The following is a 72089-nucleotide window of genomic DNA, read 5'->3' on the forward strand; positions in this document are numbered from 1 at the left end:
GTTGTACGTATCGTCTGCAAACCTATGTCGCGTGCTGCGGTATGCTAAGACACTAAAAGCACCATAGTAGAACACAGATCAAGCTTCTAAGTTGATGTAATAGCCAGTAAGAAGTTGCACAATTCAAGTTTTAGGTAATGAATATGGAACTTTTAGCTGGCTTTGGTGCCTTTGACATGAGCTAGGACCTTGAGATTCTGACTGAAAGGAGGACTAGCAGCCGAGTTGCACGGGAGAATGTGAAAAGTGTTCATATGTAGTAAAAACCTGAGAAATCCGTCCTTTCTCGTCATTTGTTATCGAATCGACTTAAAGCCACATCGTCACATTGGCCGCTCTTCTCTCTGAAACGGTTGTACTTATCGTCTGCAAAGCTATGTCGCGTACTGCGGTATTCGGAGACACTAAAAGCACCATAGTAGAACACAGATGAAGCTCCTAAGATGATGTTATAGCCAGTAAGAAGTAGTACAATTCAAGTTTAAGTATCGGTTATTGACTTTTTAGCTGGCTTTGGTGCCTTGGACATGAGCTAGGACCTTAAGATTCTGCATGAAAGGTGGACTAGCAGCCGAGTTGCACGGGAGAATGTGAAAAGTGTTCATATGTAGTAAAAACCTTAGAAATCCGTCCGTTTTCGTCATTTGTTATCGAATCGACATAAAGCCAGATCGTCACATTGGCCGCTCTTCTCTCTGAAACGGTTGTACTTATCGTCTACAAAGCTATGTCGCGTGCTGCGGTATGCGGAGACACTAAAAGCACCATAGTAGAACACAGATGAAGCTTCTAAGTTGAAGTAATAGCCAGTAAGAAGTAGTACAATTCAAGTTTTAGGTATCGATTATTGACTTCTTAGCTGGCTTTGGAGCCTTGGACATGAGCTATTACCTTAAGATTCTGCATGAAAGTAGGACTAGCAGCCGAGTTGCACGAGAGAATATGAAAAGTGTTCATATGTAGTAAAAACCTGAGAAATCCGTCCGTTTTCGTCATTTGTTATCGAATCGACTTAAAGCCACATCGTCACATTGGCCGCTCTTCTCTCTGAAACGGTTGTACTTATCGTCTGCAAAACTGTGTCGCGTGCTGCGGTATGCGGAGAAACTAAAAGCACCGTAGTAGAACACAGATGAAGCTTGTAAGTTGATGTAATAGCCAGTAAGAAGTAGTACAATTCAAGTTTTAGGTATCGATTATTGACTTTTTAGCTGGCTTTGGTGACTTGGACATGAGCTAGGACCTTAAGATTCTGCATGAATGGAGGACTAGCAGCCGAGTTGCACGAGAGAATGTGAAAAGTGTTCATATGTAGTAAAAACCTGAGATATCCGTCCGTTTTCGTCATTTGTTATCGAATCGAATTAAAGCCAGATCGTCACATTGGCCGCTCTGCTCTCTGAAACGGTTGTACTTATCGTCTGCAAAGCTATGTCGCGTACTGCGGTATTCGGAGACACTAAAAGAACACAGATGAAGCTCCTAAGATGATGTAATAGCCAGTAAGAAGTAGTACAATTCAAGTTTTATGTATCGGTTATGACTTTTTAGCTGGCTTTGGTGCCTTGGACATGAGCTAGGACTTTAAGATTCTGCATAAAAGGAGGACTAGCAGCAGAGTTGCACGGGAGAATGTGAAAAGTGTTCATATGTAGTAAAAACCTGAGAAATCCGTCCGTTTTCGTCATTTGTTATCGAATCGACTTAAAGCCAGATCGTCACATTGGCCGCTCTTCTCTCTGAAGCGGTTGTACTTATCGTCTGCAAAGCTATGTCGCGTGCTGCGGTATGCGGAGACACTAAAAGCACCATAGTAGAACACAGACGAAGCTTCTAAGTTGATCTAATAGCCAGTAAGAAGTAGTACAATTCAAGTTTCAGGTATCGATTATTGACTTTTTAACTGGCTTTGGTGCCTTGGCCATGAGCTAGGACCTTGACATTCTGCATGAAAGGAGGACTAGCAGCCGAGTTGCACGGGAGAATGTGAAAAGTGTTCATATGTAGTAACACCTGAGAAATTCGTCCGTTTTCGTCATTTGTTATCGAATCGACTTAAAGCCAGATCGTCACATTGGCTGCTCTTCTCTCTGAAACGGTAGTACTTATCGTCTGCAAAGCTATGTCGCGTGCTGCGGTATGCGGAGACACTAAAATCACCATAGTAGAACACAGATGAAGCTTCTAAGTTGATGCAATAGCCAGTAAGAAGTAGAACAATTCAAGTTTTAGGTATCGATTATTGACTTTTTAGCTGGCTTCGGTACCTTGGACATGAGCTAGGACCTTAAGATTCTGCATGAAAGGAGGACTAGCAGCCGAGTTGCACGTGAGAATGTGAAAAGTGTTCATATGTAGTAAAAACCTGAGAAATCCGTCCTTTTTCGTCATTCGTTATCGAATCGACTTAAAGCCAGATCGTCAAATTGGCCGCTCTTCTCTCTGAAACGTTTGTGCTTATCGTCTGCAAAGCTATGTCGCGTGTTGCCGTAGGCGTAAACAGGAAAAGCACCATAGTAGAACACAGATGAAGCTTCTAAGTTGATGTAATAGCCAGTAATAAGTAGTCCAATTCAAGATTTAGGTATCGATTATTGAATTTTTAGCTGGCTTTCGTGCCTTGGACATGAGCTAGGGCTTTAAGATTCTGCATAAAAAGAGGACTAGCAGCCGAGTTGCACGTGAGACTGTGAAAAGTGTTCATATGTAGTAAAAACCTGAGAAATCCGTCCGTTTTCGTCATTTGTTATCGAATCGACTTAAAACCAGATCGTCACATTGGCCGCACTTCTCTCTGAAAAGGTTGCACTCATCGTCTGCAAAGCTATGTCGCATGCTGCGGTATGCGGAGACACTAAAAGCACCATAGTAGAACACAGACGAAGCTTCTATGTTGACGCAATAGCCGGTAAGATGTAGTCCAATTCAAGATTTACGTATCGATTATTGACTTTTTAACTGGCTTTGGTGCCTTGGACATGAGATAAGACCTTGACATTCTGCATGAAAGGAGGACTAGCAGCCGAGTTGCACGGGAGAATGTGAAAAGTGTTCATATGTAGTAAAAACCTGAGAAATCCGTCCGTTTTCGTCATTTGTTATCGAATCGACTTAAAGCCAGATGGTCACATAAGCCGCTCTTCTTTCTGAAACGGTTGTACTTATCGTCTGCAAAGCTATGTCGCGTGCTGCGGTATGCGGAGACACTAAAAGCACCATAGTAGAACACAGACGAAGCTTCTAAGTTGATCTAATAGCCAGTAAGAAGTAGTACAATTCAAGTTTCAGGTATCGATTATTGACTTTTTAACTGGCTTTGGTGCCTTGGCCATGAGCTAGGACCTTGACATTCTGCATGAAAGGAGGACTAGCAGCCGAGTTGCACGGGAGAATGTGAAAAGTGTTCATATGTAGTAACACCTGAGAAATTCGTCCGTTTTCGTCATTTGTTATCGAATCGACTTAAAGCCAGATCGTCACATTGGCCGCTCTTCTCTCTGAAACGGTAGTACTTATCGTCTGCAAAGCTATGTCGCGTGCTGCGGTATGCGGAGACACTAAAATCACCATAGTAGAACACAGATGAATCTTCTAAGTTGGTGCAATAGCCAGTAAGAAGTAGAACAATTCAAGTTTTAGGTATCGATTATTGACTTTTTAGCTGGCTTCGGTACCTTGGACATGAGCTAGGACCTTAAGATTCTGCATGAAAGGAGGACTAGCAGCCGAGTTGCACGTGAGAATGTGAAAAGTGTTCATATGTAGTAAAAACCTGAGAAATCCGTCCTTTTTCGTCATTCGTTATCGAATCGACTTAAAGCCAGATCGTCAAATTGGCCGCTCTTCTCTCTGAAACGTTTGTGCTTATCGTCTGCAAAGCTATGTCGCGTGTTGCCGTAGGCGTAAACAGGAAAAGCACCATAGTAGAACACAGATGAAGCTTCTATGTTGACGTAATAGCCGGTAAGATGTAGTCCAATTCAAGATTTACGTATCGATTATTGACTTTTTAACTGGCTTTGGTGCCTTGGACATGAGATAAGACCTTGACATTCTGCATGAAAGGAGGACTAGCAGCCGAGTTGCACGGGAGAATGTGAAAAGTGTTCATATGTAGTAAAAACCTGAGAAATCCGTCCGTTTTCGTCATTTGTTATCGAATCGACTTAAAGCCAGATGGTCACATAAGCCGCTCTTCTTTCTGAAACGGTTGTACATATCGTCTGCAAAGCTATGTCGCGTGCAGCGGCATGTGGAGACACTAAAATCACCATAGTAGAACACAGATGAAGCATCTAAGTTGATGTAATAGCCAGTAAGAAGTAGTACAATTCAAGTTTTAGGAATCGATTATTGACTTTTTAGCTGGCTTTGGTGCCTTGGACATGAGCTAGGACCTTAAGATTCTGCATGAAAGGAGGACTAGCAGCCGAGTTGCACGGGAGAATGTGAAAAGTGTTCATATGTAGTAAAATCATGAGAAATCCGTCGGTTTTCGTCGATTGTTATCGAATCGACTTAAAGCCAGATCGTCACATTGGCCGCTCTTCTCTCTGAAACGGTTGTACGTATCGTCTGCAAACCTATGTCGCGTGCTGCGGTATGCTAAGACACTAAAAGCACCATAGTAGAACACAGATCAAGCTTCTAAGTTGATGTAATAGCCAGTAAGAAGTTGCACAATTCAAGTTTTAGGTAATGAATATGGAACTTTTAGCTGGCTTTGGTGCCTTTGACATGAGCTAGGACCTTGAGATTCTGACTGAAAGGAGGACTAGCAGCCGAGTTGCACGGGAGAATGTGAAAAGTGTTCATATGTAGTAAAAACCTGAGAAATCCGTCCTTTCTCGTCATTTGTTATCGAATCGACTTAAAGCCACATCGTCACATTGGCCGCTCTTCTCTCTGAAACGGTTGTACTTATCGTCTGCAAAGCTATGTCGCGTACTGCGGTATTCGGAGACACTAAAAGCACCATAGTAGAACACAGATGAAGCTCCTAAGATGATGTTATAGCCAGTAAGAAGTAGTACAATTCAAGTTTAAGTATCGGTTATTGACTTTTTAGCTGGCTTTGGTGCCTTGGACATGAGCTAGGACCTTAAGATTCTGCATGAAAGGTGGACTAGCAGCCGAGTTGCACGGGAGAATGTGAAAAGTGTTCATATGTAGTAAAAACCTTAGAAATCCGTCCGTTTTCGTCATTTGTTATCGAATCGACATAAAGCCAGATCGTCACATTGGCCGCTCTTCTCTCTGAAACGGTTGTACTTATCGTCTACAAAGCTATGTCGCGTGCTGCGGTATGCGGAGACACTAAAAGCACCATAGTAGAACACAGATGAAGCTTCTAAGTTGAAGTAATAGCCAGTAAGAAGTAGTACAATTCAAGTTTTAGGTATCGATTATTGACTTCTTAGCTGGCTTTGGAGCCTTGGACATGAGCTATTACCTTAAGATTCTGCATGAAAGTAGGACTAGCAGCCGAGTTGCACGAGAGAATATGAAAAGTGTTCATATGTAGTAAAAACCTGAGAAATCCGTCCGTTTTCGTCATTTGTTATCGAATCGACTTAAAGCCACATCGTCACATTGGCCGCTCTTCTCTCTGAAACGGTTGTACTTATCGTCTGCAAAGCTATGTCGCGTGCTGCGGTATGCGGAGACACTAAAAGCACCATAGTAGAACACATATGAAGCTTCAAAGTTGATGTAATAGCCAGTAACAAGTAGTACAGTTTAAGTTTTAGGTATCGATTATTGACTTTTTAGTTGGCTTTGGTGCATTGGACATGAGCTAGGACCTTAACGTTCTGCATGAAAGGAGGACTAGCAGCCGAGTTGCATGGGAGAATGTGAAAAGTGTTCATATGTAGTAAAATCCTTGTAAATCCGTCCGTTTTCGTCATTTGTTATCGAATCGACTTATAGCCAGATCGTCACATTGGCAACTCTTCTCCGTGAAACGGTTGTACTTATCGTCTGCAAAGCTATGTCGCGTGCTGCGGTATGCGGAGACACGAAAATCATCATAGTAGAACACAGATGAAGCTTCTAAGTTGGTGTAATAGCCAGTAAGAAGTAGTACAATTCAAGTTTTAGGTATCGATTATTGACTTCTTAGCTGGCTTTGGTGCCTTGGACATGAGCTATTACCTTAAGATTCTGCATGAAAGTAGGACCAGCAGCCGAGTTGCACGGGAGACTGTGAAAAGTGTTCATATGTAGTAAAAACCTGAGAAATCCGTCCGTTTTCGTCATTTGTTATCGAATCGACTTAAAGCCACATCGTCACATTGGCCGCTCTTCTCTCTGAAACGGTTGTACTTATCGTCTGCAAAGCTATGTCGCGTGCTGCGGTATGCGGAGACACTAAAAGCACCATAGTAGAACACATATGAAGCTTCAAAGTTGATGTAATAGCCAGTAACAAGTAGTACAGTTTAAGTTTTAGGTATCGATTATTGACTTTTTAGTTGTCTTTGGTGCATTGGACATGAGCTAGGACCTTAACGTTCTGCATGAAAGGAGGACTAGCAGCCGAGTTGCATGGGAGAATGTGAAAAGTGTTCATATGTAGTAAAATCCTTGTAAATCCGTCCGTTTTCGTCATTTGTTATCGAATCGACTTATAGCCAGATCGTCACATTGGCAACTCTTCTCCGTGAAACGGTTGTACTTATCGTCTGCAAAGCTATGTCGCGTGCTGCGGTATGCGGAGACACGAAAATCATCATAGTAGAACACAGATGAAGCTTCTAAGTTGGTGTAATAGCCAGTAAGAAGTAGTACAATTCAAGTTTTAGGTATCGATTATTGACTTCTTAGCTGGCTTTGGTGCCTTGGACATGAGCTATTACCTTAAGATTCTGCATGAAAGTAGGACCAGCAGCCGAGTTGCACGGGAGACTGTGAAAAGTGTTCATATGTAGTAAAAACCTGAGAAATCCGTCCATTTTCGTCATTTGTTATCGAATCGACTTAAAGCCAGATCGTCACATTGGCCGCTCTTCTCTCTGAAATGGTTGTACTTATCTTCTGCAAAGCTATGTCGCGTGCTGCGGTATGTGGACACACTAATAGCACCATAGTAGAACAGAGATGAATCTTCTAAGTTGAAGTAATAGCCAGTAAGAAGAAGTAGAATTCAAGTCTTAGGTATCGATTATTGACTTTTTAGCTGGCTTTGGTGCCTTGGACATGAGCAAGGACCTTAAGATTCTGCATGAAAGGAGGACTAGCAGCCGAGTTGCACGGGAGAATGTGAAAAGTGTTCATATGTAGTAAAAACCTGAGAAATCCGTCCGTTTTCGTCATTTGTTATCGAATCGACTTAAAGCCAGATCGTCACATTGGCCGCTCTTCTCTCTTATCGTCTGCAAAGCTATGTCGCGTGCTGCGGTATGCGGAGAAACTAAAAGCACCGTAGTAGAACACAGATGAAGCTTCTAAGTTGATGTAATAGCCAGTAAGAAGTAGTACAGTTCAAGTTTTAGGTATCGATTATTGATTTTTAGCTGGCTTTGGTGACTTGGACATGAGCTAGGACCTTAAGATTCTGCATGAAAGGAGGACTAGAAACCGAGTTGCACGGGAGAATGTGAAAAGTGTTCATATGTCATAAAAACCTGAGAAATCCGTCCGTTTTCGTCATTTGTTATCGAATCGACTTAAAGCCAGATCGTCACATTGGCCGCTCTTCTCTCTGAAACAGTTGTACTTATTGTCTACAAAGCTATGTCACGTGCTGCGGTATGCGGAGACACTAAAAGCACCATAGTAGAACACAGATGAAGCTCCTAAGATGATGTAATAGCCAGTAAGAAGTAGTACAATTCAAGTTGTAGGTATCGGTTATTGACTTTTTAGCTGGCTTTGGTGCCTTGGACATGAGCTAGGACCTTAAGATTCTGCATGAAAGGAGGACTAGCAGCCGACTTGCCCGGGAGAATGTGAAAAGAGTTCATATGTAGTAAAAACCTGAGAAATCCGTCCGTTTTCGTCATTTGTTATCGAATCGACTTATAGCCAGATCGTCACATTGGCAACTCTTCTCCGTGAAACGGTTGTACTTATCGTCTGCAAAGCTATGTCGCGTGCTGCGGTATGCGGAGACACGAAAATCATCATAGTAGAACACAGATGAAGCTTCTAAGTTGGTGTAATAGCCAGTAAGAAGTAGTACAATTCAAGTTTTAGGTATCGATTATTGACTTCTTAGCTGGCTTTGGTGCCTTGGACATGAGCTATTACCTTAAGATTCTGCATGAAAGTAGGACCAGCAGCCGAGTTGCACGGGTGACTGTGAAAAGTGTTCATATGTAGTAAAAACCAGAGAAATCCGTCCATTTTCGTCATTTGTTATCGAATCGACTTAAAGCCAGATCGTCACATTGGCCGCTCTTCTCTCTGAAATGGTTGTACTTATCTTCTGCAAAGCTATGTCGCGTGCTGCGGTATGTGGACACACTAATAGCACCATAGTGGAACAGAGATGAATCTTCTAAGTTGAAGTAATAGCCAGTAAGAAGAAGTAGAATTCAAGTTTTAGGTATCGATTATTGACTTTTTAGCTGGCTTTGGTGCCTTGGACATGAGCAAGGACCTTAAGATTCTGCATGAAAGGAGGACTAGCAGTCGAGTTGCACGGGAGAATGTAAAAAGTGTTCATATGTAGTAAAAACCTGAGAAATCCGTCCGTTTTCGTCATTTGTTATCGAATCGACTTCAAGCCAGATCGTCACATTGGCCGCTCTTCTCTCTGAAACGTTTGTGCTTATCGTCTGCAAAGCTATGTCGCGTGTTGCCGTAGGCGTAAACAGGAAAAGCACCATAGTAGAACACAGATGAAGCTTCTAAGTTGATGTAATAGCCAGTAATAAGTAGTCCAATTCATGATTTAGGTATCGATTATTGAATTTTTAGCTGGCTTTCGTGCCTTGGACATGAGCTAGGGCTTTAAGATTCTGCATAAAAAGAGGACTAGCAGCCGAGTTGCACGTGAGAATGTGAAAAGTGTTCATATGTAGTAAAAACCTGAGAAATCCGTCCGTTTTCGTCATTTGTTATCGAATCGACTTAAAACCAGATCGTCACATTGGCCGCACTTCTCTCTGAAAAGGTTGCACTCATCGTCTGCAAAGCTATGTCGCATGCTGCGGTATGCGGAGACACTAAACGCACCATAGTAGAACACAGACGAAGCTTCTATGTTGACGCAATAGCCGGTAAGATGTAGTCCAATTCAAGATTTACGTATCGATTATTGACTTTTTAACTGGCTTTGGTGCCTTGGACATGAGATAAGACCTTGACATTCTGCATGAAAGGAGGACTAGCAGCCGAGTTGCATGGGAGAATGTGAAAAGTGTTCATATGTAGTAAAAACCTGAGAAATCCGTCCGTTTTCGTCATTTGTTATCGAATCGACTTAAAGCCAGATGGTCACATAAGCCGCTCTTCTTTCTGAAACGGTTGTACTTATCGTCTGCAAAGCTATGTCGCGTGCTGCGGTATGCGGAGACACTAAAAGCACCATAGTAGAACACAGACGAAGCTTCTAAGTTGATCTAATAGCCAGTAAGAAGTAGTACAATTCAAGTTTCAGGTATCGATTATTGACTTTTTAACTGGCTTTGGTGCCTTGGCCATGAGCTAGGACCTTGACATTCTGCATGAAAGGAGGACTAGCAGCCGAGTTGCACGGGAGAATGTGAAAAGTGTTCATATGTAGTAACACCTGAGAAATTCGTCCGTTTTCGTTATTTGTTATCGAATCGATTAAAAGCCAGATCGTCACATTGGCCGCTCTTCTCTCTGAAACGGTAGTACTTATCGTCTGCAAAGCTATGTCGCGTGCTGCGGTATGCGGAGACACTAAAATCACCATAGTAGAACACAGATGAATCTTCTAAGTTGGTGCAATAGCCAGTAAGAAGTAGAACAATTCAAGTTTTAGGTATCGATTATTGACTTTTTAGCTGGCTTCGGTACCTTGGACATGAGCTAGGACCTTAAGATTCTGCATGAAAGGAGGACTAGCAGCCGAGTTGCACGTGAGAATGTGAAAAGTGTTCATATGTAGTAAAAACCTGAGAAATCCGTCCTTTTTCGTCATTCGTTATCGAATCGACTTAAAGCCAGATCGTCAAATTGGCCGCTCTTCTCTCTGAAACGTTTGTGCTTATCGTCTGCAAAGCTATGTCGCGTGTTGCCGTAGGCGTAAACAGGAAAAGCACCATAGTAGAACACAGATGAAGCTTCTAAGTTGATGTAATAGCCAGTAATAAGTAGTCCAATTCAAGATTTAGGTATCGATTATTGAATTTTTAGCTGGCTTTCGTGCCTTGGACATGAGCTAGGGCTTTAAGATTCTGCATAAAAAGAGGACTAGCAGCCGAGTTGCACGTGAGAATGTGAAAAGTGTTCATATGTAGTAAAAACCTGAGAAATCCGTCCGTTTTCGTCATTTGTTATCGAATCGACTTAAAACCAGATCGTCACATTGGCCGCACTTCTCTCTGAAAAGGTTGCACTCATCGTCTGCAAAGCTATGTCGCATGCTGCGGTATGCGGAGACACTAAAAGCACCATAGTAGAACACAGACGAAGCTTCTATGTTGACGTAATAGCCGGTAAGATGTAGTCCAATTCAAGATTTACGTATCGATTATTGACTTTTTAACTGGCTTTGGTGCCTTGGACATGAGATAAGACGTTGACATTCTGCATGAAAGGAGGACTAGCAGCCGAGTTGCACGGGAGAATGTGAAAAGTGTTCATATGTAGTAAAAACCTGAGAAATCCGTCCGTTTTCGTCATTTGTTATCGAATCGACTTAAAGCCAGATGGTCACATAAGCCGCTCTTCTTTCTGAAACGGTTGTACATATCGTCTGCAAAGCTATGTCGCGTGCAGCGGCATGTGGAGACACTAAAATCACCATAGTAGAACACAGATGAAGCATCTAAGTTGATGTAATAGCCAGTAAGAAGTAGTACAATTCAAGTTTTAGGAATCGATTATTGACTTTTTAGCTGGCTTTGGTGCCTTGGACATGAGCTAGGACCTTAAGATTCTGCATGAAAGGAGGACTAGCAGCCGAGTTGCACGGGAAAATGTGAAAAGTGTTCATATGTAGTAAAATCATGAGAAATCCGTCGGTTTTCGTCATTTGTTATCGAATCGACATAAAGCCAGATCGTCACATTGGCCGCTCTTCTCTCTGAAACGGTTGTACTTATCGTCTACAAAGCTATGTCGCGTGCTGCGGTATGCGGAGACACTAAAAGCACCATAGTAGAACACAGATGAAGCTTCTAAGTTGAAGTAATAGCCAGTAAGAAGTAGTACAATTCAAGTTTTAGGTATCGATTATTGACTTCTTAGCTGGCTTTGGAGCCTTGGACATGAGCTATTACCTTCAGATTCTGCATGAAAGTAGGACTAGCAGCCGAGTTGCACGGGAGAATATGAAAAGTGTTCATATGTAGTAAAAACCTGAGAAATCCGTCCGTTTTCGTCATTTGTTATCGAATCGACTTAAAGCCACATCGTCACATTGGCCGCTCTTCTCTCTGAAACGGTTGTACTAATGGTCTGCAAAGCTGTGTCGCGTGCTGCGGTATGCGGAGAAACTAAAAGCACCGTAGTAGAAAACAGATGAAGCTTCTAAGTTGATGTAATAGCCAGTAAGAAGTTAGGTATCGATTATTGACTTTTTAGCTGGCTTTGGTGCCTTGGAAATGAGCTAGGACTTTAAGATTCTGCATAAAAGGAGGACTAGCAGCCCAGTTGCCCAGGAGAATGTCAAAAGTGTTCACATGTAGTAAAAACCTGAGAAATCCGTCCGTTTTCGTCATTTGTTATCGAATCGACTTAAAGCCACATCGTCACATTGGCCGCTCTTCTCTCTGAAACGGTTGTACTTATCGTCTGCAAAGCTATGTCGCGTGCTGCGGTATGCGGAGACACTAAAAGCACCATAGTAGAACACATATGAAGCTTCAAAGTTGATGTAATAGCCAGTAACAAGTAGTACAGTTTAAGTTTTAGGTATCGATTATTGACTTTTTAGTTGGCTTTGGTGCATTGGACATGAGCTAGGACCTTAACGTTCTGCATGAAAGGAGGACTAGCAGCCGAGTTGCATGGGAGAATGTGAAAAGTGTTCATATGTAGTAAAATCCTTGTAAATCCGTCCGTTTTCGTCATTTGTTATCGAATCGACTTATAGCCAGATCGTCACATTGGCAACTCTTCTCCGTGAAACGGTTGTACTTATCGTCTGCAAAGCTATGTCGCGTGCTGCGGTATGCGGAGACACGAAAATCATCATAGTAGAACACAGATGAAGCTTCTAAGTTGGTGTAATAGCCAGTAAGAAGTAGTACAATTCAAGTTTTAGGTATCGATTATTGACTTCTTAGCTGGCTTTGGTGCCTTGGACATGAGCTATTACCTTAAGATTCTGCATGAAAGTAGGACCAGCAGCCGAGTTGCACGGGAGACTGTGAAAAGTGTTCATATGTAGTAAAAACCTGAGAAATCCGTCCATTTTCGTCATTTGTTATCGAATCGACTTAAAGCCAGATCGTCACATTGGCCGCTCTTCTCTCTGAAATGGTTGTACTTATCTTCTGCAAAGCTATGTCGCGTGCTGCGGTATGTGGACACACTAATAGCACCATAGTACAACAGAGATGAATCTTCTAAGTTGAAGTAATAGCCAGTAAGAAGAAGTAGAATTCAAGTCTTAGGTATCGATTATTGACTTTTTAGCTGGCTTTGGTGCCTTGGACATGAGCAAGGACCTTAAGATTCTGCATGAAAGGAGGACTAGCAGCCGAGTTGCACAGGAGAATGTGAAAAGTGTTCATATGTAGTAAAAACCTGAGAAATCCGTCCGTTTTCGTCATTTGTTATCGAATCGACTTAAAGCCAGATCGTCACATTGGCCGCTCTTCTCTCTTATCGTCTGCAAAGCTATGTCGCGTGCTGCGGTATGCGGAGAAACTAAAAGCACCGTAGTAGAACACAGATGAAGCTTCTAAGTTGATGTAATAGCCAGTAAGAAGTAGTACAGTTCAAGTTTTAGGTATCGATTATTGATTTTTAGCTGGCTTTGGTGACTTGGACATGAGCTAGGACCTTAAGATTCTGCATGAAAGGAGGACTAGAAACCGAGTTGCACGGGAGAATGTGAAAAGTGTTCATATGTCATAAAAACCTGAGAAATCCGTCCGTTTTCGTCATTTGTTATCGAATCGACTTAAAGCCAGATCGTCACATTGGCCGCTCTTCTCTCTGAAACAGTTGTACTTATCGTCTACAAAGCTATGTCACGTGCTGCGGTATGCGGAGACACTAAAAGCACCATAGTAGAACACAGATGAAGCTCCTAAGATGATGTAATAGCCAGTAAGAAGTAGTACAATTCAAGTTGTAGGTATCGGTTATTGACTTTTTAGCTGGCTTTGGTGCCTTGGACATGAGCTAGGACCTTAAGATTCTGCATGAAAGGAGGACTAGCAGCCGACTTGCCCGGGAGAATGTGAAAAGAGTTCATATGTAGTAAAAACCTGAGAAATCCGTCCGTTTTCGTCATTTGTTATCGAATCGAGTTAAAGCCAGATCGTCACATTGGCCGCTCTTCTCTCTGAAACGGTTGTACTTATGGTCTGCAAAGCTTTGTCGCGTGCTGCGCTACGCGGAGGCACTAAAAGCACCATAGTAGAACACAGATGAAGCTTCTAAGTTGATGTAATAGCCAGTAAGAAGTAGTACAATTCAAGTTTTAGGTATCGATTATTGACTTCTTAGCTGGCTTTGGTGCTTTGGACATGAGCTATTACCTTAAGATTCTGCATGAAAGTAGGACCAGCAGCCGAGTTGCACGGGAGACTGTGAAAAGTGTTCATATGTAGTAAAAACCTGAGAAATCCGTCCATTTTCGTCATTTGTTATCGAATCGACTTAAAGCCAGATCGTCACATTGGCCGCTCTTCTCTCTGAAATGGTTGTACTTATCTTCTGCAAAGCTATGTCGCGTGCTGCGGTATGTGGACACACTAATAGCACCATAGTAGAACAGAGATGAATCTTCTAAGTTGAAGTAATAGCCAGTAAGAAGAAGTAGAATTCAAGTTTTAGGTATCGATTATTGACTTTTTAGCTGGCTTTGGTGCCTTGGACATGAGCAAGGACCTTAAGATTCTGCATGAAAGGAGGACTAGCAGTCGAGTTGCACGGGAGAATGTAAAAAGTGTTCATATGTAGTAAAAACCTGAGAAATCCGTCCGTTTTCGTCATTTGTTATCGAATCGACTTCAAGCCAGATCGTGACATTGGCCGCTCTTCTCTCTGAAACGGTTGTACTTATCGTCTGCACAGCTATGTCGCGTGCTGCTGTATGCTGAGACACTAAAAGCACCATAGTAGAACACAGATGAAGCATCTAAGTTGATGTAATAGCCAGTAAGAAGTCGTCCAATTCAAGTTTTAGGTATCGATTGACTATTTAGCTGGCTTTGGTGACTTGGACATGAGCTAGGACCTTAACATTCTGCATGAAAGGAGGACTAGCAACCGAGTTGCACGGGAGAATGTGAAAAGTGTTCATATGTAATAAAAACCTGAGAAATCCGTCCGTTTTCGTCATTTGTTATGGAATCGACTTAAAGCCAGATCGTCACATTGGCCGCTCTTCTCTCTGAAACGGTTGTACTTATCGTCTACAAAGCTATGTCGCGTGCTGCGGTATGCGGAGACACTAGAAGCACCATAGTAGAACACAGATGAAGCTTCTAAGTTGATGTAATAGCCAGTAAGAAGTAGTACAATTCAAGTTTTAGGTATCGATTATTGACTTCTTAGCTGGCTTTGGAGCCTTGGGCATGAGCTATTACCTTAAGATTCTGCATGAAAGTAGGACTAGCAGCCGAGTTGCACGGGAGAATTTGAAAAGTGTTCATATGTAGTAAAAACCTGAGAAATCCGTCCGTTTTCGTCATTTGTTATCTAATCGACTTAAAGCCAGATCGTCACATTGGCCGCTCTTCTCTCTGAAACGGTTGTACTAATGGTCTGCAAAGCTGTGTCGCGTGCTGCGGTATGCGGAGAAACTAAAAGCACCGTAGTAGAAAACAGATGAAGCTTCTAAGTTGATGTAATAGCCAGTAAGAAGTTAGGTATCGATTATTGACTTTTTAGCTGGCTATGGTGCCTTGGACATGAGCTAGGACCTTAACATTCTGCATGAAAGGAGGACTAGCAGCCGCGTTGCTCGGGAGAATGTGAAAAGTGTTCATATGTAGTAAAAACCTGAGAAATCCGTCCGGTTTCGTCATTTGTTATCGAATCGACTTAAAGCCAGATCGTCACATTGGCCGCTCTTCTCTCTGAAACGGTTGTACTTATCGTCTGCAAAGCTATGTCGCGTGCTGCGGTATGCGGAGACACTAAAAGCACCATAGTAGAACACAGATGAAGCTTCTAAGTTGATGTAATAGCCAGTAAGAAGTAGTCCAATTCAAGTTTTAGGTATCGATTATTGGCTTTTTTGCTGGCTTTGGTGCCTTGGACATGAGCTAGGACCTTAAGATTCTGCATAAAAGGAGGACTAGCAGCCCAGTTTCACGGGAGAATGTGAAAAGTGCTCATATATAATAAAAACCTGAGAAATCCGTCCGTTTTCGTTATTTGTTATCGAATCGACTTAAAGCCAGATCGTCACATTGGCCGCTCTTCTCTCTGAAACGGTTGTACTTATCGTCTGCAAAGCTATGTCGCGTGCTGCGGTATGCGGAGACACTAAAAGCACCATAGTAGAACACATATGAAGCTTCAAAGTTGATGTAATAGCCAGTAACAAGTAGTACAGTTCAAGTTTTAGGTATCGATTATTGACTTTTTAGCTGGCTTTGGTGCATTGGACATGAGCTAGGACCTTAACGTTCTGCATGAAAGGAGGACTAGCAGCCGAGTTGCATGGGAGAATGTGAAAAGTGTTCATATGTAGTAAAATCCTTGTAAATCCGTCCGTTTTCGTCATTTGTTATCGAATCGACTTATAGCCAGATCGTCACATTGGCCACTCTTCTCCGTGAAACGGTTGTACTTATCGTCTGCAAAGCTATGTCGAGTGCTGCGGTATGTGGAGACACGAAAATCATCATAGTAGAACACAGATGAATCTTCTAAGTTGGTGTAATAGCCAGTAAGAAGTAGTACAATTCAAGTTTTAGGTATCGATTATTGACTTTTTAGCTGGCTTTGGTGCTTTGGACATGAGCTAGGACCTTGAGATTCTGCGTGAAAGGAGGAGTAGCAGCAGAGTTGCACGGGAGAATGTGAAAAGAGTTCGCATGTAGTAAAAACCTGAGAAATCCGTCCGTTTTCGTCATTTGTTATCGAATCGACTTAAAGCCAGATCGTCACATTGGCCGCTCTTCTCTCTTATCGTCTGCAAAGCTATGTCGCGTGCTGCGGTATGCGGAGAAACTAAAAGCACCGTAGTAGAACACAGATGAAGCTTCTAAGTTGATGTAATAGCCAGTAAGAAGTAGTACAGTTCAAGTTTTAGGTATCGATTACTGATTTTTAGCTGGCTTTGGTGACTTGGACATGAGCTAGGACCTTAAGATTCTGCATGAAAGGAGGACTAGAAACCGAGTTGCACGGGAGAATGTGAAAAGTGTTCATATGTCATAAAAACCTGAGAAATCCGTCCGTTTTCGTCATTTGTTATCGAATCGACTTAAAGCCAGATCGTCACATTGGCCGCTCTTCTCTCTGAAACGGTTGTACTTATCGTCTACAAAGCTATGTCGCGTGCTGCGGTATGCGGAGACACTAAAAGCACCATAGTAGAACACAGATGAAGCTCCTAAGATGATGTAATAGCCAGTAAGAAGTAGTACAATTCAAGTTGTAGGTATCGGTTATTGACTTTTTAGCTGGCTTTGGTGCCTTGGACATGAGCTAGGACCTTAAGATTCTGCATGAAAGGAGGACTAGCAGCCGACTTGCACGGGAGAATGTGAAAAGTGTTCATATGTAGTAAAAACCTGAGAAATCCGTCCGTTTTCGTCATTTGTTATCGAATCGAGTTAAAGCCAGATCGTCACATTGGCCGCTCTTCTCTCTGAAACGGTTGTACTCATGGTCTGCAAAGCTATGTCGCGTGCTGCGCTACGCGGAGGCACTAAAAGCACCATAGTAGAACACAGATGAAGCTTCTAAGTTGATGTAATAGCCAGTAAGAAGTAGTACAATTCAAGTTTTAGGTATCGATTATTGCCTTCTTAGCTGGCTTTGGTGCCTTGGACATGAGCTATTACCTTAAGATTCTGCATGAAAGTAGGACCAGCAGCCGAGTTGCACGGGAGACTGTGAAAAGTGTTCATATGTAGTAAAAACCTGAGAAATCCGTCCATTTTCGTCATTTGTTATCGAATCGACTTAAAGCCAGATCGTCACATTGGCCGCTCTTCTCTCTGAAATGGTTGTACTTATCTTCTGCAAAGCTATGTCGCGTGCTGCGGTATGTGGACACACTAATAGCACCATAGTAGAACAGAGATGAATCTTCTAAGTTGAAGTAATAGCCAGTAAGAAGAAGTAGAATTCAAGTTTTAGGTATCGATTATTGACTTTTTAGCTGGCTTTGGTGACTTGGACATGAGCTAGGACCTTAACATTCTGCATGAAAGGAGGACTAGCAACCGAGTTGCACGGGAGAATGTGAAAAGTGTTCATATGTAGTAAAAACCTGAGAAATCCGTCCGTTTTCGTCATTTGTTATCGAATCGACTTAAAGCCAGATCGTCACATTGGCCGCTCTTCTCTCTGCAACGGTTGTACTAATGGTCTGCAAAGCTGTGTCGCGTGCTGCGGTATGTGGAGAAACTAAAAGCACCGTAGTAGAAAACAGATGAAGCTTCTAAGTTGATGTAATAGCCAGTAAGAAGTTAGGTATCGATTATTGACTTGTTAGCTGGCTTTGGTGCCTTGGACATGAGCTAGGACCTTAACATTCTGCATGAAAGGAGGACTAGCAGCCGCGTTGCTCGGGAGAATGTGAAAAGTGTTCATATGTAGTAAAAACCTGAGAAATCCGTCCGGTTTCGTCATTTGTTATCGCATCGACTTAAAGCCAGATCGTCACATTGGCCGCTCTTCTCTCTGAAACGGTTGTACTTATCGTCTGCAAAGCTATGTCGCGTGCTGCGGTATGCGGAGACACTAAAAGCACCATAGTAGAACACAGATGAAGCTTCTAAGTTGATGTAATAGCCAGTAAGAAGTAGTCCAATTCAAGTTTTAGGTATCGATTATTGGCTTTTTTGCTGGCTTTGGTGCCTTGGACATGAGCTAGGACCTTAAGATTCTGCATAAAAGGAGGACTAGCAGCCCAGTTTCATGGGAGAATGTGAAAAGTGCTCATATATAATAAAAACCTGAGAAATCCGTCCGTTTTCGTTATTTGTTATCGAATCGACTTAAAGCCAGATCGTCACATTGGCCGCTCTTCTCTCTGAAACGGTTGTACTTATCGTCTGCAAAGCTATGTCGCGTGCTGCGGTATGCGGAGACACTAAAAGCACCATAGTAGAACACATATGAAGCTTCAAAGTTGATGTAATAGCCAGTAACAAGTAGTACAGTTCAAGTTTTAGGTATCGATTATTGACTTTTTAGCTGGCTTTGGTGCATTGGACATGAGCTAGGACCTTAACGTTCTGCATGAAAGGAGGACTAGCAGCCGAGTTGCATGGGAGAATGTGAAAAGTGTTCATATGTAGTAAAATCCTTGTAAATCCGTCCGTTTTCGTCATTTGTTATCGAATCGACTTATAGCCAGATCGTCACATTGGCCACTCTTCTCCGTGAAACGGTTGTACTTATCGTCTGCATAGCTATGTCGCGTGCTGCGGTATGCGGAGACACGAAAATCATCATAGTAGAACACAGATGAAGCTTCTAAGTTGGTGTAATAGCCAGTAAGAAGTAGTACAATTCAAGTTTTAGGTATCGATTATTGACTTTTTAGCTGGCTTTGGTGCTTTGGACATGAGCTAGGACCTTGAGATTCTGCGTGAAAGGAAGACTAGCAGCAGAGTTGCACGGGAGAATGTGAAAAGTGTTCGCATGTAGTAAAAACCTGAGAAATCCGTCCGTTTTCGTCATTTGTTATCGAATCGACTTAAAGCCAGATCGTCACATTGGCCGCTCTTCTCTCTTATCGTCTGAAAAACTATGTCGCGTGCTGCGGTATGCGGAGAAACTAAAAGCACCGTAGTAGAACACAGATGAAGCTTCTAAGTTAATGTAATAGCCAGTAAGAAGTAGTACAGTTCAAGTTTTAGGTATCGATTATTGATTTTTAGCTGGCTTTGGTAACTTGGACATGAGCTAGGACCTTAAGATTCTGCATGAAAGGAGGACTAGAAACCGAGTTGCACGGGAGAATGTGAAAAGTGTTCATATGTCATAAAAACCTGAGAAATCCGTCCGTTTTCGTCATTTGTTATCGAATCGACTTAAAGCCAGATCGTCACATTGGCCGCTCTTCTCTCTGAAACGGTTGTACTTATCGTCTACAAAGCTATGTCGCGTGCTGCGGTATGCGGAGACACTAAAAGCACCATAGTAGAACACAGATGAAGCTTCTAAGTTGATGTAATAGCCAGTAAGAAGTAGTACAATTCAAGTTTTAGGTATCGATTATTGACTTTTTAGTTGGCTTTGGTGCCTTGGACATGAGCTACGACCTTGAGATTCTGCGTGAATGAAGGACTAGCAGCAGAGTTGCACGGGAGAATGTGAAAAGTGTTCGCATGTAGTAAAAACCTGAGAAATCCGTCCGTTTTCTTCATTTGTTATCGAATCGACTTCAAGCCAGATCGTCACATTGGCCGCTCTTCTCTCTGAAACGGTTGTACTTATCGTCTGCATAGCTATGTCGCGTGCTGCGGTATGCGGAGACACGAAAATCATCATAGTAGAACACAGATGAAGCTTCTAAGTTGGTGTAATAGCCAGTAAGAAGTAGTACAATTCAAGTTTTAGGTATCGATTATTGACTTTTTAGCTGGCTTTGGTGCTTTGGACATGAGCTAGGACCTTGAGATTCTGCGTGAAAGGAGGACTAGCAGCAGAGTTGCACGGGAGAATGTGAAAAGTGTTCGCATGTAGTAAAAACCTGAGAAATCCGTCCGTTTTCGTCATTTGTTATCGAATCGACTTAAAGCCAGATCGTCACATTGGCCGCTCTTCTCTCTTATCGTCTGCAAAACTATGTCGCGTGCTGCGGTATGCGGAGAAACTAAAAGCACCGTAGTAGAACACAGATGAAGCTTCTAAGTTGATGTAATAGCCAGTAAGAAGTAGTACAGTTCAAGTTTTAGGTATCGATTATTGATTTTTAGCTGGCTTTGGTGACTTGGACATGAGCTAGGACCTTAAGATTCTGCATGAAAGGAGGACTAGAAACCGAGTTGCACGGGAGAATGTGAAAAGTGTTCATATGTCATAAAAACCTGAGAAATCCGTCCGTTTTCGTCATTTGTTATCGAATCGACTTTTAGCCAGATCGTCACATTGGCCGCTCTTCTCTCTGAAACGGTTGTGCTTATCGTCTGCAAAACTATATCGCGTGCTGCGGTATGCGGAGAAACTAAAAGCACCGTAGTAGAACACAGATGAAGCTTCTTAGATGATGTAATAGCCAGTAAGAAGTAGTCCAATTCAAGTTTTAGGTGTAGATTATTGACTTTTTAGCTGGCTTTGGTGCCTTGGACATGAGCTAGGACCTTAAGATTCTGCATAAAAGGAGGACTAGCAGCCCAGTTGCACGGGAGAATGTGAAAAGTGTTCACATGTAGTAAAAACCTCAGACATCCGTCCGTTTTCGTCATTTGTTATCGAATCGACTTAAAGCCAGATCGTCACATTGGCCGTACTTCTCTCTGTAACGGTTGTAATTATCTTCTGCAAAGCTATGTTTCGTGCTGCGTTATGTGGAGACACTAAAAGCACCATAGTAGAACAGAGATGAACCTTTAAGTTGATGTAATAGCCAGTAAGAAGTAGTAGAATTCAAGTTTTAGGTATTGATTATTGACTTTTTAGCTGGCTTTGGTGCCTTGGACATTAGCTAGGACCTTAAGATTCTGCATGAAAGGAGGACTAGCAGCCGAGTTGCACGGGAGAATGTGAAAAGTGTTCATATGTAATAAAAACCTGAGAAATCCGTCCGTTTTCGTCATTTGTTATCGAATCGACTTAAAGCCAGATCGTCACATTGGCCGCTCTTCTCTCTGAAACGGTTGTACTTATCGTCTACAAAGCTATGTCGCGTGCTGCGGTATGCGGAGACACTAAAAGCACCATAGTAGAACACAGATGAAGCTTCTAAGTTGATGTAATAGCCAGTAAGAAGTAGTACAATTCAAGTTTTAGGTATCGATTACTGACTTTGTAGCTGGCTTTGATGCCTTGGACATGAGCTAGGACCTTAAGATTCTGCATGAAAGGAGGAATAGCAGCAGAGTTGCACGGGAGAACGTGAAAAGTGTTCGCATGTAGTAAAAACCTGAGAAATCTGTCCGATTTCGTCATTTATACTTATCGCCTACAAAGCTATGTCGCGTGCTGCGGTATGCGGAGACACTAAAAGCACCATAGTAGAACACAGATGAAGCTTCTAAGTTATGTAATAGCCAGTAAGAAGTAGTACAATTCAAGTTTTAGGTATCGGTTTTTGACTTTTTAGCTGGCTTTGGTGCCTTGGACATGATCTAGGACCTTAAGATTCTCCATGAAAGAAGGACTAGCAGCCGAGTTGCCCGGGAGAATGTGAAAAGTGTTCATATGTAGTAAAAACCTGAGAAATCCGTCCATTTTCGTCATTTGTTATCGAATCGACTTAAAGCCAGATCGTCACATTGGCCGCACTTCTCTCTGAAACGGTTGTACTTATCGTCTGCAAAGCTATTTCGCGTGCTGCGGTATGCGGAGACACTAAAATCACCATAGTAGAACACGGATGAAGCATCTAAGTTGATGTAATAGCCAGTAAGAAGTAGTCCAATTCAAATTTAGGTATCGATTATTGACTTTTTAGCTGGCTTTGGTGACTTGGACATGAGCTAGGACCTTAAGATTCTGCATGAAAGGAGGACTTGCAACCGAGTTGCACGGGAGAATGTGAAAAGTGTTCATATGTAATAAAAACCTGAGATATAAGTCCGTTTTCGTCATTTGTTATCGAATCGACTTAAAGCCAGATCGTCACATTGGCCGCTCTTCTCTCTGAAACGGTTGTACTTATCGTTTACAAAGCTATGTCGCGTGCTGCGGTATGCGGAGACACTAAAAGCACCATAGTAGAACACAGATGAAGCTTCTAAGTTGATGTAATAGCCAGTAAGAAGTAGTACAATTCAAGTTTTGCGTATCGGTTATTGACTTTTTAGATGGCTTTGGTGCCTTGGACATGAGTTAGGACCTTAAGATTCTGCATGAAAGGAGGACTAGCTGCCGAGTTGCACGGGAGAATGTGAAAAGTGTTCATATGTAGTAAAAACCCAAGAAATCCGTCCGTTTTCGTCATTTGTTATCGAATCGTCTTAAAGCCAGATCGTCACATTGACCGCTCTTCTCTCTGAAACGGTTGTACTAATCGTCTGCAAAGCTATGTCGCGTGCTGCGGTATGCGGAGAAATTAAAAGCACCATAGTAGAACACAGATGAAGCTTCTAAGTTGATGTAATAGCCAGTAAGAAGTAGTACAATTCAAGTTTTAAGTATTGATTATTGACCTTTTAGCTGCCTTGGTGCCTTGGACATGAGCTATGACCTTGAGATTCTGCATGAAAGGAGGACTAGCAGCCGAGTTGCACGGGATAATGTGAAAAGTGTTCGCATGTAGTAAAAACCTGAGAAATCCGTCCGTTTTCGTCATTTGTTATCGAATCGACTTATAGCCAGATCGTCACATTGGCCGCTCTTCTCTCTGAAACGGTTGTACTTATCGTCTACAAAGCTATGTCGCGTGCTGCGGGATGCGGAGACACTAAAAGCACCGTAGTAGAACACAGATGAAGCTTCTAAGTTGATGTAATAGCCAGTAAGAAGTAGTACAATTCAAGTTTTAGGTACCGGTTATTGACTTTTTAGCTGGCTTTGGTGCCTTGGACATGAGCTAGGACCTTAAGATTCTGCATGAAAGGAGGACTAGCTGCCGAGTTGCACGGGAGAATGTGAAAAGTATTCATATGTAGTAAAAACCTGAGAAATCCGTCCGTTTCGTCATTTGTTATAGAATCGTCTTAAAGCCAGATCGTCACATTGACCGCTCTTCTCTCTGAACGGTTGTACTTATCGCATGCAAAGCTATGTGGCGTGCTGTGATATGCGGAGACACTAAAAGCATTATAGTAGAACACAGATGAAGCTTCTAAGTTAATGTAATAGCCAGTAAGAAGTAGTACAATTCAAGTTTTAGATATTGATTATTGATTTTTAGCTGGCTTTGGTGCCTTGGACATGATCTAGGACCTTAAGATTCCGCATGAAAGAAGGACTAGCAGCCTAGTTGCCCGGGAGAATGTGAAAAGTGTTCATATGTAGTAAAAACCTGAGAAATCCGTCCGTTTTCGTCATTTGTTATCGATTCGACTTTTAGCCAGATCGTCACATTGGCCGCTCTTCTCTCTGAAACGGTTGTACTTATCTTCTGCAAAGCTATGTCGCGTGCTGCGGTATGTGGAGACACTAAAAGCACCATAGTAGAACAGAGATGAAGCTTCTAAGTTGATGTAATAGCCAGTAAGAAGTAGTAGAATTCAAGTTTTAGGTATTGATTATTGACTTTTTAGCTGGCTTTGGTGCCTTGGACATGAGCTAGGACCTTAAGATTCTGCATGAAAGGAGGACTAGCAGCCGAGTTGCACGGGAGAATGTGAAAAGTGTTCATATGTAATAAAATCCATAGAAATCCGTCCGTTTTCGTCATTTGTTATAGAATCGACTTAAAGCCAGATCGTCACATTGGCCGCTCTTCTCTCTGAAACGGTTGTACTTATCGTCTACAAAGCTATGTCGCGTGCTGCGGTATGCGGAGACACTAAAAGCACCATAGTAGAACACAGATGAAGCTTCTAAGTTGATGTAATAGCCAGTAAGAAGTAGTACAATTCAAGTTTTAGGTATCGGTTATTGACTTTTTAGCTGGCTTTGGTGACTTGGACATGAGCTAGGACCTTAAGATTCTGCATGAAAGGAGGACTAGCAGCCGAGTTGCACGGGAGAATGTGAAAAGTGTTCATATGTAGTAAAAACCCAAGAAAGCCGTCCGTTTTCGTCATTTGTTATCGAATCGTCTTAAAGCCAGATCGTCACATTGACCGCTCTTCTCTCTGAAACGGTTGTACTTATCGTCTGCAAAGCTATGTCGCCTGCTGCGGTATGCGGAGACACTAAAAGCACCATAGTAGAACACAGATGAAGCTTCTAAGTTGATGTAATAGCCAGTCAGAAGTAGTACAATTCAAGTTTTAAGTATTGATTATTGACCTTTTAGCTGCCTTGGTGCCTTGGACATGAGCTAGGACCTTGAGATTCTGCATGAAAGGAGGACTAGCAGCCGAGTTGCACTGGAGAATGTGAAAAGTGTTCGCATGTAGTAAAAACCTGAGAAATCCGTCCGTTTTCGTCATTTGTTATCCAATCGACTTATAGCCAGATCGTCACATTGGCCGCTCTTCTCTCTGAAACGGTTGTACTTATCGTCTGCAAAGCTATGTCGCGTGCTGCGGTATGCGGAGACACTAAAATCACCATAGTAGAACACAGATGAAGCATCTAAGTTGATGTAATAGCCAGTAAGAGGTAGTCCAATTGAAGTTTTTTGTATCGATTATTGACATTTTAGCTGGCTTTGGTGACTTGGACATGAGCTAGGACCTTAAGATTCTGCATGAAAGGAGGACTAGCAGCCGAGTTGCAGGGGAGAATGTGGAAAGTGTTCATATGTAGTAAAAACCTGAGAAATCCGTCCGTTTTCGTCATTTGATATCGAATCGACTTATAGCCAGATCGTCACATTGGCGCTCTTCTCTCTGAAACGGTTGTACTTATCGTCTACAAAGCTATGTCGCGTGCTGCGGGATGCGGAGACACTAAAAGCACCGTAGTAGAACACAGATGAAGCTTCTAAGTTGATGTAATAGCCAGTAAGAAGTAGTACAATTCAAGTTTTAGGTACCGGTTATTGACTTTTTAGCTGGCTTTGGTGCCTTGGACATGAGCTAGGACCTTAAGATTCTGCATGAAAGGAGGACTAGCTGCCGAGTTGCACGGGAGAATGTGAAAAGTGTTCATATGTAGTAAAAACCTGAGAAATCCGTCCGTTTCGTCATTTGTTATAGAATCGTCTTAAAGCCAGATCGTCACATTGACCGCTCTTCTCTCTGAACGGTTGTACTTATCGCCTGCAAAGCTATGTGGCGTGCTGTGATATGCGGAGACACTAAAAGCATTATAGTAGAACACAGATGAAGCTTCTAAGTTAATGTAATAGCCAGTAAGAAGTAGTACAATTCAAGTTTTAGATATTGATTATTGATTTTTAGCTGGCCTTGGTGCCTTGGACATGATCTAGGACCTTAAGATTCCGCATGAAAGAAGGACTAGCAGCCGAGTTGCCCGGGAGAATGTGAAAAGTGTTCATATGTAGTAAAAACCTGAGAAATCCGTCCGTTTTCGTCATTTGTTATCGATTCGACTTTTAGCCAGATCGTCACATTGGCCGCTCTTCTCTCTGAAACGGTTGTACTTATCTTCTGCAAAGCTATGTCGCGTGCTGCGGTATGTGGAGACACTAAAAGCACCATAGTAGAACAGAGATGAAGCTTCTAAGTTGATGTAATAGCCAGTAAGAAGTAGTAGAATTCAAGTTTTAGGTATTGATTATTGACTTTTTAGCTGGCTTTGGTGCCTTGGACATGAGCTGGGACCTTAAGATTCTGCATGAAAGGAGGACTAGCAGCCGAGTTGCACGGGAGAATGTGAAAAGTGTTCATATGTAATAAAATCCATAGAAATCCGTCCGTTTTCGTCATTTGTTATAGAATCGACTTAAAGCCAGATCGTCACATTGGCCGCTCTTCTCTCTGAAACGGTTGTACTTATCGTCTACAAAGCTATGTCGCGTGCTGCGGTATGCGGAGACACTAAAAGCACCATAGTAGAACACAGATGAAGCTTCTAAGTTGATGTAATAGCCAGTAAGAAGTAGTACAATTCAAGTTTTAGGTATCGGTTATTGACTTTTTAGCTGGCTTTGGTGACTTGGACATGAGCTAGGACCTTAAGATTCTGCATGAAAGGAGGACTAGCAGCCGAGTTGCACGGGAGAATGTGAAAAGTGTTCATATGTAGTAAAAACCCAAGAAAGCCGTCCGTTTTCGTCATTTGTTATCGAATCGTCTTAAAGCCAGATCGTCACATTGACCGCTCTTCTCTCTGAAACGGTTGTACTTATCGTCTGCAAAGCTATGTCGCCTGCTGCGGTATGCGGAGACACTAAAAGCACCATAGTAGAACACAGATGAAGCTTCTAAGTTGATGTAATAGCCAGTCAGAAGTAGTACAATTCAAGTTTTAAGTATTGATTATTGACCTTTTAGCTGCCTTGGTGCCTTGGACATGAGCTAGGACCTTGAGATTCTGCATGAAAGGAGGACTAGGAGCAGAGTTGCACGGGAGAATGTGAAAAGTGTTCATATGTAGTAAAAACCTGAGAAATCCGTCCGTTTTCGTCATTTGTTATCGAATCGACTTAAAGCCAGATCGTCACATTGGTCACTCTTCTCTCTGAAACGGTTGTACTTGTTCTCTGCAAAGCAATGTCGCGTGCTGCGGTATGCGGAGACACGAAAGTCATCATAGTAGAACACAGATAAAGCTTCTAAGTTGATGTAATAGCCAGTAAGAACTAGTACAATTCAAGTTTTAGGTATCGATTATTGACTTTTTAGCTGGCTTTGGTGCCTTGGACATGAGCTAGGACCTTACGATTCTGCATGAAAGGAGGACTAGCAGCCGAGTTGCACGGGAGAATGTGAAAAGTGTTTATATGTAGTAAAAACCTGAGAAATCCGTCCGTTTTCGTCATTTGTTATCGAATCGACTTAAAGCCAAATCGTCACATTGGCCGCTATGCTCTCTGAAACGGTTGTACTTATCGTCTGCAAAGCTATGTCGCGTACTGCGGTATTCGGAGACACTAAACGCACCATAGTAGAACACAGATGAAGCTTCTAAGATGATGTAATAGCCAGTAAGAAGTAGTCCAATTCAAGTTTTAGGTATCGATTATTGACTTTTTAGCTGGCTTTGGTGCCTTGGACATGAGCTAGGACCTTAAGATTCTGCATGAAAGGAGGACTAGCAGCCGAGTTGCACGGGAGAATGTGAAAAGTGTTCATATCTAGTAAAAACCTGAGAAATCCGTCCGTTTGCGTCATTTGTTATCGAATCGACTTAAAGCCAGATCGTCACATTGGCGCTCTTCTCTCTGAAACCGTTGTACTTATCGTCTGCAAAGCTATGTCGCGTGCTGCGATATGCGGAGACACTAAAAGCACTATAGTAGAACACAGATGAAGCTTATAAGTTGATGTAATAGCCAGTAAGAAGTAGTACAATTCAAGTTTTCGATATTGATTATTGACTTTTTAGCTGGCTTTGGTGCCTTGGACATGATCTAGGACCTTAAGATTCTTCATGAAAGAAGGACTAGCAGCCGAGTTGCCCGGGAGAATGTGAAAAGTGTTCATATGTAGTAAAAATCTGAGAAATCCGTCCGTTTTCGTCATTTTTTTATCCAATCGAGTTATAGCCAGATCGTCACATTGGCCGCTCTTCTCTCTGAAACGGTTGTACTTGTCGTCTGCAAAACTATGTCGCATGCTGCGGTATGCGGAGAAACTAAAAGCACCGTAGTAGAACATAGATGAAGGTTCTAAGATGATGTAATAGCCAGTAAGAGGTAGTCCAAGTCAAGTTTTAGGTATCGATTATTGACTTTTTAGCTGGCTTTGGTGCCTTGGACATGAGCTAGGACCTTAAGATTCTGCATAAAAGGAGGACTAGCAGCCGAGTTGCACGGGAGAATGTGAAAAGTGTTCATATGTAGTAAAAACCTGAGACATCCGTCCGTTTTCGTCATTTGTTATCGAATCGACTTAAAGCCAGATCGCAACATTAGCCGCTCTTCTCTCTAAAACGGTTGTACTTATCGTCTGCAAAGCTGTGTCGCGTGCTGCGGTATGCGGAGAAACTAAAAGCACCGTAGTAGAACATAGATGAAGCATCTAAGTTGATGTAATAGCCAGTAAGAAGTAGTCCAATTCAAGTTTTAGGTATCGATTATTGTCTTTTTAGATGGCTTTGGTGACTTGGACATGAGCTAGGACCTTAAGATTCTGCATGAAAGGAGGACTAGGAGCAGAGTTGCACGGGAGAATGTGAAAAGTGTTCATATGTAGTAAAAACCTGAGAAATCCGTCCGTTTTCGTCATTTGTTATCGAATCGACTTAAAGCCAGATGGTTACATTGGCCGATCTTCTCTCTGAAACGGTTGTACTTATCGTCTGCAAAGCTATGTCACGTACTGCGGTATTCGGAGACACTAAAAACACCATAGTAGAACACAGATAAAGCTTCTAAGTTGATGTAATAGCCAGTAAGAACTAGTACAATTCAAGTTTTAGGTATCGATTATTGACTTTTTAGCTGGCTTTGGTGCCTTGGACATGAGCTAGGACCTTACGATTCTGCATGAAAGGAGGACTAGCAGCCGAGTTGCACGGGAGAATGTGAAAAGTGTTTATATGTAGTAAAAACCTGAGAAATCCGTCCGTTTTCGTCATTTGTTATCGAATCGACTTAAAGCCAAATCGTCACATTGGCCGCTCTGCTCTCTGAAACGGTTGTACTTATCGTCTGCAAGGCTATGTCGCGTATTGCGGTATTCGGAGACACTAAACGCACCATAGTAGAACACAGATGAAGCTTCTAAGTTGATGTAATAGCCAGTAAGAAGTAGTACAATTCAAGTTTTAGATATTGATTAGTGAGGTTTTAGCTGGCTTTGGTGCCTTGGACATGATCTAGGACCTTAAGATTCTGCATGAAAGAAGGACTAGCAGCCGAGTTGCCCGGGAGAATGTGAAAAGTGTTCATATGTAGTAAAAACCTTAGAAATCCGTCCGTTTTCGTCAATTTTTTTATCCAATCGACTTAAAGCCAGATCGTCACATTGGCCGCTCTTCTCTCTGAAACGGTTGTACTTATCGTCTGCAAAACTATGTCGCGTGCTGCGGTATGCGGAGAAACTAAAAGCACCGTAGTAGAACATTGATGAAGGTTCTAAGTTGATGTAATAGCCAGTAAGAAGTAGTCCAATTCAAGTTTTCGGTATCGATTATTGACTTTTTAGCTGGCTTTGGTGCCTTGGACATGAGCTAGGACCTTAAGATTCTGCATAAAAGAGGACTAGTAGCCGAGTTGCACGGGAGAATGTGAAAAGTGTTCATATCTAGTAAAAACCTGAGAAATCCGTCCGTTTTCGTCATTTGTTATCGAATCGACTTAAAGCCAGATCGTCACATTTGCCGCTCTTCTCTCTGAAACCGTTGGACTTATCGTCTGCAAAGCTATGTCGCGTGCTGCGATATGCGGACACACTAAAAGCACCATAGTAGAACACAGATGAAGCTTCTAAGTTGATGTAATAGCCAGTAAGAAGTAGTACAATTCAAGTTTTAGATATTGATTATTCACTCTTTAGCTGGCTTTGGGGCTTTGGACATGATCTAGGACCTTAAGATTCTGCATGAAAGAAGGACTAGCAGCCGAGTTGCACGGGAGACTGTGAAAAGTGTTCATATGTAGTAAAAACCTGAGAAATCCGTCCGTTTTCGTCATTTGTTATCGAATCGACTTAAAGCCAGAACGTCACATTGGCCGCTCTTCTCTCTGAAACTGTTGTACTTATCGCCTGCAAAGCTATGTCGCGTACTGCGGTATGCGGAGACACTTAAAGCACCATAGTAGAACACAGATGAAGCTTCTAAGTTGATGCAATAGCCAGTAAGAAGTAGTAGAATTCAAGTTTTATGTATCGATTATTGACTTTTTAGCTGGCTTCGGTGCCTTGGACATGAGCTAGGACCTTAAGAGTCTGCATGAGAGGAGGACTAGCAGAGGAGTTGCACGGGAGAATGTGGAAAGTGTTCATATGTAGTAAAAACCTGAGAAATCCGTCCGTTTTCGTCATTTGTTATCGAATCGACTTAAAGCCAGATGGTCACATTGGCCGCTCTTCTCTCTGAAACGGTTGTACTTATCGTCTGCAAAGCTATGTCACGTACTGCGGTATTCGGAGACACTAAAAACACCATAGTAGAACACAGATGAAGCTTCTAAGATGATGTAATAGCCAGTAAGAAGTTGTACAATTCATTTTTAAGGTATCGGTTATTGACTTTTTGGCTCGCTTTGGTCCCTTGGACATGAGCTAGGACCTTAAGATTCTGCATGAAAGGAGGACTAGGAGCAGAGTTGTACGGGAGAATGTGAAAAGTGTTCATATGTAGTAAAAACCTGAGAAATCCGTCCGTTTTCGTCATTTGTTATCGAATCGACTTAAAGCCAGATCGTCACATTGGTCATTCTTCTCCCTGAAACGGTTGTACTTGTTGTCTGCAAAGCAATGTCGCGTGCTGCGGTATGCGGAGACACGAAAGTCATCATAGTAGAACACAGATAAAGCTTCTAAGTTGATGTAATAGCCAGTAAGAACTAGTACAATTCAAGATTTAGGTATCGATTATTGACTTTTTAGCTGGCTTTGGTGCCTTGGACATGAGCTAGGATCTTAAGATTCTGCATGAAAGGAGGACTAGCAGCCGAGTTGCACGGGAGAATGTGAAAAGTGTTTATATTTAGTAAAAACCTGAGAAATCCGTCCGTTTTCTTCATTTTTATCGAATCGACTTAAAGCCAAATCGTCACATTGGCCGCTCTTCTCTCTGAAACGGTTGTACTTATCGTCTGCAAAGCTATGTCGCGTAATGCGGTATTCGGAGACACTAAACGCACCATAGTAGAACACAGATGAAGCTTCTAAGATGATGTAATAGCAAATAAGAAATAGTACAATTCAAGTTTTAGATATCGTTATTGACTTTTTAGCTGGCTTTGGTGCCTTGGACATGGGCTATGACCTTAAGATTCTGCATGAAAGGAGGACTAGCAGCCGAGTTGCACGGGAGAATGTGAAAAGTGTTCATATCTAGTAAAAACCTGAGAAATCCGTCCGTTTGCGTCATTTGTTATCGAATCGACTTAAAGCCAGATCGTCACATTGGCCGGTCTTCTCTCTGAAACGGATGTACTTATCGTCTGCAAACTTATGTCGCGTGCTGCGATATGCGGAGACACTAAAAGCACCATAGTAGAACACAGATGAAGCTTCTAAGTTGATGTAACAGCCAGTAAGAAGTAGTACAATTCAAGTTTTAGATATTGTTTTTTGACTTTTTAGCTGGCTTTGGTGCCTTGGACATGATCTAGAACCTTAAGATTCTGCATGAAAGAAGGACTAGCAACCGAGTTGCCCGGGAGGATGTGAAAAGTGTTCATATGTAGTAAAAATCTGAGAAATCCGTCCGTTTTCGTCATTTTTTTTATCCAATCGAGTTAAAGCCAGATCGTCACATTGGCCGCTCTTCTCTCTGAAACGGTTGTACTTATCGTCTGCAAAACTATGTCGCGTGCTGCGGTATGCGGAGAAACTAAAAGCACCGTAGTAGAACATAGATGAAGGTTCTAAGTTGATGTAATAGCCAGTAAGAGGTAGTCCAATTCAAGTTTTAGGTATCGATTATTGACTTTTTAGCTGGCTTTGGTGCCTTGGACATGAGCTAGGACCTTAAGATTCTGCATAAAAGGAGGACTAGCAGCCGAGTTGCACGGGAGAATGTGAAAAGTGTTCATATGTAGTAAAAACCTGAGAAATCCGTCCGTTTTCGTCATTTGTTATCGAATCGACTTAAAGCCAGATCGTAACATTAGCCGCTCTTCTCTCTAAAACGGTTGTACTTATCGTCTGCAAAGCTGTGTCGCGTGCTGCGGTATGCGGAGAAACTAAAAGCACCGTAGTAGAACATAGATGAAGCATCTAAGTTGATGTAATAGCCAGAAAGTAGTCGTCCAATTCAAGTTTTAGGTATCGATTATTGACTTTTTAGATGGCTTTGGTGACTTGGACATGAGCTAGGACCTTACGATTCTGCATGAAAGGAGGACTAGCATCCGAGTTGCACGGGAGAATGTGAAAAGTGTTTATATGTAGTAAAAACCTGAGAAATCCGTCCGTTTTCGTCATTTGTTATCGAATCGACTTAAAGCCAAATCGTCACATTGGCCGCTCTGCTCTCTGAAACGGTTGTACTTATTGTCTGCAAAGCTATGTCGCGTACTGCGGTATTCGGGTACACTAAACGCACCATAGTAGAACACAGATGAAGCTTCTAAGTTGATGTAATAGCCAGTAAGAAGTAGTACAATTCAAGTTTTAGATATTGATTAATGACTTTTTAGCTGGCTTTGGTGCCTTGGACATGAGCTAGGACCTTAAGATTCTGCATAAAAGGAGGACTAGCAGCCGAGTTGCACGGGAGAATGTGAAAAGTGTTCATATGTAGTAAAAACCTGAGACATCCGTCCGTTTTCGTCATTTGTTATCGAATCGACTTAAAGCCAGATCGTAACATTGGCCGCTCTTCTCTCTAAAACGGTTGTACTTATCGTCTGCAAAGCTGTGTCGCGTGCTGCGGTATGCGGAGAAACTAAAAGCACCGTAGTAGAACATTGATGAAGGTTCTAAGTTGATGTAATAGCCAGTAAGAAGTAGTCCAATTCAAGTTTTAGGTATCGATTATTGACTTTTTAGCTGGCTTTGGTGCCTTGGACATGAGCTAGGACCTTAAGATTCTGCATAAAAGGAGGACTAGCAGCCGAGTTGCACGGGAGAATGTGAAAAGTGTTCATATGTAGTAAAAACCTGAGAAATCCGTCCGTTTTCGTCATTTGTTATCGAATCGACTTAAAGCCAGATCGTAACATTGGCCGCTCTTCTCTCTGAACGGTTGTACTTATCGTCTGCAAAGCTATGTCGCGTACTGCGGTATTCGGAGACACTAAACGCACCATAGTAGAACACAGATGAAGCTTCTAAGATGATGTAATAGCCAGTAAGAAATAGTACAATTCAAGTTTTAGATATCGTTATTGACTTTTTAGCTGGCTTTGGTGCCTTGGACATGAGGTATGACCTTAAGATTATGCATGAAAGGAGGACTAGCAGCCGAGTTGCACGGGAGAATGTGAAAAGTGTTCATATGTAGTAAAAACCTGAGAAATCCGTCCGTTTGCGTCATTTGTTATCGAATCGACTTAAAGCCAGATCGTCACATTTGCCGCTCTTGTCTCTGAAACGGTTGTACTTATCGTCTGCAAAGCTATGTCGCGTGCTGCGGTATGCAGGGACGCTAAAATCACCATAGTAGAACACAGATGAAGCTTCTAAGTTGATGCAATAGCCAGTAAGAAGTAGTACAATTCATGTTTTAGGTATCGATTATTGACTTTTTAGCTGGCTTCGGTGCCTTGGACATGAGCTAGGACCTTAAGATTCTGCATGAGAGGAGGACTAGCAGAGGAGTTGCACGGGAGAATGTGAAAAGTGTTCATATGTAGTAAAAACCTGAGAAATCCGTCCGTTTTCGTCATTTGTTATCGAATCGACTTAAAGCCAGATGGACACATTGGCCGCTCTTCTCTCTTAAACGGTTGTACTTATCGTCTGCAGAGCTATGTCGCGTCTGCGGTATGTGGAGACACTAAAATCACCATAGTAGAACACAGATGAAGCTTCTAAGTTGATGTAATAGCCAGTAAGAAATAGTACAATTCAAGTATTAGGTATCGATTATTGACTTTTTAGCTGGCTTTGGTGCCTTGGACATGAGCTAGGACCTTGAGATTCTGCATGAAAGGAGGACTAGCAGCCGAGTTGCACGGGAGAATGTGAAAAGCGTTCATATGTAGTAAAAACCTGAGAAATCTGTCCGTTTGCGTCATTTGTTATCGAATCGACTTAAAGCCAGATCGTCACATTTGCCGCTCTTCTCTCTGAAACCGTTGTACTTATCGTCTGCAAAGCTATGTCGCGTGCTGCGATATGCGGAGACACTAACAGCACAATAGTAGAACACAGATGAAGCTTCTAAGTTAATGTAATAGCCAGTAAGAAGTAGTACAATTCAAGTTTTAGATATTGATTATTGATTTTTAGCTGGCTTTGGGGCCTTGGACATGATCTAGGACCTTAAGATTCTGCATAAATGGAGGACTAGCAGCCGAGTTGCACGGGAGAATGTGAAAAGTGTTCATATGTAGTAAAAACCTGAGACATCCGTCCGTTTTCGTCATTTGTTATCGAATCGACTTAAAGCCAGATCGTAACATTGGCCGCTCTTCTCTCTAAAACGGTTGTACTTATCGTCTGCAAAGCTGTGTCGCGTGCTGCGGTATGCGGAGAAACTAAAAGCACCGTAGTAGAACATTGATGAAGGTTCTAAGTTGATGTAATAGCCAGTAAGAAGTAGTCCAATTCAAGTTTTAGGTATCGATTATTGACTTTTTAGCTGGCTTTGGTGCCTTGGACATGAGCTAGGACCTTAAGATTCTGCATAAAAGGAGGACTAGCAGCCGAGTTGCACGGGTGAATGTGAAAAGTGTTCATATGTAGTAAAAACCTGAGAAATCCGTCCGTTTTCGTCATTTGTTATCGAATCGACTTAAAGCCAGATCGTAACATTGTCCGCTCTTCTCTCTGAAACGGTTGTACTTATCGTCTGCAAAGCTATGTCGCGTGCTGCGGTATGCGGAGACACTAAAATCACCATAGTAGAACACAGATGAAGCATCTAAGTTGATGTAATAGCCAGTAAGAAGTAGTCCAATTCAAGTTTTAGGTATCGATTATTGACTTTAAAGCTGGCTTTGGTGACTTGGACATGAGCTAGGACCTTAAGATTCTGCATGAAAGGAGGACTAGCAGCCGAGTTGCACGGGAGAATGTGAAAAGTGTTCATATGTAGCAAAAACCTGAGAAATCCGTCCGTTTTCGTCATTTGTTATCGAATCGACTTAAAGCCAGATCGTCACATTGGCCGCTCTTCTCTCTGAACGGTTGTACTTATCGTCTGCAAAGCTATGTCTCGTACTGCGGTATTCGGAGACACTAAACGCACCATAGTAGAACACAGATGAAGCTTCTAAGATGATGTAATAGCCAGTAAGAAATAGTACAATTCAAGTTTTAGATATCGTTATTGACTTTTTAGCTGGCTTTGGTGCCTTGGACATGGGCTATGACCTTAAGATTATGCATGAAAGGAGGACTAGCAGCCGAGTTGCACGGGAGAATGTGAAAAGTGTTCATATCTAGTAAAAACCTGAGAAATCCGTCCGTTTGCGTCATTTGTTATCGAATCGACTTAAAGCCAGATCGTCACATTTGCCGCTCTTGTCTCTGAAACTGTTGTACTTATCGTCTGCAAAGCTATGTCGCGTGCTGCGGTATGCAGGGACGCTAAAATCACCATAGTAGAACACAGATGAAGCTTCTAAGTTGATGCAATAGCCAGTAAGAAGTAGTACAATTCATGTTTTAGGTATCGATTTGTGACTTTTTAGCAGCTTCGGTGCCTTGGACATTAGCTAGGACCTTAAGAGTCTGCATGAGAGGAGGACTAGCAGAGGAGTTGCACGGGAGAATGTGAAAAGTGTTCATATGTAGTAAAAACCTGAGAAATCCGTCCGTTTTCGTCATTTGTTATCGAATCGACTTAAAGCCAGATGGACACATTGGCCGCTCTTCTCTCTTAAACGGTTGTACTTATCGTCTGCAGAGCTATGTCGCGTGCTGCGGTATGTGGAGACACTAAAATCACCATAGTAGAACACAGATGAAGCTTCTAAGTTGATGTAATAGCCAGTAAGAAATAGTACAATTCAAGTTTTAGGTATCGATTATTGACTTTTTAGCTGGCTTTGGTGCATTGGACATGAGCTAGGACCTTGGGATTCGCCATGAAAGGAGGACTAGCAGCCGAGTTGCACGGGAGAATGTGAAAAGTGTTCATATGTAGTAAAAACCTGAGAAATCCGTCCGTTTTCGTCATTTGTTATCGAATCGACTTAAAGCCAGATCGTCACATTGGCCGCTCTTCTCTCTGAAACGGTTGTACTTATCGTCTGCAAAGCTATGACGCGTACTGCGATATTCGGAGACACTAAAAACACCATAGTAGAACACAGATGAAGCTTTTAAGATGATGTAATAGCCAGTAAGAAGTAGTCCAATTCAAGTTTTAGGTATCGATTATTGACTTTTTAGCTGGCTTTGGTGACTTGGACATGAGCTAGGATCTTAAGATTCTGCATGAAAGGAGGACTAGCAGCCGAGTTGCACGGGAGAATGTGAAAAGTGTTCATATGTAGTAAAAACCTGAGAAATCCGTCCGTTTTCGTCATTTGTTATCGAATCGACTTAAAGCCAGATCGTCACATTGGCCGCTCTTCTCTCTGAACGGTTGTACTTATCGTCTGCAAAGCTATGTCGCGTACTGCGGTATTCGGAGACACTAAACGCACCATAGTAGAACACAGATGAAGCTTCTAAGATGATGTAATAGCCAGTAAGAAATAGTACAATTCAAGTTTTAGATATCGTTATTGACTTTTTAGCTGGCTTTGGTGCCTTGGACGTGAGCTATGACCTTAAGATTATGCATGAAAGGAGGACTAGCAGCCGAGTTGCACGGGAGAATGTGAAAAGTGTTCATATCTAGTAAAAACCTGAGAAATCCGTTCGTTTGCGTCATTTGTTATCGAATCGACTTAAAGCCAGATCGTCACATTTGCCGCTCTTGTCTCTGAAACTGTTGTACTTATCGTCTGCAAAGCTATGTCGCGTGCTGCGGTATGCAGGGACGCTAAAATCACCATAGTAGAACACAGATGAAGCTTCTAAGTTGATGCAATAGCCAGTAAGAAGTAGTACAATTCATGTTTTAGGTATCGATTATTGACTTTTTAGCAGCTTCGGTGCCTTGGACATTAGCTAGGACCTTAAGAGTCTGCATGAGAGGAGGACTAGCAGAGGAGTTGCACGGGAGAATGTGAAAAGTGTTCATATGTAGTAAAAACCTGAGAAATCCGTCCGTTTTCGTCATTTGTTATCGAATCGACTTAAAGGCAGATGGACACATTGGCCGCTCTTCTCTCTTAAACGGTTGTACTTATCGTCTGCAGAGCTATGTCGCGTGCTGCGGTATGTGGAGACACTAAAATCACCATAGTAGAACACAGATGAAGCTTCTAAGTTGATGTAATAGCCAGTATGAAATAGTACAATTCAAGTTTTAGGTATCGATTATTGACTTTTTAGCTGGCTTTGGTGCATTGGACATGAGCTAGGACCTTGGGATTCGCCATGAAAGGAGGACTAGCAGCCGAGTTGCACGGGAGAATGTGAAAAGTGTTCATATGTAGTAAAAACCTGAGAAATCCGTCCGTTTTCGTCATTTGTTATCGAATCGACTTAAAGCCAGATCGTCACATTGGCCGCTCTTCTCTCTGAAACGGTTGTACTTATCGTCTGCAAAGCTATGACGCGTACTGCGATATTCGGAGACACTAAAAACACCATAGTAGAACACAGATGAAGCTTTTAAGATGATGTAATAGCCAGTAAGAAGTAGTACAATTCAATTTTTAGGTATCGGTTATTGACATTTTAGCTGGCTTTGGTGCCTTGGACATGAGCCAGGACCTTAAGATTCTGCATGTAAGGAGGACTAGCAGCCGAGTTGCACGGGAGAATGTGAAAAGTGTTCATATGTAGTAAAAACCTGAGAAATCCGCCCGTTTTCGTCATTTGTTATCGAATCGACTTCAAGCCAAATCGTCACATTGGCCACTCTTCTCCCTGAAACGGTTGTACTTATTGTCTGCAAAGTTATGTCGCGTGCTGCGGTATGCGGAGACACGAAAATCATCATAGTAGAACACAGATAAAGCTTCTAAGTTGATGTAATAGCCAGTAAGAAGTAGTACAATTCAAGTTTTAGGTATCGATTATTGACTTTTTAGCTGGCTTTGGTGCCTTGGACATGAGCTAGGACCTTAAGATTCAGCATGAAAGTAGGACTAGCAGCCGAGTTGCACGGGAGAATGTGAAAAGTGTTCAAATGTAGTAAAAATCTGAGAAATCCGTCCGTTTTCGTCATTTGTTATCGAATCGACTTAAAGCCAAATCGGCACATTGGCCGCTCTGCTCTCTGAAACGTTTGTACTTATCGTCTGCAAAGCTACTTCGCGTACTGCGGTATTCGGAGACACTAAACGCAGCATAGTAGAACACAGATGAAGCTTCTAAGATGATATAATAGCCAGTAAGAAATAGTACAATTCAAGTTTTAGGTATAATTATTGACTTTTTAGCTGGCTTTGGTGCCTTGGACATGAGCTATGACCTTAAGGTTCTGCATGAAAGGAAGACTAGCACTCGAGTTGCACGGGAGAATGTGAAAAGTGTTCATATGTAGTAAAAACCTGAGAAATCCGTCCGTTTTCGTCATTTGTTATCGAATCGACTTAAAGCCAGATCGTCACATTTGCCGTTCTTCTCTCTGAATCCGTTGTACTTATCGTCTGCAAAGCTATGTCGCGTGCTGCGGTATGCGGAGACACTAAAAGCACCATAGTAGAACACAGATGAAACTTCTAAGTTGATGTAATAGCCAGTAAGAAGTAGTACAATTCAAGTTTTAGATATTGATTATTGACTTTTTAGCTGGCTTTGGTGCCTAGGACATGATCTAGGACCTTAAGATTCTGCATGAAAGAAGGACTAGCAGCCGAGTTGCACGGGAGAATGTGAAAAGTGTTCATATGTAGTAAAAACCAACCTGAGAAATCCGTCCGTTTTCGTCATTTGTTATCGAATCGACTTAAAGCCAAATCATCACATTGGCAGCTCTGCTCTCTGAAACGGTTGTTCTTACCGTCTGCAAAGCTATGTCGCGTACTGCGGTATTCGGAGACACTAAAAGCACCATAGTAGAACACAGATGAAGCTTCTAAGTTGGTGTAATAGCCAGTAAGAAGTAGTAGAATTCAAGTTTTAGGTATCGATTATTGACTTTTTAGCTGGCTTTGGTGCCTTGGACATGAGCTAGGACCTTGAGATTCGGCATGAAAGGAGGACTAGCAGCCGAGTTGCACGGGAGAATGTGAAAAGTGTTCATATGTAGTAAAAACCTGAGAAATCCGTCCGTTTCCGTCATTTGTTATCGAATAGACTTAAAGCCAGATCGTCACATTGGCCGCTCTTCTCTCTCTGGAACGGTTGTACTTATCGTCTGCAAAGCTAGGTCGCGTGCTGCGGTATGCAGGGACGCTAAAATCACCATAGTAGAACACAGATGAAGCTTCTAAGTTGATGCAATAGCCAGTAAGAAGTAGTACAATTCATGTTTTAGGTATCGATTATTGACTTTTTAGCTGGCTTCGGTGCCTTTGACATGAGCTAGGACCTTAAGATTCTGCATGAGAGGGGGACTAGCAGAGGAGTTGCACCGGAGAATGTGAAAAGTGTTCATATGTAGTAAAAACCTGAGAAATCCGTCCGTTTTCGTCATTTGTTATCGAATCGACTTAAAGCCAGATGGACACATTGGCCGCTCTTCTCTCTTAAACGGTTGTACTTATCGTCTGCAGAGCTATGTCGCGTGCTGCGGTATGTGGAGACACTAAAATCACCATAGTAGAACACAGATGAAGCTTCTAAGTTGATGTAATAGCCAGTAAGAAGTAGTACAATTCAATTATTAGGTACCGGTTATTGACATTTTAGCTGGCTTTGGTGCCTCGGACATGAGCCAGGACCTTAAGATTCTGCATGAGAGGAGGACTAGCAGAGGAGTTGCACCGGAGAATGTGAAAAGTGTTCATATGTAGTAAAAACCTGAGAAATCCGTCCGTTTTCGTCATTTGTTATCGAATCGACTTAAAGCCAGATGGACACATTGGCAGCTCTTCTCTCTTAAACGGTTGTACTTATCGTCTGCAAAGTTATGTCGCGTGCTGCGGTATGCGGAGACACGAAAATCATCATAGTAGAACACAGATAAAGCTTCTAAGTTCATGTAATAGCCAGTACGAAGTAGTACAATTCAAGTTTTAGGTATCGATTATTGACTTTTTAGCTGGCTTTGATGCCTTGGACATAAGCTAGGACCTTAAGATTCAGCATGAAAGTAGGACTAGCAGCCGAGTTGCACGGGAGAATGTGAAAAGTGTTCAAATGTAGTAAAAACCTCAGAAATCCGTCCGTTTTCGTCATTTGTTATCGAATCGACTTAAAGCCAGATCGTCACATTTGCCGTTCTTCTCTCTGAATCCGTTGTACTTATCGTCTGCAAAGCTATGTCGCGTGCTGCGGTATGCGGAGACACTAAAAGCACCGTAGTAGAACACAGATGAAACTTCTAAGTTGATGTAATAGCCAGTAAGAAGTAGTACAATTCAAGTTTTATATATTGCTTATTGACTTTTTAGCTGGCTTTGGTGCCTTGGACATAATCTAGGACCTTACGTTTCTGCATGAAAGAAGGACTAGCAGCCGAGTTGCACGGGAGAATGTGAAAAGTGTTCATATGTAGTAAAAACCAACCTGAGAAATCCGTCCGTTTACGTCATTTGTTATCGAATCGACTTAAAGCCAAATCATCACATTGGCAGCTCTGCTCTCTGAAACGGTTGTTCTTATCGTCTGCAAAGCTATGTCGCGTACTGCGGAATTCGGAGACACTAAAAGCACCATAGTAGAACACAAATGAAGCTTCTAAGTTGATGTAATAGCCAGTAAGAAGTAGTAGAATTCAAGTTTTAGGTATCGATTATTGACTTTTTAGGTGGCTTTGGAGCCTTGGACATGAGCTAGGACCTTAAGATTCTGCATGAAAGGAGGACTAGCAGCCGAGTTGCACGGGAGAATGTGAAAAGTGTTCATATGTAGTAAAAACCTGAGAAATCCGTCCGTTTTCGTCATTCGTTATCGAATCGACTTAAAGCCAGATCGTAACATTGGCCGCTCTTCTCTCTAAAACGGTTGTACTTATCGTCTGCAAAAGCTATGTCGCGTGCTGCGGTATGCGGAGACACTAAAATCACCATAGTAGAACACAGATGAAGCATCTAAGTTGATGTAATAGCCAGTAAGAACTAGTCCAATTCAAGTTTTAGGTATCGATTATTGACTTTTTAGCTGGCTTTGGTGACTTGGACATGAGCTAGGACCTTAAGATTCTGCATGAAAGGAGGACTAGCAGCCGAGTTGCACGGGAGAATGTGAAAAGTGTTCATATGTAGTAAAAACCTGAGAAATCCGTCCGTTTTCGTCATTTGTTATCGAATCGACTTAAAGCCAGATCGTCACATTGGCCGCTCTTCTCTCTGAACGGTTGTACTTATCGTCTGCAAAGCTATGTCGCGTACTGCGGTATTCGGAGACACTAAACGCACCATAGTAGAACACAGATGACGCTTCTAAGATGATGTAATAGCCAGTAAGAAATAGTACAATTCAAGTTTTAGATATCGTTATTGACTTTTTAGCTGGCTTTGGTGCCTTGGACATGAGCTATGACCTTAAGATTATGCATGAAAGGAGGACTAGCAGCCGAGGTGCACGGGAGAATGTGAAAAGTGTTCATATCTAGTAAAAACCTGAGAAATCCGTCCGTTTGCGTCATTTGTTATCGAATCGACTTAAAGCCAGATCGTAACATTTGCCGCTCTCGTCTCTGAAACTGTTGTACTTATCGTCTGCAAAGCTATGTCGCGTGCTGCGGTATGCAGGGACGCTAAAATCACCATAGTAGAACACAGATGAAGCTTCTAAGTTGATGCAATAGCCAGTAAGAAGTAGTACAATTCATGTTTTAGGTAACGATTATTGACTTTTTAGCTGGCTTCGGTGCCTTGGACATTAGCTAGGACCTTAAGATTCTGCATGAGAGGAGGACTAGCAGAGGAGTTGCACGGGAGAATGTGAAAAGTGTTCATATGTAGTAAAAACCTGAGAAATCCGTCCGTTTTCGTCATTTGTTATCGAATCGACTTAAAGCCAGATGGACACATTGGCCGCTCTTCTCTCTGAAACGGTTGTACTTATCGTCTGCAGAGCTATGTCGCGTGCTGCGGTATGTGGAGACACTAAAACCACCATAGTAGAACACAGATGAAGCTTCTAAGTTGATGTAATAGCCAGTAAGAAATAGTACAATTCAAGTTTTAGGTATCGATTATTGACTTTTTAGCTAGCTTTGGTGCATTGGACATGAGATAGGACCTTGGGATTCGGCATGAAAGGAGGACTAGCAGCCGAGTTGCACGGGAGAATGTGAAAAGTGTTCATATGTAGTAAAAACCTGAGAAATCCGTCCGATTTCGTCATTTGTTATCGAATCGACTTAAAGCCACATCGTCACATTGGCCGCTCTTCTCTCTGAAACGGTTGTACTTATCGTCTGCAAAGCTATGACGCGTACTGCGATATTCGGAGACACTAAAAACACCATAGTAGAACACAGATGAAGCTTTTAAGATGATGTAATAGCCAGTAAGAAGTAGTACAATTCAATTTTTAGGTATCGGTTATTGACATTTTAGCTGGCTTTGGTGCCTTGGACATAAGCTAGGACCTTAAGATTCAGCATGAAAGTAGGACTAGCAGCCGAGTTGCACGGGAGAATGTGAAAAGTGTTCAAATGTAGTAAAAATCTGAGAAATCCGTCCGTTTTCGTCATTTGTTGTCGAATCGACTTAAAGCCAAATCGGCACATTGGCCGCTCTGCTCTCTGAAACGTTTGTACTTATCGTCTGCAAAGCTATGTCGCGTACTGCGGTATTCGGAGACACTAAACGCAGCATAGTAGAACACAGATGAAGCTTCTAAGATGATATAATAGCCAGTAAGAAATAGTACAATTCAAGTTTTAGGTATAATTATTGACTTTTTAGCTGGCTTTGGTGCCTTGGACATGAGCTATGACCTTAAGGATCTGCATGAAAGGAAGACTAGCACTCGAGTTGCACGGGAGAATGTGAAAAGTGTTCATATGTAGTAAAAACCTCAGAAATCCGTCCGTTTTCGTCATTTGTTATCGAATCGACTTAAAGCCAGATCGTCACATTGGCCGCTCTTCTCTCTAAAACGGTTGTACTTATCGTCTGCAAAGCTATGTCGCGTGCTGCGGTATGCGGAGACACTAAAAGCACCATAGTAGAACACAGATGAAACTTCTAAGTTGATGTAATAGCCAGTAAGAAGTAGTACAATTCAAGTTTTAGATATTGATTATTGACTTTTTAGCTGGCTTTGGTGCCTTGGACATGATCTAGAACCTTAAGATTCTGCATGAAAGAAGGACTAGCAGCCGAGTTGCACGGGAGAATGTGAAAAGTGTTCATATGTAGTAAAAACCAACCTGAGAAATCCGTCCGTTTTCGTCATTTGTTATCGAATCGACTTAAAGCCAGATCGTCACATTGGCCGCTCTTCTCTCTGAACGGTTGTACTTATCGTCTGCAAAGCTATGTCGCGTACTGCGGTATTCGGAGACACTAAACGCACTATAGTAGAACACAGATGAAGCTTCTAAGATGATGTAATAGCCAGTAAGAAATAGTACAATTCAAGTTTTAGATATCGTTATTGACTTTTTAGCTGGCTTTGGTGCCTTGGACATGAGCTATGACCTTAAGATTATGCATGAAAGGAGGACTAGCAGCCGAGTTGCACGGGAGAATGTGAAAAGTGTTCATATCTAGTAAAAACCTGAGAAATCCGTCCGTTTGCGTCATTTGTTATCGAATCGACTTAAAGCCAGATCGTCACATTTGCCGCTCTTGTCTCTGAAACTGTTGTACTTATCGTCTGCAAAGCTATGTCGCGTGCTGCGGTATGCAGGGACGCTAAAATCACCATAGTAGAACACAGATGAAGCTTCTAAGTTGATGCAATAGCCAGTAAGAAGTAGTACAATTCATGTTTTAGGTATCGATTATTGACTTTTTAGCAGCTTCGGTGCCTTGGACATTAGCTAGGACCTTAAGAGTCTGCATGAGAGGAGGACTAGCAGAGGAGTTGCACGGAAGAATGTGAAAAGTGTTCATATGTAGTAAAAACCTGAGAAATCCGTCCGTTTTCGTCATTTGTTATCGAATCGACTTAAAGCCAGATGGACACATTGGCCGCTCTTCTCTCTTAAACGGTTGTACTTATCGTCTGCAGAGCTATGTCGCGTGCTGCGGTATGTGGAGACACTAAAATCACCATAGTAGAACACAGATGAAGCTTCTAAGTTGATGTAATAGCCAGTAAGAAATAGTACAATTCAAGTTTTAGGTATCGATTATTGACTTTTTAGCTGGCTTTGGTGCATTGGACATGAGCTAGGACCTTGGGATTCGCCATGAAAGGAGGACTAGCAGCCGAGTTGCACGGGAGAATGTGAAAAGTGTTCATATGTAGTAAAAACCTGAGAAATCCGTCCGTTTTCGTCATTTGTTATCGAATCGACTTAAAGCCAGATCGTCACATTGGCCGCTCTTCTCTCTGAAACGGTTGTACTTATCGTCTGCAAAGCTATGACGCGTACTGCGATATTCGGAGACACTAAAAACACCATAGTAGAACACAGATGAAGCTTTTAAGATGATGTAATAGCCAGTAAGAAGTAGTACAATTCAATTTTTAGGTATCGGTTATTGACATTTTAGCTGGCTTTGGTGCCTTGGACATGAGCCAGGACCTTCAGATTCTGCATGTAAGGAGGACTAGCAGCCGAGTTGCACGGGAGAATGTGAAAAGTGTTCATATGTAGTAAAAACCTGAGAAATCCGCCCGTTTTCGTCATTTGTTATCGAATCGACTTCAAGCCAAATCGTCACATTGGCCACTCTTCTCTCTGAAACGGTTGTACTTATTGTCTGCAAAGTTATGTCGCGTGCTGCGGTATGCGGAGACACGAAAATCATCATAGTAGAACACAGATAAAGCTTCTAAGTTGATGTAATAGCCAGTAAGAAGTAGTACAATTCAAGTTTTAGGTATCGATTATTGACTTTTTAGCTGGCTTTGGTGCCTTGGACATGAGCTAGGACCTTAAGATTCAGCATGAAAGTAGGACTAGCAGCCGAGTTGCACGGGAGAATGTGAAAAGTGTTCAAATGTAGTAAAAATCTGAGAAATCCGTCCGTTTTCGTCATTTGTTATCGAATCGACTTAAAGCCAAATCGGCACATTGGCCGCTCTGCTCTCTGAAACGTTTGTACTTATCGTCTGCAAAGCTACTTCGCGTACTGCGGTATTCGGAGACACTAAACGCAGCATAGTAGAACACAGATGAAGCTTCTAAGATGATATAATAGCCAGTAAGAAATAGTACAATTCAAGTTTTAGGTATAATTATTGACTTTTTAGCTGGCTTTGGTGCCTTGGACATGAGCTATGACCTTAAGGTTCTGCATGAAAGGAAGACTAGCACTCGAGTTGCACGGGAGAATGTGAAAAGTGTTCATATGCAGTAAAAACCTCAGAAATCCGTCCGTTTTCGTCATTTGTTATCGAATCGACTTAAAGCCAGATCGTCACATTTGCCGTTCTTCTCTCTGAATCCGTTGTACTTATCGTCTGCAAAGCTATGTCGCGTGCTGCGGTATGCGGAGACACTAAAAGCACCATAGTAGAACACAGATGAAACTTCTAAGTTGATGTAATAGCCAGTAAGAAGTAGTACAATTCAAGTTTTAGATATTGATTATTGACTTTTTAGCTGGCTTTGGTGCCTTGGACATGATCTAGGACCTTAAGATTCTGCATGAAAGAAGGACTAGCAGCCGAGTTGCACGGGAGAATGTGAAAAGTGTTCATATGTAGTAAAAACCAACCTGAGAAATCCGTCCGTTTTCGTCATTTGTTATCGAATCGACTTAAAGCCAAATCATCACATTGGCAGCTCTGCTCTCTGAAACGGTTGTTCTTACCGTCTGCAAAGCTATGTCGCGTACTGCGTTATTCGGAGACACTAAAAGCACCATAGTAGAACACAGATGAAGCTTCTAAGTTGGTGTAATAGCCAGTAAGAAGTAGTAGAATTCAAGTTTTAGGTATCGATTATTGACTTTTTAGCTGGCTTTGGTGCCTTGGACATGAGCTAGGACCTTGAGATTCGGCATGAGAGGAGGACTAGCAGCCGAGTTGCACGGGAGAATGTGAAAAGTGTTCATATGTAGTAAAAACCTGAGAAATCCGTCCGTTTCCGTCATTTGTTATCGAATAGACTTAAAGCCAGATCGTCACATTGGCCGCTCTTCTCTCTCTGGAACGGTTGTACTTATCGTCTGCAAAGCTAGGTCGAGTGCTGCGGTATGCAGGGACGCTAAAATCACCATAGTAGAACACAGATGAAGCTTCTAAGTTGATGCAATAGCCAGTAAGAAGTAGTACAATTCATGTTTTAGGTATCGATTATTGACTTTTTAGCTGGCTTCGGTGCCTTTGACATGAGCTAGGACCTTAAGATTCTGCATGAGAGGAGGACTAGCAGAGGAGTTGCACCGGAGAATGTGAAAAGTGTTCATATGTAGTAAAAACCTGAGAAATCCGTCCGTTATCGTCATTTGTTATCGAATCGACTTAAAGCCAGATGGACACATTGGCCGCTCTTCTCTCTTAAACGGTTGTACTTATCGTCTGCAGAGCTATGTCGCGTGCTGCGGTATGTGGAGACACTAAAATCACCATAGTAGAACACAGATGAAGCTTCTAAGTTGATGTAATAGCCAGTAAGAAGTAGTACAATTCAATTATTAGGTATCGGTTATTGACATTTTAGCTGGCTTTGGTGCCTTGGACATGAGCCAGGACCTTAAGATTCTGCATGAAAGGAGGACTAGCAGCCGAGTTGCACGGGAGAATGTGAAAAGTGTTATTATGTAGTAAAAACCTGAGAAATCCGTCCGTTTTCGTCATTTGTTATCGAATCGACTTAAAGCCAGATCGTCACATTGGCCACTCTTCTCTCAGAAACGGTTGTACTTATTGTCTGCAAAGTTATGTCGCGTGCTGCGGTATGCGGAGACACGAAAATCATCATAGTAGAACACAGATAAAGCTTCTAAGTTGATGTAATAGCCAGTACGAAGTAGTACAATTCAAGTTTTATATATCGATTATTGACTTTTTAGCTGGCTTTGATGCCTTGGACATAAGCTAGGACCTTAAGATTCAGCATGAAAGTAGGACTAGCAGCCGAGTTGCACGGGAGAATGTGAAAAGTGTTCAAATGTAGTAAAAACCTCAGAAATCCGTGCGTTTTCGTCATTTGTTATCGAATCGACTTAAAGCCAGATCGTCACATTTGCCGTTCTTCTCTCTGAATCCGTTGTACTTATCGTCTGCAAAGCTATGTCGCGTGCTGCGGTATGCGGAGACACTAAAAGCACCGTAGTAGAACACAGATGAAACTTCTAAGTTGATGTAATAGCCAGTAAGAAGTAGTACAATTCAAGTTTTAGATATTGCTTATTGACTTTTTAGCTGGCTTTGGTGCCTTGGACATAATCTAGGACCTTACGTTTCTGCATGAAAGAAGGACTAGCAGCCGAGTTGCACGGGAGAATGTGAAAAGTGTTCATATGTAGTAAAAACCAACCTGAGAAATCCGTCCGTTTACGTCATTTGTTATCGAATCGACTTAAAGCCAAATCATCACATTGGCAGCTCTGCTCTCTGAAACGGTTGTTCTTATCGTCTGCAAAGCTATGTCGCGTACTGCGGAATTCGGAGACACTAAAAGCACCATAGTAGAACACAAATGAAGCTTCTAAGTTGATGTAATAGCCAGTAAGAAGTAGTAGAATTCAAGTTTTAGGTATCGATTATTGACTTTTTAGGTGGCTTTGGAGCCTTGGACATGAGCTAGGACCTTAAGATTCTGCATGAAAGGAGGACTAGCAGCCGAGTTGCACGGGAGAATGTGAAAAGTGTTCATATGTAGTAAAAACCTGAGAAATCCGTCCGTTTTCGTCATTCGTTATCGAATCGACTTAAAGCCAGATCGTAACATTGGCCGCTCTTCTCTCTAAAACGGTTGTACTTATCGTCTGCAAAGCTATGTCGCGTGCTGCGGTATGCGGAGACACTAAAATCACCATAGTAGAACACAGATGAAGCATCTAAGTTGATGTAATAGCCAGTAAGAAGTAGTACAATTCAAGTTTTAGGTATCGATTATTGACTTTTTAGCTGGCTTTGGTGACTTGGACATGAGCTAGGACCTTAAGATTCTGCATGAAAGGAGGACTAGCAGCCGAGTTGCACGGGAGAATGTGAAAAGTGTTCATATGTAGTAAAAACCTGAGAAATCCGTCCGTTTTCGTCATTTGTTATCGAATCGACTTAAAGCCAGATCGTCACATTGGCCGCTCTTCTCTCTGAACGGTTGTACTTATCGTCTGCAAAGCTATGTCGCGTACTGCGGTATTCGGAGACACTAAACGCACCATAGTAGAACACAGATGAAGCTTCTAAGATGATGTAATAGCCAGTAAGAAATAGTACAATTCAAGTTTTAGATATCGTTATTGACTTTTTAGCTGGCTTTGGTGCCTTGGACATGAGCTATGACCTTAAGATTATGCATGAAAGGAGGACTAGCAGCCGAGGTGCACGGGAGAATGTGAAAAGTGTTCATATCTAGTAAAAACCTGAGAAATCCGTCCGTTTGCGTCATTTGTTATCGAATCGACTTAAAGCCAGATCGTCACATTTGCCGCTCTTGTCTCTGAAACTGTTGTACTTATCGTCTGCAAAGCTATGTCGCGTGCTGCGGTATGCAGGGACGCTAAAATCACCATAGTAGAACACAGATGAAGCTTCTAAGTTGATGCAATAGCCAGTAAGAAGTAGTACAATTCATGTTTTAGGTAACGATTATTGACTTTTTAGCTGGCTTCGGTGCCTTGGACATTAGCTAGGACCTTAAGATTCTGCATGAGAGGAGGACTAGCAGAGGAGTTGCACGGGAGAATGTGAAAAGTGTTCATATGTAGTAAAAACCTGAGAAATCCGTCCGTTTTCGTCATTTGTTATCGAATCGACTTAAAGCCAGATGGACACATTGGCCGCTCTTCTCTCTGAAACGGTTGTACTTATCGTCTGCAGAGCTATGTCGCGTGCTGCGGTATGTGGAGACACTAAAACCACCATAGTAGAACACAGATGAAGCTTCTAAGTTGATGTAATAGCCAGTAAGAAATAGTACAATTCAAGTTTTAGGTATCGATTATTGACTTTTTAGCTAGCTTTGGTGCATTGGACATGAGATAGGACCTTGGGATTCGGCATGAAAGGAGGACTAGCAGCCGAGTTGCACGGGAGAATGTGAAAAGTGTTCATATGTAGTAAAAACCTGAGAAATCCGTCCGTTTTCGTCATTTGTTATCGAATCGACTTAAAGCCAGATCGTCACATTGGCCGCTCTTCTCTCTGAAACGGTTGTACTTATCGTCTGCAAAGCTATGACGCGTACTGCGATATTCGGAGACACTAAAAACACCATAGTAGAACACAGATGAAGCTTTTAAGATGATGTAATAGCCAGTAAGAAGTAGTACAATTCAATTTTTAGGTATCGGTTATTGACATTTTAGCTGGCTTTGGTGCCTTGGACATAAGCTAGGACCTTAAGATTCAGCATGAAAGTAGGACTAGCAGCCGAGTTGCACGGGAGAATGTGAAAAGTGTTCAAATGTAGTAAAAATCTGAGAAATCCGTCCGTTTTCGTCATTTGTTATCGAATCGACTTAAAGCCAAATCGGCACATTGGCCGCTCTGCTCTCTGAAACGTTTGTACTTATCGTCTGCAAAGCTATGTCGCGTACTGCGGTATTCGGAGACACTAAACGCAGCATAGTAGAACACAGATGAAGCTTCTAAGATGATATAATAGCCAGTAAGAAATAGTACAATTCAAGTTTTAGGTATAATTATTGACTTTTTAGCTGGCTTTGGTGCCTTGGACATGAGCTATGACCTTAAGGATCTGCATGAAAGGAAGACTAGCACTCGAGTTGCACGGGAGAATGTGAAAAGTGTTCATATGTAGTAAAAACCTCAGATATCCGTCCGTTTCCGTCATTTGTTATCGAATAGACTTAAAGCCAGATCGTCACATTGGCCGCTCTTCTCTCTCTGGAACGGTTGTACTTATCGTCTGCAAAGCTAGGTCGCGTGCTGCGGTATGCAGGGACGCTAAAATCACCATAGTAGAACACAGATGAAGCTTCTAAGTTGATGCAATAGCCAGTAAGAAGTAGTACAATTCATGTTTTAGGTATCGATTATTGACTTTTTAGCTGGCTTCGGTGCCTTTGACATGAGCTAGGACCTTAAGATTCTGCATGAGAGGAGGACTAGCAGAGGAGTTGCACCGGAGAATGTGAAAAGTGTTCATATGTAGTAAAAACCTGAGAAATCCGTCCGTTTTCGTCATTTGTTATCGAATCGACTTAAAGCCAGATGGACACATTGGCCGCTCTTCTCTCTTAAACGGTTGTACTTATCGTCTGCAGAGCTATGTCGCGTGCTGCGGTATGTGGAGACACTAAAATCACCATAGTAGAACACAGATGAAGCTTCTAAGTTGATGTAATAGCCAGTAAGAAGTAGTACAATTCAATTATTAGGTATCGGTTATTGACATTTTAGCTGGCTTTGGTGCCTTGGACATGAGCCAGGACCTTAAGATTCTGCATGAGAGGAGGACTAGCAGAGGAGTTGCACCGGAGAATGTGAAAAGTGTTCATATGTAGTAAAAACCTGAGAAATCCGTCCGTTTTCGTCATTTGTTATCGAATCGACTTAAAGCCAGATGGACACATTGGCCGCTCTTCTCTCTTAAACGGTTGTACTTATCGTCTGCAAAGTTATGTCGCGTGCTGCGGTATGCGGAGACACGAAAATCATCATAGTAGAACACAGATAAAGCTTCTAAGTTGATGTAATAGCCAGTACGAAGTAGTACAATTCAAGTTTTAGGTATCGATTATTGACTTTTTAGCTGGCTTTGATGCCTTGGACATAAGCTAGGACCTTAAGATTCAGCATGAAAGTAGGACTAGCAGCCGAGTTGCACGGGAGAATGTGAAAAGTGTTCAAATGTAGTAAAAACCTCAGAAATCCGTCCGTTTTCGTCATTTGTTATCGAATCGACTTAAAGCCAGATCGTCACATTTGCCGTTCTTGTCTCTGAATCCGTTGTACTTATCGTCTGCAAAGCTATGTCGCGTGCTGCGGTATGCGGAGACACTAAAAGCACCGTAGTAGAACACAGATGAAACTTCTAAGTTGATGTAATAGCCAGTAAGAAGTAGTACAATTCAAGTTTTAGATATTGCTTATTGACTTTTTAGCTGGCTTTGGTGCCTTGGACATAATCTAGGACCTTAAGTTTCTGCATGAAAGAAGGACTAGCAGCCGAGTTGCACGGGAGAATGTGAAAAGTGTTCATATGTAGTAAAAACCAACCTGAGAAATCCGTCCGTTTACGTCATTTGTTATCGAATCGACTTAAAGCCAAATCATCACATTGGCAGCTCTGCTCTCTGAAACGGTTGTTCTTATCGTCTGCAAAGCTATGTCGCGTACTGCGGAATTCGGAGACACTAAAAGCACCATAGTAGAACACAAATGAAGCTTCTAAGTTGATGTAATAGCCAGTAAGAAGTAGTAGAATTCAAGTTTTAGGTATCGATTATTGACATTTTAGGTGGCTTTGGAGCCTTGGACATGAGCTAGGACCTTAAGATTCTGCATGAAAGGAGGACTAGCAGCCGAGTTGCACGGGAGAATGTGAAAAGTGTTCATATGTAGTAAAAACCTGAGAAATCCGTCCGTTTTCGTCATTCGTTATCGAATCGACTTAAAGCCAGATCGTAACATTGGCCGCTCTTCTCTCTAAAACGGTTGTACTTATCGTCTGCAAAAGCTATGTCGCGTGCTGCGGTATGCGGAGACACTAAAATCACCATAGTAGAACACAGATGAAGCATCTAAGTTGATGTAATAGCCAGTAAGAACTAGTCCAATTCAAGTTTTAGGTATCGATTATTGACTTTTTAGCTGGCTTTGGTGACTTGGACATGAGCTAGGACCTTAAGATTCTGCATGAAAGGAGGACTAGCAGCCGAGTTGCACGGGAGAATGTGAAAAGTGTTCATATGTAGTAAAAACCTGAGAAATCCGTCCGTTTTCGTCATTTGTTATCGAATCGACTTAAAGCCAGATCGTCACATTGGCCGCTCTTCTCTCTGAACGGTTGTACTTATCGTCTGCAAAGCTATGTCGCGTACTGCGGTATTCGGAGACACTAAACGCACCATAGTAGAACACAGATGAAGCTTCTAAGATGATGTAATAGCCAGTAAGAAATAGTACAATTCAAGTTTTAGATATCGTTATTGACTTTTTAGCTGGCTTTGGTGCCTTGGACATGAGCTATGACCTTAAGATTATGCATGAAAGGAGGACTAGCAGCCGAGGTGCACGGGAGAATGTGAAAAGTGTTCATATCTAGTAAAAACCTGAGAAATCCGTCCGTTTGCGTCATTTGTTATCGAATCGACTTAAAGCCAGATCGTCACATTTGCCGCTCTTGTCTCTGAAACTGTTGTACTTATCGTCTGCAAAGCTATGTCGCGTGCTGCGGTATGCAGGGACGCTAAAATCACCATAGTAGAACACAGATGAAGCCTCTAAGTTGATGCAATAGCCAGTAAGAAGTAGTACAATTCATGTTTTAGGTAACGATTATTGACTTTTTAGCTGGCTTCGGTGCCTTGGACATTAGCTAGGACCTTAAGATTCTGCATGAGAGGAGGACTAGCAGAGGAGTTGCACGGGAGAATGTGAAAAGTGTTCATATGTAGTAAAAACCTGAGAAATCCGTCCGTTTTCGTCATTTGTTATCGAATCGACTTAAAGCCAGATGGACACATTGGCCGCTCTTCTCTCTGAAACGGTTGTACTTATCGTCTGCAGAGCTATGTCGCGTGCTGCGGTATGTGGAGACACTAAAACCACCATAGTAGAACACAGATGAAGCTTCTAAGTTGATGTAATAGCCAGTAAGAAATAGTACAATTCAAGTTTTAGGTATCGATTATTGACTTTTTAGCTAGCTTTGGTGCATTGGACATGAGATAGGACCTTGGGATTCGGCATGAAAGGAGGACTAGCAGCCGAGTTGCACGGGAGAATGTGAAAAGTGTTCATATGTAGTAAAAACCTGAGAAATCCGTCCGTTTTCGTCATTTGTTATCGAATCGACTTAAAGCCAGATCGTCACATTGGCCGCTCTTCTCTCTGAAACGGTTGTACTTATCGTCTGCAAAGCTATGACGCGTACTGCGATATTCGGAGACACTAAACGCAGCATAGTAGAACACAGATGAAGCTTCTAAGATGATATGATAGCCAGTAAGAAATAGTACAATTCAAGTTTTAGGTATAATTATTGACTTTTTAGCTGGCTTTGGTGCCTTGGACATGAGCTATGACCTTAAGGATCTGCATGAAAGGAAGACTAGCACTCGAGTTGCACGGGAGAATGTGAAAAGTGTTCATATGTAGTAAAAACCTCAGAAATCCGTCCGTTTTCGTCATTTGTTATCGAATCGACTTAAAGCCAGATCGTCACATTGGCCGCTCTTCTCTCTGAAACGGTTGTACTTATCGTCTGCAAAGCTATGACGCGTACTGCGATATTCGGAGACACTAAAAACACCATAGTAGAACACAGATGAAGCTTTTAAGATGATGTAATAGCCAGTAAGAAGTAGTACAATTCAATTTTTAGGTATCGGTTATTGACATTTTAGCTGGCTTTGGTGCCTTGGACATGAGCCAGGACCTTAAGATTCTGCATGTAAGGAGGACTAGCAGCCGAGTTGCACGGGAGAATGTGAAAAGTGTTCATATGTAGTAAAAACCTGAGAAATCCGCCCGTTTTCGTCATTTGTTATCGAATCGACTTCAAGCCAAATCGTCACATTGGCCACTCTTCTCTCTGAAACGGTTGTACTTATTGTCTGCAAAGTTATGTCGCGTGCTGCGGTATGCGGAGACACGAAAATCATCATAGTAGAACACAGATAAAGCTTCTAAGTTGATGTAATAGCCAGTAAGAAGTAGTACAATTCAAGTTTTAGGTATCGATTATTGACTTTTTAGCTGGCTTTGGTGCATTGGACATGAGATAGGACCTTGGGATTCGGCATGAAAGGAGGACTAGCAGCCGAGTTGCACGGGAGAATGTGAAAAGTGTTCATATGTAGTAAAAACCTGAGAAATCCGTCCGTTTTCGTCATTTGTTATCGAATCGACTTAAAGCCAGATCGTCACATTGGCCGCTCTTCTCTCTGAAACGGTTGTACTTATCGTCTGCAAAGCTATGACGCGTACTGCGATATTCGGAGACACTAAAAACACCATAGTAGAACACAGATGAAGCTTTTAAGATGATGTAATAGCCAGTAAGAAGTAGTACAATTCAATTTTTAGGTATCGGTTATTGACATTTTAGCTGGCTTTGGTGCCTTGGACATAAGCTAGGACCTTAAGATTCAGCATGAAAGTAGGACTAGCAGCCGAGTTGCACGGGAGAATGTGAAAAGTGTTCAAATGTAGTAAAAATCTGAGAAATCCGTCCGTTTTCGTCATTTGTTATCGAATCGACTTAAAGCCAAATCGGCACATTGGCCGCTCTGCTCTCTGAAACGTTTGTACTTATCGTCTGCAAAGCTATGTCGCGTACTGCGGTATTCGGAGACACTAAACGCAGCATAGTAGAACACAGATGAAGCTTCTAAGATGATATAATAGCCAGTAAGAAATAGTACAATTCAAGTTTTAGGTATAATTATTGACTTTTTAGCTGGCTTTGGTGCCTTGGACATGAGCTATGACCTTAAGGATCTGCATGAAAGGAAGACTAGCACTCGAGTTGCACGGGAGAATGTGAAAAGTGTTCATATGTAGTAAAAACCTCAGAAATCCGTCCGTTTCCGTCATTTGTTATCGAATAGACTTAAAGCCAGATCGTCACATTGGCCGCTCTTCTCTCTCTGGAACGGTTGTACTTATCGTCTGCAAAGCTAGGTCGCGTGCTGCGGTATGCAGGGACGCTAAAATCACCATAGTAGAACACAGATGAAGCTTCTAAGTTGATGCAATAGCCAGTAAGAAGTAGTACAATTCATGTTTTAGGTATCGATTATTGACTTTTTAGCTGGCTTCGGTGCCTTTGACATGAGCTAGGACCTTAAGATTCTGCATGAGAGGAGGACTAGCAGAGGAGTTGCACCGGAGAATGTGAAAAGTGTTCATATGTAGTAAAAACCTGAGAAATCCGTCCGTTTTCGTCATTTGTTATCGAATCGACTTAAAGCCAGATGGACACATTGGCCGCTCTTCTCTCTTAAACGGTTGTACTTATCGTCTGCAGAGCTATGTCGCGTGCTGCGGTATGTGGAGACACTAAAATCACCATAGTAGAACACAGATGAAGCTTCTAAGTTGATGTAATAGCCAGTAAGAAGTAGTACAATTCAATTATTAGGTATCGGTTATTGACATTTTAGCTTGCTTTGGTGCCTTGGACATGAGCCAGGACCTTAAGATTCTGCATGAGAGGAGGACTAGCAGAGGAGTTGCACCGGAGAATGTGAAAAGTGTTCATATGTAGTAAAAACCTGAGAAATCCGTCCGTTTTCGTCATTTGTTATCGAATCGACTTAAAGCCAGATGGACACATTGGCCGCTCTTCTCTCTTAAACGGTTGTACTTATCGTCTGCAAAGTTATGTCGCGTGCTGCGGTATGCGGAGACACGAAAATCATCATAGTAGAACACAGATAAAGCTTCTAAGTTGATGTAATAGCCAGTACGAAGTAGTACAATTCAAGTTTTAGGTATCGATTATTGACTTTTTAGCTGGCTTTGATGCCTTGGACATAAGCTAGGACCTTACGATTCAGCATGAAAGTAGGACTAGCAGCCGAGTTGCACGGGAGAATGTGAAAAGTGTTCAAATGTAGTAAAAACCTCAGAAATCCGTCCGTTTTCGTCATTTGTTATCGAATCGACTTAAAGCCAGATCGTCACATTTGCCGTTCTTCTCTCTGAATCCGTTGTACTTATCGTCTGCAAAGCTATGTCGCGTGCTGCGGTATGCGGAGACACTAAAAGCACCGTAGTAGAACACAGATGAAACTTCTAAGTTGATGTAATAGCCAGTAAGAAGTAGTACAATTCAAGTTTTAGATATTGCTTATTGACTTTTTAGCTGGCTTTGGTGCCTTGGACATAATCTAGGACCTTAAGTTTCTGCATGAAAGAAGGACTAGCAGCCGAGTTGCACGGGAGAATGTGAAAAGTGTTCATATGTAGTAAAAACCAACCTGAGAAATCCGTCCGTTTACGTCATTTGTTATCGAATCGACTTAAAGCCAAATCATCACATTGGCAGCTCTGCTCTCTGAAACGGTTGTTCTTATCGTCTGCAAAGCTATGTCGCGTACTGCGGAATTCGGAGACACTAAAAGCACCATAGTAGAACACAAATGAAGCTTCTAAGTTGATGTAATAGCCAGTAAGAAGTAGTAGAATTCAAGTTTTAGGTATCGATTATTGACTTTTTAGGTGGCTTTGGAGCCTTGGACATGAGCTAGGACCTTAAGATTCTGCATGAAAGGAGGACTAGCAGCCGAGTTGCACGGGAGAATGTGAAAAGTGTTCATATGTAGTAAAAACCTGAGAAATCCGTCCGTTTTCTTCATTCGTTATCGAATCGACTTAAAGCCAGATCGTAACATTGGCCGCTCTTCTCTCTAAAACGGTTGTACTTATCGTCTGCAAAAGCTATGTCGCGTGCTGCGGTATGCGGAGACACTAAAATCACCATAGTAGAACACAGATGAAGCATCTAAGTTGATGTAATAGCCAGTAAGAACTAGTCCAATTCAAGTTTTAGGTATCGATTATTGACTTTTTAGCTGGCTTTGGTGACTTGGACATGAGCTAGGACCTTAAGATTCTGCATGAAAGGAGGACTAGCAGCCGAGTTGCACGGGAGAATGTGAAAAGTGTTCATATGTAGTAAAAACCTGAGAAATCCGTCCGTTTTCGTCATTTGTTATCGAATCGACTTAAAGCCAGATCGTCACATTGGCCGCTCTTCTCTCTGAACGGTTGTACTTATCGTCTGCAAAGCTATGTCGCGTACTGCGGTATTCGGAGACACTAAACGCACCATAGTAGAACACAGATGAAGCTTCTAAGATGATGTAATAGCCAGTAAGAAATAGTACAATTCAAGTTTTAGATATCGTTATTGACTTTTTAGCTGGCTTTGGTGCCTTGGACATGAGCTATGACCTTAAGATTATGCATGAAAGGAGGACTAGCAGCCGAGGTGCACGGGAGAATGTGAAAAGTGTTCATATCTAGTAAAAACCTGAGAAATCCGTCCGTTTGCGTCATTTGTTATCGAATCGACTTAAAGCCAGATCGTCACATTTGCCGCTCTTGTCTCTGAAACTGTTGTACTTATCGTCTGCAAAGCTATGTCGCGTGCTGCGGTATGCAGGGACGCTAAAATCACCATAGTAGAACACAGATGAAGCTTCTAAGTTGATGCAATAGCCAGTAAGAAGTAGTACAATTCATGTTTTAGGTAACGATTATTGACTTTTTAGCTGGCTTCGGTGCCTTGGACATTAGCTAGGACCTTAAGATTCTGCATGAGAGGAGGACTAGCAGAGGAGTTGCACGGGAGAATGTGAAAAGTGTTCATATGTAGTAAAAACCTGAGAAATCCGTCCGTTTTCGTCATTTGTTATCGAATCGACTTAAAGCCAGATGGACACATTGGCCGCTCTTCTCTCTGAAACGGTTGTACTTATCGTCTGCAGAGCTATGTCGCGTGCTGCGGTATGTGGAGACACTAAAACCACCATAGTAGAACACAGATGAAGCTTCTAAGTTGATGTAATAGCCAGTAAGAAATAGTACAATTCAAGTTTTAGGTATCGATTATTGACTTTTTAGCTAGCTTTGGTGCATTGGACATGAGATAGGACCTTGGGATTCGGCATGAAAGGAGGACTAGCAGCCGAGTTGCACGGGAGAATGTGAAAAGTGTTCATATGTAGTAAAAACCTGAGAAATCCGTCCGTTTTCGTCATTTGTTATCGAATCGACTTAAAGCCAGATCGTCACATTGGCCGCTCTTCTCTCTGAAACGGTTGTACTTATCGTCTGCAAAGCTATGACGCGTACTGCGATATTCGGAGACACTAAAAACACCATAGTAGAACACAGATGAAGCTTTTAAGATGATGTAATAGCCAGTAAGAAGTAGTACAATTCAATTTTTAGGTATCGGTTATTGACATTTTAGCTGGCTTTGGTGCCTTGGACATAAGCTAGGACCTTAAGATTCAGCATGAAAGTAGGACTAGCAGCCGAGTTGCACGGGAGAATGTGAAAAGTGTTCAAATGTAGTAAAAATCTGAGAAATCCGTCCGTTTTCGTCATTTGTTATCGAATCGACTTAAAGCCAAATCGGCACATTGGCCGCTCTGCTCTCTGAAACGTTTGTACTTATCGTCTGCAAAGCTATGTCGCGTACTGCGGTATTCGGAGACACTAAACGCAGCATAGTAGAACACAGATGAAGCTTCTAAGATGATATAATAGCCAGTAAGAAATAGTACAATTCAAGTTTTAGGTATAATTATTGACTTTTTAGCTGGCTTTGGTGCCTTGGACATGAGCTATGACCTTAAGGATCTGCATGAAAGGAAGACTAGCACTCGAGTTGCACGGGAGAATGTGAAAAGTGTTCATATGTAGTAAAAACCTCAGAAATCCGTCCGTTTTCGTCATTTGTTATCGAATCGACTTAAAGCCAGATCGTCACATTGGCCGCTCTTCTCTCTAAAACGGTTGCACTTATCGTCTGCAAAGCTATGTCGCGTGCTGCGGTATGCGGAGACACTAAAAGCACCATAGTAGAACACAGATGAAACTTCTAAGTTGATGTAATAGCCAGTAAGAAGTAGTACAATTCATGTTTTAGGTATCGATTATTGACTTTTTAGCAGCTTCGGTGCCTTGGACATTAGCTAGGACCTTAAGAGTCTGCATGAGAGGAGGACTAGCAGAGGAGTTGCACGGGAGAATGTGAAAAGTGTTCATATGTAGTAAAAACCTGAGAAATCCGTCCGTTTTCGTCATTTGTTATCGAATCGACTTAAAGCCAGATGGACACATTGGCCGCTCTTCTCACTTAAACGGTTGTACTTATCGTCTGCAGAGCTATGTCGCGTGCTGCGGTATGTGGAGACACTAAAATCACCATAGTAGAACACAGATGAAGCTTCTAAGTTGATGTAATAGCCAGTAAGAAATAGTACAATTCAAGTTTTAGGTATCGATTATTGACTTTTTAGCTGGCTTTGGTGCATTGGACATGAGCTAGGACCTTGGGATTCGCCATGAAAGGAGGACTAGCAGCCGAGTTGCACGGGAGAATGTGAAAAGTGTTCATATGTAGTAAAAACCTGAGAAATCCGTCCGTTTTCGTCATTTGTTATCGAATCGACTTAAAGCCAGATCGTCACATTGGCCGCTCTTCTCTCTGAAACGGTTGTACTTATCGTCTGCAAAGCTATGACGCGTACTGCGATATTCGGAGACACTAAAAACACCATAGTAGAACACAGATGAAGCTTTTAAGATGATGTAATAGCCAGTAAGAAGTAGTACAATTCAATTTTTAGGTATCGGTTATTGACATTTTAGCTGGCTTTGGTGCCTTGGACATGAGCCAGGACCTTAAGATTCTGCATGTAAGGAGGACTAGCAGCCGAGTTGCACGGGAGAATGTGAAAAGTGTTCATATGTAGTAAAAACCTGAGAAATCCGCCCGTTTTCGTCATTTGTTATCGAATCGACTTCAAGCCAAATCGTCACATTGGCCACTCTTCTCTCTGAAACGGTTGTACTTATTGTCTGCAAAGTTATGTCGCGTGCTGCGGTATGCGGAGACACGAAAATCATCATAGTAGAACACAGATAAAGCTTCTAAGTTGATGTAATAGCCAGTAAGAAGTAGTACAATTCAAGTTTTAGGTATCGATTATTGACTTTTTAGCTGGCTTTGGTGCCTTGGACATGAGCTAGGACCTTAAGATTCAGCATGAAAGTAGGACTAGCAGCCGAGTTGCACGGGAGAATGTGAAAAGTGTTCAAATGTAGTAAAAATCTGAGAAATCCGTCCGTTTTCGTCATTTGTTATCGAATCGACTTAAAGCCAAATCGGCACATTGGCCGCTCTGCTCTCTGAAACGTTTGTACTTATCGTCTGCAAAGCTACTTCGCGTACTGCGGTATTCGGAGACACTAAACGCAGCATAGTAGAACACAGATGAAGCTTCTAAGATGATATAATAGCCAGTAAGAAATAGTACAATTCAAGTTTTAGGTATAATTATTGACTTTTTAGCTGGCTTTGGTGCCTTGGACATGAGCTATGACCTTAAGGTTCTGCATGAAAGGAAGACTAGCACTCGAGTTGCACGGGAGAATGTGAAAAGTGTTCATATGTAGTAAAAACCTCAGAAATCCGTCCGTTTTCGTCATTTGTTATCGAATCGACTTAAAGCCAGATCGTCACATTTGCCGTTCTTCTCTCTGAATCCGTTGTACTTATCGTCTGCAAAGCTATGTCGCGTGCTGCGGTATGCGGAGACACTAAAAGCACCATAGTAGAACACAGATGAAACTTCTAAGTTGATGTAATAGCCAGTAAGAAGTAGTACAATTCAAGTTTTAGATATTGATTATTGACTTTTTAGCTGGCTTTGGTGCCTTGGACATGATCTAGGACCTTAAGATTCTGCATGAAAGAAGGACTAGCAGCCGAGTTGCACGGGAGAATGTGAAAAGTGTTCATATGTAGTAAAAACCAACCTGAGAAATCCGTCCGTTTTCGTCATTTGTTATCGAATCGACTTAAAGCCAAATCATCACATTGGCAGCTCTGCTCTCTGAAACGGTTGTTCTTACCGTCTGCAAAGCTATGTCGCGTACTGCGGTATTCGGAGACACTAAAAGCACCATAGTAGAACACAGATGAAGCTTCTAAGTTGGTGTAATAGCCAGTAAGAAGTAGTAGAATTCAAGTTTTAGGTATCGATTATTGACTTTTTAGCTGGCTTTGGTGCCTTGGACATGAGCTAGGACCTTGAGATTCGGCATGAAAGGAGGACTAGCAGCCGAGTTGCACGGGAGAATGTGAAAAGTGTTCATATGTAGTAAAAACCTGAGAAATCCGTCCGTTTCCGTCATTTGTTATCGAATAGACTTAAAGCCAGATCGTCACATTGGCCGCTCTTCTCTCTCTGGAACGGTTGTACTTATCGTCTGCAAAGCTAGGTCGCGTGCTGCGGTATGCAGGGACGCTAAAATCACCATAGTAGAACACAGATGAAGCTTCTAAGTTGATGCAATAGCCAGTAAGAAGTAGTACAACTCATGTTTTAGGTATCGATTATTGACTTTTTAGCTGGCTTCGGTGCCTTTGACATGAGCTAGGACCTTAAGATTCTGCATGAGAGGAGGACTAGCAGAGGAGTTGCACCGGAGAATGTGAAAAGTGTTCATATGTAGTAAAAACCTGAGAAATCCGTCCGTTATCGTCATTTGTTATCGAATCGACTTAAAGCCAGATGGACACATTGGCCGCTCTTCTCTCTTAAACGGTTGTACTTATCGTCTGCAGAGCTATGTCGCGTGCTGCGGTATGTGGAGACACTAAAATCACCATAGTAGAACACAGATGAAGCCTCTAAGTTGATGTAATAGCCAGTAAGAAGTAGTACAATTCAATTATTAGGTATCGGTTATTGACATTTTAGCTGGCTTTGGTGCCTTGGACATGAGCCAGGACCTTAAGATTCTGCATGAAAGGAGGACTAGCAGCCGAGTTGCACGGGAGAATGTGAAAAGTGTTATTATGTAGTAAAAACCTGAGAAATCCGTCCGTTTTCGTCATTTGTTATCGAATCGACTTAAAGCCAGATCGTCACATTGGCCACTCTTCTCTCAGAAACGGTTGTACTTATTGTCTGCAAAGTTATGTCGCGTGCTGCGGTATGCGGAGACACGAAAATCATCATAGTAGAACACAGATAAAGCTTCTAAGTTGATGTAATAGCCAGTACGAAGTAGTACAATTCAAGTTTTATATATCGATTATTGACTTTTTAGCTGGCTTTGATGCCTTGGACATAAGCTAGGACCTTAAGATTCAGCATGAAAGTAGGACTAGCAGCCGAGTTGCACGGGAGAATGTGAAAAGTGTTCAAATGTAGTAAAAACCTCAGAAATCCGTGCGTTTTCGTCATTTGTTATCGAATCGACTTAAAGCCAGATCGTCACATTTGCCGTTCTTCTCTCTGAATCCGTTGTACTTATCGTCTGCAAAGCTATGTCGCGTGCTGCGGTATGCGGAGACACTAAAAGCACCGTAGTAGAACACAGATGAAACTTCTAAGTTGATGTAATAGCCAGTAAGAAGTAGTACAATTCAAGTTTTAGATATTGCTTATTGACTTTTTAGCTGGCTTTGGTGCCTTGGACATAATCTAGGACCTTACGTTTCTGCATGAAAGAAGGACTAGCAGCCGAGTTGCACGGGAGAATGTGAAAAGTGTTCATATGTAGTAAAAACCAACCTGAGAAATCCGTCCGTTTACGTCATTTGTTATCGAATCGACTTAAAGCCAAATCATCACATTGGCAGCTCTGCTCTCTGAAACGGTTGTTCTTATCGTCTGCAAAGCTATGTCGCGTACTGCGGAATTCGGAGACACTAAAAGCACCATAGTAGAACACAAATGAAGCTTCTAAGTTGATGTAATAGCCAGTAAGAAGTAGTAGAATTCAAGTTTTAGGTATCGATTATTGACTTTTTAGGTGGCTTTGGAGCCTTGGACATGAGCTAGGACCTTAAGATTCTGCATGAAAGGAGGACTAGCAGCCGAGTTGCACGGGAGAATGTGAAAAGTGTTCATATGTAGTAAAAACCTGAGAAATCCGTCCGTTTTCGTCATTCGTTATCGAATCGACTTAAAGCCAGATCGTAACATTGGCCGCTCTTCTCTCTAAAACGGTTGTACTTATCGTCTGCAAAGCTATGTCGCGTGCTGCGGTATGCGACGACACTAAAATCACCATAGTAGAACACAGATGAAGCATCTAAGTTGATGTAATAGCCAGTAAGAACTAGTCCAATTCAAGTTTTAGGTATCGATTATTGACTTTTTAGCTGGCTTTGGTGACTTGGACATGAGCTAGGACCTTAAGATTCTGCATGAAAGGAGGACTAGCAGCCGAGTTGCACGGGAGAATGTGAAAAGTGTTCATATGTAGTAAAAACCTGAGAAATCCGTCCGTTTTCGTCATTTGTTATCGAATCGACTTAAAGCCAGATCGTCACATTGGCCGCTCTTCTCTCTGAACGGTTGTACTTATCGTCTGCAAAGCTATGTCGCGTACTGCGGTATTCGGAGACACTAAACGCACCATAGTAGAACACAGATGAAGCTTCTAAGATGATGTAATAGCCAGTAAGAAATAGTACAATTCAAGTTTTAGATATCGTTATTGACTTTTTAGCTGGCTTTGGTGCCTTGGACATGAGCTATGACCTTAAGATTATGCATGAAAGGAGGACTAGCAGCCGAGGTGCACGGGAGAATGTGAAAAGTGTTCATATCTAGTAAAAACCTGAGAAATCCGTCCGTTTGCGTCATTTGTTATCGAATCGACTTAAAGCCAGATCGTCACATTTGCCGCTGTTGTCTCTGAAACTGTTGTACTTATCGTCTGCAAAGCTATGTCGCGTGCTGCGGTATGCAGGGACGCTAAAATCACCATAGTAGAACACAGATGAAGCTTCTAAGTTGATGCAATAGCCAGTAAGAAGTAGTACAATTCATGTTTTAGGTAACGATTATTGACTTTTTAGCTGGCTTCGGTGCCTTGGACATTAGCTAGGACCTTAAGATTCTGCATGAGAGGAGGACTAGCAGAGGAGTTGCACGGGAGAATGTGAAAAGTGTTCATATGTAGTAAAAACCTGAGAAATCCGTCCGTTTTCGTCATTTGTTATCGAATCGACTTAAAGCCAGATGGACACATTGGCCGCTCTTCTCTCTGAAACGGTTGTACTTATCGTCTGCAGAGCTATGTCGCGTGCTGCGGTATGTGGAGACACTAAAACCACCATAGTAGAACACAGATGAAGCTTCTAAGTTGATGTAATAGCCAGTAAGAAATAGTACAATTCAAGTTTTAGGTATCGATTATTGACTTTTTAGCTAGCTTTGGTGCATTGGACATGAGATAGGACCTTGGGATTCGGCATGAAAGGAGGACTAGCAGCCGAGTTGCACGGGAGAATGTGAAAAGGGTTCATATGTAGTAAAAACCTGAGAAATCCGTCCGTTTTCGTCATTTGTTATCGAATCGACTTAAAGCCAGATCGTCACATTGGCCGCTCTTCTCTCTGAAACGGTTGTACTTATCGTCTGCAAAGCTATGACGCGTACTGCGATATTCGGAGACACTAAAAACACCATAGTAGAACACAGATGAAGCTTTTAAGATGATTTAATAGCCAGTAAGAAGTAGTACAATTCAATTTTTAGGTATCGGTTATTGACATTTTAGCTGGCTTTGGTGCCTTGGACATAAGCTAGGACCTTAAGATTCAGCATGAAAGTAGGACTAGCAGCCGAGTTGCACGGGAGAATGTGGAAAGTGTTCAAATGTAGTAAAAATCTGAGAAATCCGTCCGTTTTCGTCATTTGTTATCGAATCGACTTAAAGCCAAATCGGCACATTGGCCGCTCTGCTCTCTGAAACGTTTGTACTTATCGTCTGCAAAGCTATGTCGCGTACTGCGGTATTCGGAGACACTAAACGCAGCATAGTAGAACACAGATGAAGCTTCTAAGATGATATAATAGCCAGTAAGAAATAGTACAATTCAAGTTTTAGGTATAATTATTGACTTTTTAGCTGGCTTTGGTGCCTTGGACATGAGCTATGACCTTAAGGATCTGCATGAAAGGAAGACTAGCACTCGAGTTGCACGGGAGAATGTGAAAAGTGTTCATATGTAGTAAAAACCTCAGAAATCCGTCCGTTTTCGTCATTTGTTATCGAATCGACTTAAAGCCAGATCGTCACATTGGCCGCTCTTCTCTCTAAAACGGTTGTACTTATCGTCTGCAAAGCTATGTCGCGTGCTGCGGTATGCGGAGACACTAAAAGCACCATAGTAGAACACAGATGAAACTTCTAAGTTGATGTAATAGCCAGTAAGAAGTAGTACAATTCAAGTTTTAGATATTGATTATTGACTTTTTAGCTGGCTTTGGTGCCTTGGACATGATCTGGGACCTTAAGATTCTGCATGAAAGAAGGACTAGCAGCCGAGTTGCACGGGAGAATGTGAAAAGTGTTCATATGTAGTAAAAACCAACCTGAGAAATCCGTCCGTTTTCGTCATTTGTTATCGAATCGACTTAAAGCCAAATCATCACATTGGCAGCTCTGCTCTCTGAAACGGTTGTTCTTACCGTCTGCAAAGCTATGTCGCGTACTGCGGTATTCGGAGACACTAAAAGCACCATAGTAGAACACAGATGAAGCTTCTAAGTTGATGTAATAGCCAGTAAGAAGTAGTAGAATTCAAGTTTTAGGTATCGATTATTGACTTTTTAGGTGGCTTTGGTGCCTTGGACATGAGCTAGGACCTTACGATTCTGCATGAAAGGAGGACTAGCAGCCGAGTTGCACGGGAGAATGTGAAAAGTGTTCATATGTAGTAAAAACCTGAGATATCCGTCCGTTTTCGTCATTTGTTATCGAATCGACTTAAAGCCAGATGGTCACATTGGCCGCTCTTCTCTCTGAAACGGTTGTACTTATCGTCTGCAAAGCTATGTCGCGTGCTGCGGTATGTGGAGACACTAAAATAACCATAGTAGAACACAGATGAAGCTTCTAAGTTGATGTAATAGCCAGTAAGAGGTAGTACAATTCAAGTTCTAGGTATCGATTATTGACTTTTTAGCTGGCTTTGGTGCCTTGGACATGAGCAAGGACCTTGAGATTCTGCATGAAAGGAGGACTAGCAGCCGAGTTGCACGGGACAATGTGAAAAGAGTTCATATGTAGTAAAAACCTGAGAAATCCGTCCGTTTTCGTCATTTGTTATCGAATCGACTTAAAGCCAGATCATCACATTGGCCGCTCTTATCTCTGAAACGGTTCTACTTATCGTCTGCAAAGCTATGTCGCGTACTGCGGTATTCGGAGACACAAAAACACCATAGTAGAACACAGATGAAGCTTCTAAGATGATATAATAGCCAGTAAGAAGTAGTACAATTCAAGTTTTAGTTATCGGTTATTGAATTTTTAGCTGGCTTTGGTGCATTGAACATGAGCTAGGACCTTAACATTCTGTATGAAAGGAGGAAAAGCAGCCCAGTTGCACGGGAGAATGTGAAAACTGTTCATATGTAGTAAAAACCAACCTGAGAAATCCGTCCGTTTTCGTCATTTGTTATCGAATCGACTTAAAGCCAGATCGTCACATTGGCCGCTCTTCTCTCTGAAACGGTTGTACTTATCGTCTGCAAAGCTATGTCGCGTGCTGCGGTATGCGGAGGCACTAAAAGCACCATAGTAGAACACATATGAAGCTTCTAAAATGATGTAATAGCCAGTAAGAAGTTGTACAATTCAAGTTTTAGGTATTGATTATTGACTTTTTAGCTGGCTTTGGTGCCTTGGACATGAGCTAGGACCTTGAGATTCGGCATGAAAGGAGGACTAGCAGCCGAGTTGCACGGGAGAATGTGAAAAGTGTTCATATGTAGTAAAAACCTGAGAAATCCGTCCGTTTTCGTCATTTGTTATCGAATCGACTTAAAGCCAGATCGTCACATTGGCCGCTCTTCTCTCTCTGGAACGGTTGTACTTATCGTCTGCAAAGCTAGGTCGCGGGCTGCGGTATGCAGGGACGCTAAAATCACCATAGTAGAACACAGATGAAGCTTCTAAGTTGATGCAATAGCCAGTAAGAAGTAGTACAATTCATGTTTTAGGTATCGATTATTGACTTTTTACCTGGCTTCGGTGCTTTGGACATGGGCTAGGACCTTATGATTCTGCATGAGAGGAGGACTAGCAGAGGAGTTGCACGGGAGAATGTGAAAAGTGTTTATATGTAGTAAAAACCTGAGAAATCCGTCCGTTTTCGTCATTTGTTATCGAATCGACTTAAAGCCAGATGGACACATTGGCCGCTCTTCTCTCTTAAACGGTTGTACTTATCGTCTGCAGAGCTATGTCGCGTGCTGAGGTATGTGGAGACACCAAAATCACCATAGTAGAACACAGATGAAGCTTCTAAGTTGATGTAATAGCCAGTAAGAAATAGTACAATTCAAGTTTTAGGTATCGATTATTGACTTTTTACCTGGCTTCGGTGCCTTGGACATGGGCTAGGACCTTAAGATTCTGCATGAGAGGAGGACTAGCAGCCGAGTTGCACGGGAGAATGTGAAAAGTGTTCATATGTAGTAAAAACCTGAGAAATCCGTCCGTTTTCGTCATTTGTTATCGAATCGACTTAAAGCCAGATCGTCACATTGGCCGCTCTTCTCTCTGAAACGGTTGTACTTATCGTCTGCAAAGCTATGACGCGTACTGCGATATTCGGAGACACTAAAAACACCATAGTAGAACACAGATGAAGCTTTTAAGATGATGTAATAGCCAGTAAGAAGTAGTACAATTCAATTTTTAGGTATCGGTTATTGTTATTTTAGCTGGCTTTGGTGACTTGGACATGAGCCAGGACCTTAAGATTCTGCATGAAAGGAGGACTAGCAGCCGAGTTGCACGGGAGAATGTGAAAAGTGTTCATATGTAGTAAAAACCTGAGAAATCCGTCCGTTTTCGTCATTTGTTATCGAATCGACTTAAAGCCAGATCGTCACATTGTCCACTCTTCTCTCTGAAACGGTTGTACTTATTGTCTGCAAAGTTATGTCGCGTGCTACGGTATGCGGAGACACGAAAATCATCATAGTAGAACACAGATAAAGCTTCTAAGTTGATGTAATAGCCAGTAAGAAGTAGTACAATTCAAGTTTTAGGTATCGATTATTGACTTTTTAGCTGGCTTTGGTGCCTTGGACATGAGCTAGGACCTTAAGATTCAGCATGAAAGTAGGACTACCAGCCGAGTTGCACGGGAGAATGTGAAAAGTGTTCAAATGTAGTAAAAACCTGAGAAATCCGTCCGTTTTCGTCATTTGTTATCGAATCGACTTAAAGCCAAATCGGCACATTGGCCGCTCTGCTCTCTGAAACGTTTGTACTTATCGTCTGCAAAGCTATGTCGCGTACTGCGGTATTCGGAGACACTAAACGCAGCATAGTAGAACACAGATGAAGCTTCTAAGATGATATAATAGCCAGTAAGAAATAGTACAATTCAAGTTTTAGGTATAGTTATTGACTTTTTAGCTGGCTTTGGTGCCTTGGACATGAGCTATGACCTTAAGATTCTGCATGAAAGGAGGACTAGCACTCGAGTTGCACGGGAGAATGTGAAAAGTGTTCATATGTAGTAAAAACCTCAGAAATCCGTCCTTTTTCGTCATTTGTTATCGAATCGACTTAAAGCCAGATCGTCACATTTGCCGTTCTTCTCTCTGAATCCGTTGTACTTATCGTCTGCAAAGCTATGTCGCGTGCTGCGGTATGCGGAGACACTAAAAGCACCATAGTAGAACACAGATGAAACATCTAAGTTGATGTAATAGCCAATAAGAAGTAGTACAATTCAAGTTTTAGATATTGATTATTGACTTTTTAGCTGGCTTTGGTGCCTTGGACATGATCTAGGACCTTAAGATTCTGCATGAAAGAAGGACTAGCAGCCGAGTTGCACGGGAGAATGTGAAAAGTGTTCATATGTAGTAAAAACCAACCTGAGAAATCCGTCCGTTTTCGTCATTTGTTATCGAATCGACTTAAAGCCAGATGGTCACATTGGCCGCTCTGCTCTCTGAAACGGTTGTTCTTATCGTCTGCAAAGCTATGTCGCGTACTGCGGTATTCGGAGACACTAAAAGCACCATAGTAGAACACAGATGAAGCTTCTAAGTTGATGTAATAGCCAGTAAGAAGTAGTACAATTCAAGTTTTAGGTATCGATTATTGACTTTTTAGGTGGCTTTGGAGCCTTGGACATGAGCTACGACCTTAAGATTCTGCATTAAAGTAGGACTAGCCGCCGAGTTGCACGGGAGAATGTGAAAGGTGTTCATATGTAGTAAAAACCTGAGATATCCGTCCGTTTTCGTCATTTGTTATCGAATCGACTTAAAGCCAGATGGTCACATTGGCCGCTCTTCTCTCTGAAACGGTTGTACTTATCGTCTGCAAAGCTATGTCGCGTGCTGCGGTATGTGGAGACACTAAAATCACCATAGTAGAACACAGATGAAGCTTCTAAGTTGATGCAATAGCCAGTAAGAGGTAGTACAATTCAAGTTCTAGGTATCGATTATTGACTTTTTAGCTGGCTTTGATGCCTTGGACATGAGCAAGGACCTTGAGATTCTGCATGAAAGGAGGACTAGCATCCGAGTTGCACGGGACAATGTGAAAAGAGTTCATATGTAGTAAAAACCTGAGAAATCCGTCCGTTTTCGTCATTTGTTATCGAATCGACTTAAAGCCAGATCATCACACTGGCCGCTCTTATCTCTGAAACGGTTGTACTTATCGTCTGCAAAGCTATGTCGCGTACTGCGGTATTCGGAGACACTAAAAACACCATAGTAGAACACAGATGAAGCTTCTAAGATGATATAATAGCCAGTAAGAAGTAGTACAATTCAAGTTTTAGTTATCGGTTATTGAATTTTTAGCTGGCTTTGGTGCCTTGAACATGAGCTAGGACCTTAAGATTCTGTATGAAAGGAGGACTAGCAGCCCAGTTGCACAGGAGAATGTGAAAACTGTTCATATGTAGTAAAAACCAACCTGAGAAATCCGTCCGTTTTCGTCATTTGTTATCGAATCGACTTAAAGCCAGATCGTCACATTGGTCGCTCTTCTCTCTGAAACGGTTGTACTTATCGTCTGCAAAGCTATGTCGCGTGCTGCGGTATGCGGAGGCACTAAAAGCACCATAGTAGAACACATATGAAACTTCTAAGATGATGTAATAGCCAGTAAGATGTTGTACAATTCAAGTTTTAGGTATTGATTATTGACTTTTTAGCTGGCTTTGGTGCCTTGGACATGAGCTAGGACCTTAAGATTCTTCATGAAAGGAGGAGTAGCAGCCGAGTTGCACGGGAGAATGTGAAAAGTGTTCATATGTAGTAAAAACCTGAGAAATCCGTCCGTTTTCGTCATTTGTTATCGAATCGACTTAAAGCCAGATCGTCACATTGGCCGCTCTTCTCTCTCTGGAACGGTTGTACTTATCGTCTGCAAAGCTATGTCGCGTACTGTTGTATTCGGAGACACTAAACGCACCATAGTAGAGCACAGATGAAGCTTCTAAGATGGTATAATAGCCAGTAAGAAACAGTAGAATTCACGTTTTAGGTATACTTATTGACTTTTTAGCTGGCTTTGGTGCCTTGGACATGAGCTAGGACCTTAAGATTCTGCATGAAAGGAGGACTAGCACTCGAGTTGCACGGGAGAATGTGAAAAGTGTTCATATGTAGTAAAAACCTCAGAAATCCGTCCTTTTTCGTCATTTGTTATCGAATCGACTTAAAGCCAGATCGTCACATTTGCCGTTCTTCTCTCTGAATCCGTTGTACTTATCGTCTGCAAAGCTATGTCGCGTGCTGCGGTATGCGGAGACACTAAAAGCACCATAGTAGAACACAGATGAAACATCTAAGTTGATGTAATAGCCAATAAGAAGTAGTACAATTCAAGTTTTAGATATTGATTATTGACTTTTTAGCTGGCTTTGGTGCCTTGGACATGATCTAGGACCTTAAGATTCTGCATGAAAGAAGGACTAGCAGCCGAGTTGCACGGGAGAATGTGAAAAGTGTTCATATGTAGTAAAAACCAACCTGAGAAATCCGTCCGTTTTCGTCATTTGTTATCGAATCGACTTAAAGCCAGATGGTCACATTGGCCGCTCTGCTCTCTGAAACGGTTGTTCTTATCGTCTGCAAAGCTATGTCGCGTACTGCGGTATTCGGAGACACTAAAAGCACCATAGTAGAACACAGATGAAGCTTCTAAGTTGATGTAATAGCCAGTAAGAAGTAGTACAATTCAAGTTTTAGGTATCGATTATTGACTTTTTAGGTGGCTTTGGAGCCTTGGACATGAGCTAGGACCTTAAGATTCTGCATTAAAGTAGGACTAGCCGCCGAGTTGCACGGGAGAATGTGAAAGGTGTTCATATGTAGTAAAAACCTGAGATATCCGTCCGTTTTCGTCATTTGTTATCGAATCGACTTAAAGCCAGATGGTCACATTGGCCGCTCTTCTCTCTGAAACGGTTGTACTTATCGTCTGCAAAGCTATGTCGCGTGCTGCGGTATGTGGAGACACTAAAATCACCATAGTAGAACACAGATGAAGCTTCTAAGTTGATGTAATAGCCAG

This window comes from Schistocerca gregaria, unplaced genomic scaffold (genome assembly GCF_023897955.1).
Source record: "Schistocerca gregaria isolate iqSchGreg1 unplaced genomic scaffold, iqSchGreg1.2 ptg000352l, whole genome shotgun sequence".
NCBI classification, from domain to species: domain Eukaryota; kingdom Metazoa; phylum Arthropoda; class Insecta; order Orthoptera; family Acrididae; genus Schistocerca; species Schistocerca gregaria.